Source organism: Mobula hypostoma, chromosome 10 (assembly GCF_963921235.1).
Source record: "Mobula hypostoma chromosome 10, sMobHyp1.1, whole genome shotgun sequence".
In the NCBI taxonomy this organism is placed as follows: domain Eukaryota; kingdom Metazoa; phylum Chordata; class Chondrichthyes; order Myliobatiformes; family Myliobatidae; genus Mobula; species Mobula hypostoma.
In genome coordinates, this window is record NC_086106.1 from 117,612,467 (window position 1) to 117,673,414 (window position 60,948).

The 60,948-nt window shown below is 44.2% G+C and overlaps 1 protein-coding gene across 1 annotated transcript; it reads right to left on the reverse strand.

Annotated features, from left to right (window-relative positions):
- Nucleotides 1–12,264: 12,264 nt before the first annotated feature.
- Nucleotides 12,265–54,718, reverse strand: slc25a43 (solute carrier family 25 member 43). The gene is made up of 5 exons (XM_063061454.1): nucleotides 54,131–54,718; nucleotides 45,485–45,726; nucleotides 31,596–31,768; nucleotides 19,794–19,928; nucleotides 12,265–14,969 (listed from the first exon to the last, which is right to left on the reverse strand). The coding sequence occupies exons 1-5, from the start codon at nucleotides 54,400–54,402 to the stop codon at nucleotides 14,751–14,753; spliced, it is 1,041 nt and encodes a 346-aa protein (XP_062917524.1). The 5' UTR covers nucleotides 54,403–54,718; the 3' UTR covers nucleotides 12,265–14,750.
- Nucleotides 54,719–60,948: the final 6,230 nt, after the last annotated feature.

The following is a 60,948-nucleotide window of genomic DNA, read 5'->3' on the forward strand; positions in this document are numbered from 1 at the left end:
GCAAAAAGTAACTCGAGGAAGGGTTTACATCAGAGGCGTGACGGAATACCGACTGTTCAAACAGATTGAATGGAGCAAAAAAGTATAGGAAAATGCAAACACTAGGAAATCTGCAGATGCTGGAATTTCAAGCAACACACCTAAAAGTTGCTGGTGAACGCAGCAGGCCAGGCAGCATCGCTAGGAAGAGGTGCAGTCGACGTTTCAGGCCGAGACCCTTCGTCAGGAAAATGTGCTGGAGTAGTTGAATGGAAAATCCTCCAATATCTTAATAATTCCAGATTTGGAATGATCGACAAGTTAATGTCATATGCCTCCTGGTGGACAGTTACAGTACAATATCTGAAGCTACATTTCAGAGCAGGTGACGTGGTGACTATCGGTCAGTGGCTACCAAGGAAGGGGTTACAATGAAGTCTCTGGGAAGCACCTATACCCTTCTTAACTCTACTGCAATGGTTTTGTAACTTCTTGCAAAATCTCATGATGCTTAAGCCAGATCAGAATTATATACAACAGGAATGAATGAAATTGTCAGGAGCTTGGAACAGCATTTTGGCCGAACTCTTCATCATGACTGAGTGGACATACACCCAGTGGCCACTTTATTAGCTACACCTGCTCTCCAATGCAAATATCTGTTGTTCGTCCATCGTCATCGTCGATGAGGACCTCGACACCATTATGATGGTGTCGAGACTAGCGCGTGATTTGGATTTGTGAGGGAGAGTTGCGCAGCGTCAGCCTCACTCTCTCTTCCCAATTCCCATCTGGATCCAGTGGCAAGACAGAGTCGAGACAGCTGGAGATGGGACTAGACACAGTGGATGACCAGGACGTCTTCTGTGTCTTGTCCTGCTCTACACGTTCCACGACGCTTGCAGAGACCGTCTTTTTGACCGTTGGACCTTCCATTGGTCTCGTCCACTCAATCCGCTGGAGTCTGTCTTCACATGCTGGGATAGACAAATATCTAATCAGCCAATTGTGTGGCAGAAAATTCATGCATAAAAACATGCAGATTTGGTCAAGAGTTTCAGTCCAAGCATCAGGATGGGGAAGAAATGTGATCCAAGTGACTTTGACCATGGAATGATTGATGGTGGCAGAAAGGGTGGTTTGAGTGTCTCAAAACTGCTGATCTCCTGGGTTTTTCACACACAACAGTCTCTAGAGTTTACAGGAAATGGTGTGAAAAACAAAATAAAACATCCAGTGAGTGACAGGTCTGTGGGTGAAAATGCCTTGTTAATGGGGGAGGTCAGAGGAGAACTGGTTCAAGCTGACAGGAAGGTGACTGCAACTCAAATAACCCTGCATTAACAACAGTGGTGTGGAAAAGAGCATCTCTGAATGCACAAAACGTCAAATCGTGAAATGGATAGGCTATAGCAGCGGAAGGCCACACCACATTCCACCTAATAAACTGGCCACTGAGTCGAGTCAAGTCAAGTCAAGTCGCTTTTATTGACATTTCAACCATAAATGAGTGTATTCTGTTTGACTCCAAGCAGAACATGTTCATGGGAATATTAAACATAATTCTGCAATTTTGTAGGACAGGAACATTTGACCTGCCTAATCAAGTTTCTTTTCATCTAATTGGGCAATCTATGGTTCTGTCTATTCACAATGTCCTTAAACAATTTTCCCTTATCAAACAGCTTAAGGTACAAAGGACATAGTCAATAAAACACTTAAGAGAGCAGAACTTTGAAATTTCACCTTCCAGTAGCTGGGGTGTAATGATAGTTGTAAGAATCAAGGACAGTGTTAGTGAGGTGCCTTAAAGTAATATATTCCTTACATACTTTCATTTCAAACTCAGATCACTTCGGGGGTTTGGAAGCAATCTGGATCTTCTGTAGCATCATCAGCTTCTGATAGCTGGACGTCGGGGATATCACCAATGAGAGCAGCTGGCAGGGGTCCACAGACCCCTTGGTTAAGGTTAGGGGTCCAGGGCATAAAGAAGGTTGGGAATCAGTGAAGGTTGGGAATGCAAGTAATAGGAAGAGAAGTGATCAGTATCTGAATCTTTGCCCTCAAAATGCCTATCCAATCGCTACAACCTTCAATTCCCAACAGTCCAATAATTTCAGTAACTCAGCAGGCACAGATTATCAGGGCAGATAATTACATGGATCTGTAATACTCAGAAAGAAAATTCCTATTAATTTCATTCTTAAACAGGTGGTCCATTACTCTAACATTCCGGATTAGAGGGGATAGGTTGAGGCTCTTCTCTTTCGAGCAAAGGTGACTTGATAGAGGTTTTATAAGGTGATGAGGCACAGATAGAGTGGAAAGCTAGAGACTTTATTCTAGTGTGGAAATGGCCAATAAAAGGGGGGGGGGATGTCAGAGGTGACATATTTACACAGAGGGTGGTGGGTGTGTAGAACTCCCCGCCAGGGGTGGTACCTCATTAAGGACATTTAAGAAACTCTTAGGTAGGCACACGATGACAGGAGAATGCAGGGCTATGTGGGAGGGAAAGGTTATATTGACCTTAGAGTGGGTTAAAAGTTCGGCACAACATCATGGGATGAATAATTTGTACTGCGCTGTACTGTTCTATGTTCTACACTAAACTATGTTTTACACTAAACTAACAGGGGAAAGGTCCTGAAATTGTTATGTTTCAGGATGCTGAAAGGATTAGCAGGTATGAGCTGTAAGGGGAGGTTGGACAAACTTGGATAATTTCTTCTAGAGTTTCAGAGACTGAGAAGAGACTTCATAGAAGTTTATACAATTATGAGAGGGGAAGATAGGGTAGAGAGGATATAAGTGTCAAATACTAGAGAACATGCATTTAAGGTGAGTGGCGGAAAATTTACAGGAGATGCGAGAGGCAAGTTTCTTTCAAAGTTCAAAGTAAATTTATTATCGAAGTTCATATATGTCACCATATACACCGCTGAGATTAATTTTCTTGTGGGTATACTCAATAAATCCGTAGACTAATAACCATAACAGAAGCAATGAAACTTGGGTGTTCAGCCACAGTGCAGAACACAACAAACTGTGCAAATACAGAAAGAAAGAAGTATAATAATAATAAATAAATAAGCAATAAATATCGAGAACACAAGATGAAGAGTCCTTAAAAGTGAGTCTACAGGTTGTGGGACTATTTCAATGATGGGGCAGGTGAAGTTGAGTGAAGTTATCCCCTTTGGTTCAAGAGCCTGATGGTTGAGGGGTAATAACTGTTCCTGAACCTGGTGGTATGAGTTCTGAGGCTCCTGTACCTTCTTCCTGATGGCAGCAGTAAGAAGAGAGCATGACCTGGGTGGTGGGGGTCCCTGATGATGGATGCTGTTTTTTTGCAGCATCGTTTTGTGGAGATGTGCTTAATGGTGGGGAGGGCTTTACTCGTGATGGACTGAACCACATTGACTACTTTTTGTAGCATTTTCCGTTCAAGAGCATGAGCTGTGATGCACCCAGTCAATATACTCTCCACCACACATCTATAGAAGTTTGTCAAAATTTTAGATGTCATCTGGAATCTCCATGAACTCCTAAGGAAGTAGAGGCACAGCCGTGCTTCCTTTGTAACTCTACTCATGAGCTGGGCCTGGGACAGGTCCCCTGAAGTAAAACAGCAAGGAATTGAAAGTTGCAATTTAAAAGTATGTTTCTTAGAGGGCAATTACATGCTGCAGATTGCAGTGAGAGCAATTCAAAAGAGATAAATTTAGAAGTATATTTAGAAGTATTCTCCACATCCCACAGAACTTTGCCATGGTTCACCCGCACCATCGTGACGTCTTTCATACAGAGAGTGGTAGGTTGCTGAATCAGCGGTAGAGGTAGAAGCAGATTAGATAGTGCTTTTAAGAGGCTTTTAGATTGGTCCATGAATATGCAGGAAAGGGAGAGATATGGATCATACACATTCAGAAAGATTTAATTTAATTTGGTATCCTGTCTGGTACAGACATTGTGGGCTGAAGGGTTGTGCTATTCTGTATTGACAGGGTGTCATATTTGACTGGGTCTTCCAGCCTTGTTTAATTCAAGATTTGTAACAAATCTTGGGTGCTGGGGTGGAGAAATGTCTCTACCAAAGCAGGGGTAAGGTGCTCCTTCCCTCCACTAGCCTGGAGTTCACCCTTGGGCAAGATATAACACCAGCTTAGCCACCCGGTCAGGGTTACGTGAAGACGTGGGAACAAGTGGCGGATGGTCGTTTGAGCAGCCAGTGCATATCACATGTCCTGGTTATGTGACCACTGACACCAGGCACTCTCTGAAGAGTATTGATAATGGCTAGGGGGTCATCTGTCCTGTAAATCCACTGCCCAGAATAAGGCAATGGCAAATCACTTCTGTAGAAAAATTTGTCAGGAACAACCATGGTCATGAGACAAATGATCGTCTACGTCATACATCCATGGCACAGAATGATGATGATGTAACAATCTGACTATAAAGAAATATCAAACAAGTTGGTAGCCCTTTTCTCTAGAGAAGGGTGGACCAAGAGATGGCTCGATGAAAGTCTTTATAATAGGATAAGAAGATGTTTCAAATTGCAGGAAGAAAAATTAGTGGTCATAACATTTAGTCACTATAAAATCCAAAGGGGGATTGAGTCAGAATGGTCAGAACATGGGGCACACAGGGCTGAGGCGATCTGCCGCAATGCACTTAGATAATAAGACCATAAGACACAGGACAGAATTAAGTCATTTGAACCATCGAGTCTGCTCCACCATTTGATCATGGCTGTTTTATTTTCCCTCTCAAGGCCATTCTTCTACCTTCTCCACTTAACCTTTGATGCCCTCACTAATGAAGTACTGTACCTATCAACCTTGGCTTTAAATATGCCCAATGACTTGTCTTCCACAGCTAATCTCTGGCAATGAATTCCATCGATTCATCACCTTCTGGCTAAAAAAATTCGTCCTCTTTCTCTGTTCTAAATGGACGTCCTTTTATACCGAGGCTGTGCTGTCTATTCCTAGACTCACCCAATTCAATAGGTTTGATAGGTACATCTAACATCAGAGGAATATATACAATATACATCCTGAAGTTCTTTTTCTTCACAAACATCCATGAAAACAGAGGAGTGCCCAAAAGAAAGAATGACAGTTAAACATTGGAACTCCAAATGTTATGGAAACATCATCTGCATGTCTACTTTCAATATTTGTTATGTTTCAATGAGACCCCTTTTAAGGAGCTGCCAGATGGGTAAAGTAAGAAATGAATGACAGAATACATTGAGAGGGTGAATGAATCAATCTGAGAGGAGATCTTTGTACAGCATAAACTCCAACATATTCCTGGTGGTCTGAATGGCCCGGCTATAAAATTGTGTGATAGATTCTAACAGATTCACCTTTGGTTTCAGCAGCAGCATGACCATGGACATGAAACAGTAGATAAAATGTTGCAGACTTCAATCCTCATAGACCAGCCTGATCCTCCCAAGATCAGAACCATTATCAAATTCACATATTTGATCTTACTACCTTGCTCTACTACATTAAAGCAAATTGCATTCCTTAATTAGCTTGCTTAGTAGCCAAATAGAATAGCTACTATAAAACGTTCTGCTTGGGAACATCTTGAGTTCAGTATCATTTCCTTTAATTTTTGATGCTCAAAATACACCCCATTTTGGTGGAAATGAGAACTGAACTCAAGTGCAGAGAAACTGACTGCTGACTGCTGATAAATCCACTTACATGCTGGAAGAAACTCATGACTTGGGGCAAAGAGATGGAGGCATTGATCCAGTTATATGAATCAGCATCTCTATCTCTGTCCTGATGAAGAGTCTCGGCCGGAAATGTCGACTGTACCTCTTCCTAGAGATAGTCATAGTCATAATCATAGTCATACTTTATTGATCGGGGGAAATTGGTTTTCGTTACAGTTGCACCATAAATAATAGATAGTAATAAAACCATAAATAGTTAAATAGTAATATGTAAATTATGCCTATATGTAGATGCTGCCTGGCCTGCTGCGTTCACCAGCAACTTTGATGTGTGTTGCTTGAATTTCCAGCGTCTGCAGAATTCCTCGTGTTTACATCTCTATCCTATGTTCAGTCCAGTTCTTCACGTCTGGGCCCCGGTTTAATTAAACCATGATAATCTGCAACATCCCATAATCCTTTTGTTATAAGGCCACAAAACGTAGGAGCAGACTGTTGAGTCTGCTCCACTATTCCTTCATGGCTGATTTACTATTCCTCTGTCCCATTCTCCTGCCTTCTCTCTGTAACCTTGAACATCCTTACTAATCAAGAAACACACATATTACCCCTCAACCATCAGGCTCCTGAACCAGCGTGGATAACTTCACTCTCCTCAACACTGAAATGATTCCACAACCTATGGACTCACTTCCAAGGACTCTACAACTCATGTTCTTGATATATATATATTATTTTGTTCTTTTTTTCTTTTTGGTATTTGCACAATTTGTTGTCTTTTGGCACATTAGTTGTTTGTCTGTCTTTGCTTGTACAGTAAACAGGTTTTCACTGATTCTATCATTTTCTTTGTATTTACTGTGAATGCCCACAAGAAAATAAATCTCAGGGTAGTATATGGTGACATAAATGTACTTTGAATTGTGATATGTCACCATATATAACCCTGAGATTCATTTTCTTGCAGGCATACTCAATAAATCTATAGAATAATAACCATAACAGAATCAATGAAAGACCGCACCAACTGGGCATTCAACCAGTGTGAAAAAGACAATAGAAACATAGAAAACCTACAGCACAATACAGGTTCTTCGGCCGCAAAGCTGTGCTGAACATGTCCCTACCTTGGAACTACCTAGGCTTACCCATAGCCCTCTATTTTTCTAAGATCCATGTATCCATCCAGGGCCTCTTTAAAAATTCCACCTTCACCACTGCCATCGGCAGCCCATTCCATGCACTCATCACTCTCTGCGTAAAAAACTTACCCCTGACATCTCCTCTGTACCTACTTTCAAGCATCTTAAAACTATGCCCTTTCGTGCTAGCCATTTCAGCCCTGGGAAAAAGCTTCTGACTATCCACATGATCAATGCCCCTCATTACCTTGTACACCTCTATCAGGTTACCTCTCATCCTCCGCCGCTCCAAGGAGAAAAGGCCGGGTTCACTCAATCTATTCTCATAAGGCATGCTCCCCAATCCAGGCAACATCCTTGTAAATCTCCTCTGCTCCCTTCCTATAGTGAGGCGACCAGAACTGAGCACAGTACTCCAAGTGGGGTCTGACCAGGGTCCTATATAGCTGCAACATTACCTCTCGGTTCTTAAACTCAATCCCACGATTGATGAAGGCCAATGCACCGTACGCCTTCTTAACCACAGAGTCAACCTGCATAGCAGCTTTGAGTGTCCTATGGACTCGGACCCCAAGATCCCTCTGATCCTCCACACTGCCAAGAGTCTTGCCATTAATGCTATATTCTGCCATCAAATTTGACCTACCAAAATGAACCACCTCACGCTTATCTGGGTTGAACTCCATCTGCCACTTCTCAGCCCAGTTTTGCATCCTATCAATATCCCGCTGTAACCTCTGTCAGCCCTCCACACTATCCACAACACCCCCAACCTTTGTGTCATCAGCAAATTTACTAACCCATCCCTCCACTTCCTCATCCAGGTCATTTATAAAAATCACAAAGAGTAGGGATCCCAGAACAGATCCCTGAGGCACACCACTGGTCACTGGCCTCCATGCAGAATATGACCCATCTACAACCACTCTTTGCCTTCTGTGGGCAAGCCAGTTCTGGATCCACAAAGCCATGTCCCCTTGGATCCCATGCTTCCTTACTTTCTCAGTAAGCCTTGCATGGGGTACCTTATCAAATGCCTCACTAAAATCCATATACACTACATCTACAATAAACTGTGTAAGTACAAAAAGAAAGAAATAATAATAATAAATACATAAGCAATAAATATTGAGAACATGAGATGAAGAGACCTTGAAAGTGAGTCTCTAGGTTGTGGGAACGGTTCAGTGTTGGGGTGAGTGAAGTTGTCTCCTTTGGTTCAAGAGCCTGATGGTTGAGAGGTAATTACTGTTCCTGAACCTGGTGGTGTGAGTCTGGAGGCAGCAGCGAGAAGAGAGCATGTCCTGGGTGGTAGAGGTCCCCGATGATGGATACTGCTTACCTGTGACAGCGTTTTGTCTAGATGTGCTCAGCGATGGGGAGGGCTTTACCCGTGATGGACTGGGCTGTATCCAAACAAGAGAAAATCTGCAGATGCTGGAAATGCAAGCAACACACACAAAATGCTGGAGGAACTCAGCAGGCCAGGCAGCATCTATGGAAAAAACAAAGGACAGTTGACATTTTGGGCTGAGACCCTTTCTACTACTTTTCCATTCAAAGTCAGTGGTGTTTCCATATCAGGCTGAGATGCAACCAGTTGATACAGTCGCCTAGACTCCTTCTTTGGTAGGGACCCATCTCCACCCCACCACCCTTTTATAGTACAGGGCATTTATTTAAGGAGAGAGGGGAAGGTTTAAAGGGAATGTGAGGGGTAGTTTTTCCCCACATACAGAGAGTAGTGTGTTCCTGGAATGCGACAGCAGGGGTGGTGGTTGAGGTTGGTAGACAAGGACATGAATATGCAGAGAATGGACCAGTTGGATCACGGGCAGGCAAAAGGCCTTAGTTTAATTTGGCTCCATTAGCTTAGCTGGTTTGGCACAACATTATAGGCCAAAAGGCCTGTTCCTGTGCTGTGTTGTTCTAGTTTGTACTGCTGGTGAGGTAAAACCCTGTAACTCCATACCTAATAATTCTGTCAGATTTTCTTCACCAGAAATACTGCAGCTGTTCAAGAAGGTGGCTTGTCCTCTTACACTCAAGATGGGCATTAAATACTGTGCTTGATGATAGAAAAATGGCAAGCAATGCAGGAGGGAAGGGTTAGATTGATATTGGAGTAGGTTAAAAGGTCGGCACAACATCATGGGTCAAAGGTCCTGTCCTGTGCTGTAGTGGTCTACGTTCTATGTTCTTGTCAGCAATGCCTGCATTCTATTAGTGACTAAGAAAGATCCCTCAGCTCTTTATATAATCACAGGAGTTTAGAAGAAAGAGGGCATATCTGATTGAAACCTGTTGGATATTGAAAGGCCAAGATAGATTGGACATGAAGAGGATGTTTCCTACAGTAGAGGAGTCTAGGACCAGAGGGCATCCCTTTAGAACAGAGATGAGGAGGAATTTCTTTAGCTGGAGGTGGTGAGACTGTGGGATTCATATATGGTTGGGGAGGCCAAGTGATTTGGTAAACTTAAAGCAGAGGTTGATCGGGATAATATATCAGCCCTGATGGAATTCTGGAGCAGACTTGATGGGCCGAATGGCCCAATTCTACTCCTATATCTTATGGAAATGTACATATCCTTAATCCTTTACCACAAACCGTTCAAGTTTTGACAAGGAGAAGAAAGAAAAGCCCTATGAAGTAAAAACTCTGCAAAAGTGAAGTCAAGTTGTAAAAGTGGGGGCGACACAGTAGCATACTGGCTAACATAACGTTATTACAGGGCCAGCTATAAGATCAGGGTTCAATTCCCGCTGCTCTCTGTAAGGGGTTAGTACATTCTCCCCGTGACTGTGTTCAATTCCCACTGCTCTGGTTTCCTCCCACGTTCCAGAGTGTGGGCTGTAGAGGAAAGCGAAGAAGCGAAAGAAAAAGGAGAAACACTGCTCGCAGTGACAGCCAAACTGTGGAAGTAGTAACTGCTCAGGAATGGAAAAAGCCGCAGTAGGTTGTAAACTTAGCCACTCCATCATGACACTAATCTCGCCACCATCAAGGACATCTTCAAAAGGCAATGCCTCAAGAAGGTGGCATCTGACGTTAGAAACCTCACCATCCAGGCCATGCCCTCTTCTCATTACTACCATTAGAGAGGAGGTACGGGAGGCTGAAGACACACACTGGGCATTTTTGGAACTTCTTCCCCTCCGATATTTCTGAATGCACCATGAACGCTACCTCACTATTTTTGCTTTTTTTTGCACTTTTAATTAATTTTGAAATCTTATGTATATATATATGTCTAATTGTAATACATTTTATGCATTGCACAGTACTGCTGCCACAAAACAACACATTTCACCACATACATCAGTAGTAATAAATCTGATCTAATTCAGATTCTGATGCTTAAACTGTGAGTCTCAGATTCCGAAGGGTCCTCTCATTTTCAGATTAAGCATTAGTTTCTTGCAGCTAATTTTAAGTAGCTTTCTAGATAACTTTTCACAATATTAATTGGTCGTTATTCAGCCATTCGGCCCATTGAGTCTGCTCCGTCGTTCCATCATGACTGAATTATTATCCCTTATATGTACAAATACTTAAGAAGTAGTTTTGTCAACTGTTAATTTCGCATAAACATAGAAAGTCAGATTATAGCTTCTGAAGGAGTAAACAGAATTAGATTTTGGACTGAAGTTGCAGAAAAAAAACTCTTCTCATGACTTGCAGAGAAGTTAAAATTTCAATTAGCTTCGCTTTTTAATTTGATTTAAAAATACAAATAACAAGTTTGAAAAGAAAGACCAAGATAAGAAGTGACAGTATTAAATGGCCATTTTGATTAGTAAGCAGAGTTGGTGCTTAAGGAGAAACAGTGGGAAATGGTCACAAAGATGTTTTACAGAAAGCAATACAGTATTATTAACCACTTCAGTCACTGCTTTAATATGAAAAATCAAAATAAACTTCTTGGATATATACTCACTGAGTGGTATTCTGTTGCAGTAGCCCATCCACTTCAAGGTTTGGCATGTTGTACTTTCAGAAATGCTCTTCTACACAACACTGTTGTAACGCATGGTTATTTGAGTTACAGTCACCTTCCTGTCAGCTTGAACCAGTCTGACCATTCTCCTCTGACCTTTCTCGTTAACGAGGCATTTTCACCCACAAATCTGCCACTCACTGCATGTTTTTTGCATCATTCTCCGTAAACTCTAGAGAGTGTTGTGTGTGAAAATCCCAGGAAATCAACAGTTTCTGAGATACTCAAACCACCCTGTCTGGCATCAACAGTCATTCCACAATCAAAGTCACTTAAATCACATCTCTTCCCCATTCTGATGTTCGGTCTGAACCTCTTGACCAGGTTTGCATGCTTTTATGCATTGAGTTGCGGCCACATGATTGGCTGATTAGATATTTGTATCAACAAGCAGGAATGGAGGTGTATTGAATAACGAGGCCACTGAGTGTGTGTTCCTCCAAGAGGACCACAATCTTGTCGTGGTTTAGAGGCTTGCGTGCCTCAATGACCCGGAGTACTATGTTGGCTTTATGCTTTGCTCTTGGTAGGGTTACCCACACCGACTAGGTCAAAGGGTAGAAGCCAGACTAAGAGTGGTCCTCTGGTCCTCTGGGTTTGGGAGTTCAGCTCAGGGCCAACAAAAGTGTTACAAAAACAGCAATGAAGAATCCTTCTACAACCAAGTGTGACGATATTCCTGATTCTCCACCCGGGATTTGCTTGACTGACAGCAGTGAAAACCGTGAGGAAGCTACTGACATTCCCGCCGCTGCCTGTGTACGCTCTCCCCGTGACCGTGCGGGTTTCCTCTGGGTGCTCCGGATTCCTCCCACAGTCCAAAGACGTGCTGTTTGGTAGGTTAATTGGTCATTGTAAGTTGTTCTGTGATTGGACTAGGGTTAAACTGGGGTGTCGCTGGGCGGGAAGGGCCTGTTCCACACTCTATCTCAATCAATAAATAACAACGAAGGAAGCCCTGAACACTGCCAGAGATGGAAGACCATCATCACTGCCCTAAATACCAGCAGCGCCATTGGCAGTAAGTGAGTGAGTGTATGTATTTACAACAATTTTCACAAATTAATAAAAATATCCTTGACCCTTTGGCAAATAGGTAAACTCCCCAGGCAGCGTCTGCACCCCGCAGAAAGCTGCCATTCCCCAATAACCAAAGCAGGAGGAAACATGCTGGCACTCAGGCATGTCAGTTTGAAGTAAACTGCAAGGACCATAGAAGGGAAACCAAAGTTTCACACAGCAGCATTTTGTTGGCTGGATCCACCCATCATGTGATCACCAGTGGAAGGAATCCAACGATTCTGTCAGAATCACATTCTGAATGCCAGCTTAAGTTAACACTCGGACTGACATCTGTAACCATGACGTTTAGACGATCACACAAGTAGGGGTGGGGGAGAAAGATCACTCTAAATATGTTGCAAATGTATCAGGAACTGTTTTGGGATGTCACACTTTGGTCAATTTATAGGTGCATTATTGAAGCACTTATTACATATACTAAGACAGTCGTGTAGCAACAAGTATTTTAGTCATCTTTAAAAGTTTATTATAGATAATAATTTAAACAATCATTAAAACATGAGATGATCAGAAGAATTTCTATCTTTGGCCACATCAGGCATAAAGATTGTATAGAGTTCAAGTGTAAAACTGAATAAATTTGTTACCCATTTCGACGTCTGTTATAGTACGACAACTTGGAAATGGTGAACCACTGAAAGGTAATTAGTGTATATCAGCAAATCATTTGTAACTTCTGTTTTACTAATCCTGTGAGTTTTGTTTGAATAGTAAAACAAGGCAAGGAAGAAAAGTCAAAGTTAACCTTTCTAATTCGTGCAATGAAGCAAATGATCTATAACTTGATAAGTATCCACACCAGGATTGTGAGTATTTGCTTAGAAGTTCAACATGTTATTTTTTCTGCACTTTACTCATTACCCTTCAGCAACAGCATCTCAAATCACAGCAGTTTCCATACGTTAAATATGTTGATAACTTTCAGCTCTACCTAAAGACACCAATCCTCTCATCCCTTCAGTGACCAAGTCCTTGCTGATATTTAGTGCTGCACGAGCAGCAGTTTCCTCCAAACCCCCCCCCCACCCGAAACCCTTTTCTCTATCTGCCACTGTTAAAACGCTCTCTTTGACTAGCTGCCTAAATATTACCCGAACAGCCTTGCATTAAGATTTTTTCTCATAACATTCCCATGAAATATCCTGGGTAGTTTTGCTACCAGAGAAAAAGACTGCTAATAAATATGCGGCTGTGATTTTAATAAACGTGTTAGAAATCAGATTTATTTTTATGCAGTCATAAGGTGGATTCTGATATCCAATTAACTACTAAAATATAATTACCTTCAGACGTTGACGTCATTGCGTCAACAGACAGCTTTGCTAATTCTAACTTTTTGTTTTTCTCACAGAATTAAGAACACAGTCCATAACGTTCTACACTGTAAGTTGAGATTGATCATGCCCATTCCTCATCACTCTCTTTGGTCAAGGCATTCATCTTCCCCTTAGGAGACCTTTGGTTCTTTTTTTTAAAGAAAAAAGCTCAATATAAAATGAAAGTTTTTATCAAAGCTTTAAAAATAATTTCTCTGCTCTATTGCCCCTTCGGATTACTCAGATGCCACAGCCACAATGCTATTGCTCCACATTACCCGTACATATTAATAGGGGAGGTTGATGCTGTAATGTATTGTGTGAGCGCTCGTAGTGTCAGAGTGCGTATGACGTCAGGACGTAGAGAGGTAAAATGGAAGTCTGGTGAATAAACGTGATTGTTCAATTTGCAGAGGTGTCCGAGTCACATCAATATTACAGATACCCACAGATGTCACTGAACTCGCCATGAAAATAAGCAGCAAATAACTTGTGCTTTGGGAATCCAGTTCATTGTAGGAAGAGCTTTCAAAGTTTGAGACTTTAGGGTATTTTATGCCGCTGCTCGCTGGAGAGAGGGAGCCTGTCTGAGGTGCCCAAGTGCTGGGTTATGGACTGTAGTTTTGACGGACCCTGGATCAAGGTCTCTTTTGGGGGCTTTGCTGTTGCTTGCATGGTGGGGGTTGGGGAGGTCAGTGATTTTTCTGGTGTGAGTAGGGGGTGGGGGGGTTGACACTTTTGGTGCTGCTACTGCAAAGGGTGGGGGGAGAGGGTGTTTTGGGGCTTCAATGTTCTATCATTCATTCTATGGGGTCTCTTGTTTCGTAGATGTCCGTGAAAAGTACAAATTTCAGGTTTTATACTGTATACATTCTCTGATATTAAATAGACTAAATGAATGACTTGAATGAGGAAGTGAAAGAGCGGGTTAGTACGTTTTCAGATAACATGAAGGAGCCCCGGATAGTGTGGAGGGTTGTTATAGGTTGCAATGGGACATTAACAAAATGCTGAGCTGGGCTGAGAAATGGCAGATGGAGTTCAACCCAGACAAGCGTGGAGCAAATCATTTTGGAAAGTTGAATTTGAAGGTAGAATACAGGGGTAATGTGGGCATTCTTGGCAAGTGTGGAGGAACAGCGGGATCGTGGGTTGGTGTTTTGAGGCAGATACATTAGGGACATATAAGAAATTTTAGAAAGGCACATGTATGAGAGAAGAATGGAGGCTATGTAGGAGGGAAAGGTTAAATTGATCTTAGAGTAGGTTAAGTGGTTGGCACAACATTGTGGGCCGAAGGGCCTGTACTGTGCTGCAATGTTCTATGTCCTAATGTAACTACAGGGAGAGTTCACCTCAATCAGCATTATCACGTTCACCTTTGCTTTGAATTCGTCAACGTTCAGTGCAACATGAGCAGGACCCGCTGTTTGGAGAGGAAGCTTCTTTCTGACCAGCCAGTTGCAGTCTGTGCTTGAGGTTTACAAGGCTCCTGTAATGGGGATCCCTTCAGTCTGGTGTCTCAGCCCCACCACTTGTTGCCAAGTCTGGATCGGTCAGTCTCGAAGCTCTTCCCCCTGATCAGTCTCTTCAGTTCCTGGAGCTCCTCAGCCCTCATGCTCTGGTCGACTCCAGGGCTGGGCTGATAGGTCAGCGGTGACACGATGTAGCCATTCTTGTACAGACAAGCCCGCTTACAGAACTCAAACGTGCTAAACATCAAACCATAGTACGGGACAATCTGAAAATTAAGACAGAGCAGTGGTTACATCGGGCAGGCAAAAAGGCAAATCATTAAAGACGAATATGATAGCTTCTTGCAATAAGCGTACTTGAGACTCAAATATCATATACACCCTGACCAGTTGAGAGGACCATAGGAAGAATATAAAGAAACTGGGTATAGCAGCTATCGTAACACTATTACAGCACGAGTGACCTATGTTCATTTCTGCCGCTGTTGTTTCTCCCTATGGCCGCGTGGGTTTCCTCCTGCTGCTCTGGTTACAGCCCACGTTCCAAAGACATACGGGCTAATTGGTTAATTGGGCACATGGGTGCAACTGAGCAGTGTGTGCATCTCTAAATAAAAAATAAGGGAAAGTAAACCTGCACTGAGAGATGAGAGAGGGAAGTTGCTGTGCTAAGAAGAACGTTGGGATTATAGGGAGGCATCATGCAGAGATAACACGAACAAAGCCTTTGATCCCGACTGCTTCTGTAGCAGCTGTTGCCCCGGTGTGATTTTGTGAATATTATCATCAAAACGGCCGGTACAACTTTCAGCTGCTTCCTGGACACAGCCCTGTGGGTGACCATAGGTGCTGTTCAGGGTAAACTAACATGGCAGAGCACAAACACAGACTCAAGAGATTCTGCAGATGCTGGAAATCTCGAGTAACAAAACCAGAAAAGGCATTGGTTAGACCACATATGGAGCACCGTGAGCTGCTTTGGGGCCCTTATCAAAGTAAAAATGTCCTGGCGTTGGAGAGGGTCCAGAGGAGGTTTACAAGAATGATTCTGGAATGAAAAGATTAATGTACGAGGAGCATTTGATGTCTCAGGACCTATACTCACTGAAATTCACAAGAGTGGGGGGAAGGGAAGCTCATTGAAACCCAATGGATATTGGAAGGCTTGTATAGAATGGACTTGGGGAGGATGTTTCCAATAATAGGGGAGTCTACAACCAGAGGGGCCACAGACTCAGAATAGAAGGACATCTACAAGATGAGGAGGGAATTCTTTAGCCAGAGGGTGGTGAATCTGTGGAACTCATTGACACGGATGACGGTGGAGGCCAAGTCATTGGGTATATTTAAAGTGGAGGTGGATAGGTTCTTGATTAGTCAGGGCATCAAAGATTACTGGAAGAAATAGGAGAATGGGGTTGAGAGGGAAAATAAATTAGCCATGATTGAATGGCAGAGCAGACATAATGGGCTGAACGGCCTAATTCTTATGGTCTTATAAGTAGTTGGTTGCCAGAAACAGACAGAACCTCCAGCCAAGATTAGAACTTTGATAAAAGATAATAATGGTCAGAACATCAGGATAGTAAATCTAATTATCCCATTTTGGGGCTTTTGCTATGAAGTTGTTTGTGCAGCTCACAGCTCCTTTGCCTCTCGATGAGGCTGTGCATCTTAATGGAAGGAGTAAAAGAGGAAATAAGGTTGGGGTAGGGCATAGTCATTGGGAACTTGATAGGCGATTCGAGATTGCTTCATATCACTTCCAGTACACAAGAACGAAATAATTGTTACTCCAGATCCAATACAGCACAAAAATACACCACAAGATAAAGAACACAACAATGAAAAAGCACAATAAATATAAATACTGTACCTACATACATAGACTGAATGAATGCCCATAAAGTGATGCTAGGTACAGGGATGTCTGTAAGGTGACTTAGTCCGGAACGAGCTTTGTTTGAGTGAAGTCCCCAAGTAATTGAGGGATTTAAGAAACCAAGACCGATCAAATGTAAGATCCCAACAGAATTTAGAAACATGCAGACAGATAATGGACAGTTGAATATCACGTGGTGAAAGAACTCAACATTGCTAATTGACTAGGTTCCAAATGTTTATCCATCTGGATTCGCCAAATGGATTGAGTAGAGTTTTCAAACAAAATGAAATCTTTTTACCCCTGTGAACTGGGCGTAAATACCAGAAAGCCATTACAATTCTCTTTACTGTTGATACTTGTGTTGTTCTGCTCAGTATGGTGGGCCTGCTATGTTAGTGCTGGAATGAGTGGTGACACTCACGAGTCGTGCCAGCACATCTTAGTTTGTTTGGTTGTTAATGCAAACGTTTTGACATACAGTACTGTGCAAAAGTCTTGGGCACATATATATAGCTAGAGTGTCTAAGACTTTTGCACAGTACTGTATACGTCAATGTGGAGCACAGAGGGAGTCTGTAAATCTGAGGGAGCAAAGGATGTTGGGAATGCTGAAGCTGGGACACCGTGGGACGGGTGTGGGACAGGTGGCAGAGAAGGAGTGCCAGGAGTGGGGGGTGGTACGGATGCAGACACACCCAGCTCTGAGACACTCGACTCCAAACAATTTATTTATTGATCATTACAGACTGTCTCTCTGGTGCTTCCTGTTCCCTCCCCTCTCCCTTCCCCTCTTTCCAACCATGATTCCCCTCTCCCTGCCCCACTTCCCACTCTCAGTCCACAATAGAGACCCGTATCAGAATCAGGTTTATCATCACTCACGTATGTCATGAAATTTGTGTTTTTTTGCAAAACAGTGCAATACATAAAGTTACTACAGTACTGTGCTAAAGCCTTAGGCACCCTAGCTGTATGTATGTGCCTAAGACTTCTGCACAGTACTGTGCTTGTGCTAAATAATTTGGAATCAAATCTGAATCAGAATTGAACCTCCAAAAAGTAATATTTTTGTAAAACTCAACTGAACTCACTCATTTATTTATTTAGAGACTCCAGACAGCAACAGGCCCACACCGACCAATCACACCCACGTGGCCAAATAACCTACCAACCCGTACTTTGGAATGTGGGAGGAGACTGGAGCACCGGGAGGAAACCCACGCGGTCACAGAGAGAGCGTACAAACTCCTTACAGACAGCGGTAGGAATTGAACTTAGGTCTCTCTGCTGTAATAGCATTACTCCAACTGCTACATATGTTACAGAACATCAGAAGGCACTGACAGGAGAGTTATGAAACACAACAGTGAGGTGTTAAGGTGGGCGAGGAAAAACTCAGGCGTGTGGTAGGTTTTAAATAGTTGTAAAGCAGGAAAGAGGTGGATAAATTGCGAAGATTTAAGGGCAAGAGCCAATCTGTGTGACACCAGGAGGCAGTAGATAACAGCCCAATCTGTTATCTCTGCAGACATTGGTACCACTGTACAGCACTTACAGCCTCTTTGTAATGTAGTGAACCATCTTCTTGAGTTAATGCAGTCTATGTGGTGAATGCACTGTCTGTGTTACTGTGTATCATCAGAGTGGCTTTGTGGTTTACTAGGCTGCTTCAGAGAGCAGTTCAAACTAACCACATTGTGTGGATATGGAGTCAGAGGCCAAATTGGACAAGGCTTTCAGACATTCTTCTCTGTCAGATAGTCGTTGGTATTTTACAACAATCTGAAACTTCCATCATCTCCATTACCCACATGAGTGTTTTTATTCTGGATCAGAGTCATAGAGCTCTACTGCACAGAAGCAGGCCCTTCAGCCCATCTAGTCTATGCCAAACTGGTATTCTGCCTAGTCCCATCAACCTGTACCTGGACCATCGCCCTCCATACCCCTCCCATCCATGTACTTCTCCAAACTTCTCTTAACTGTTACAATAGAACCTGCATCCATAACTTCCTCATCCACACTCATACCACCCTCTGAGTGAAGTTCTCCTTAAATATTTCACCTTTCACCCTTAACCTATGACCCCTAGTTCTAGTCTTATCCAATCTTAGAGGGAGAAAAAAAAGTGCTAGCATTGACCCTATCTATAACCTCCATAATTAATTAACCATTAATTGACTAGCTAATTATTAGGTTTAGTTGATTAACGGAACTAATCTTTCCTATCTGATGTGGTTGGACTTGTACTTATGTTTGTAGATATGTGGACAAGATTAGTTTGACAGCCATCCTATTGTCTCTTGACCAATTGAACAATATCAAATCGCTTTTCTATTGATCAGTTGTTCCTCCAAAAGCTTCTCCCCCGTGCCCCCCCCCCGGCAATTAATCTGATCAACCATTCAAGATATCCCCATCCCACCTCTTCTATCCATTAGCTCAGACACTGGACTGTAAACACGTCAAACCACTTTCCATAATGCTTGTAAGTTCATGCTGGTGTGTCAAGATTCAAGATTGTTTAATGTCATTTCCACCAGTACACAAATGTAAAGGAGAACGAAATAATTGTTACTCCGGATCTGATGTAGCGCTAAAAAAAACCACAATAAGGTAAAGAACACAATAATAAAAACACAACAAATATAAACGTGTAAGATAGCTTATATACATAGATTGATTGTATGTCCATACAGTGACACCAGGCACAGGATTGTCTGTACATACGCTGACTCTGACAGGAAGTGATAAAGCAGTGGTGGTGAGCTGCGTTACTGGGTGGAGGTGTTGATCAGCTTTACTGCTTGGGGAAAGGAACTGTTTTTGAGTTTGGTGGTCCTGACATGGATGCTACGTAGCCTCCTCCCTAATGGGAGGGGGACAAACAGTCCACGAGCAGGGGGATGGGATCTGTTATGATATTTATGTATTTAAGCATTTCTTATTTGAAATATGTACATCTAACTTTAATGTTATATAATTCTTTATTCACTATAATTGTTGAATGATGTTGTTTTTGCTGCATGTCATGCCCCGACCAACACCCCGGCAAATTCCTAATCCATGCAAATGTATAAATGTATATGGTGAATAAAGCTGATTCCTGAATCATCTCTAGTGTTTGAACACACAGCAGAATCAATGCATTTCTCTGGTTCTGTGTCCGCCTGACAACTGCTGGTTTTATAGGGGCTGGGATTACCTTTAGTAGGTTGGCAGACAGGCCGTTCCACAGACTCAGAAAACCCTTTATCTTCACAATTTGCTTGAAACAGTCAATGACACCAGTAAAATGAACATCAACGCCACCGTAGTGCGGGAGCAGCGGACTTTGTGCCTACAATGAAAGAGACAGTGTTCAGGTACAGAAATTAAATACAAGATAATGATTAGCTCTATTTGTCAACATGTACATTGAAATATGCGGAGAAATGCTTTGTAAACGTCAAGTCAAATCAAATCAGTGAAGACATGCTGGGGCATCCCACGAGTGTCGCCACGCTTCTGGAGCCAAGATAGCAAGCCCCCAACTCACAAGCACTAACCTGTACGTCCCTGGAACGTGGGATGAGACCGGAGCATCCAGGGAAACCCACCCGACTCCGGGGAGAGTGTACAAACTCTTCTTTGACAGTGGGAGGGACTGAACCCTGATCTCACAGCTGGCGCCGTAAAGCGTCGTGCTGACCGCCATGCTACCTCGCCGCCCTGTCACATCCTCAAGAAGACAACATCTATCTTCAGGAATCTGCCATCCTCTTCTGGGGCACGCACACTTCTCATTGCTACTGTCAGACTGGAGGTACAGACGTCTGAAGTCCCACACCACCAGGTTCAAGAACCGTGACTTCTCTTCAACCCGCCAACACAGCCCTAACCCTAGCTCAGCGAAGGAATACCACAATCACCTCTTCACTACCAAGGACTTTGTGCAAAAGCAAGATCTTAGTGTAGAAAAAAACAAGTCTTGTATTTCACTGTATGCTACAACTTTAAGTATAATTTCTATTCTGTGTGTTTACATGACGAAGAGGCTGCAACATGCACGATTTTCTTTATGCTGTACCTCACTGTACTTGTGCATGTGACACTAAACTCGACTTTGGGGAGACAAACTATGAACATACACTACTGAAGGAACGTTTCAATTGCCTCTAGTTGACCTGCCAATGGAAGTGGTTGCAGGAAAGCAGCATCCATTATCAGGGCACCCCACTCCACTCCCATCACCCAGGTCATGCTCTCTTCTCACTGCTGCTGTCAGGAAAGTGGTTCAGGAGCCTCAGGACTCACACCACCAGGTTCAGGAACAGTTATTACCCCTCAACCATCAGACTCTCGAATCGGTGGAGATAACTTCATTCAATTTCATTTGACCCATCACTGAGGTGTTCCCACAACCAATGGCCTCACTTCCAAGGACTCTTTATCTCATGTTCTCACTATTGATTGCTGGTTTGTTTATTATTATTACTTGTTTTTGCATTTGCACAGACTGTTGTCTTCTGCACTCCAGACGATCGCCCTGGTCCAGCAGTCTTTCATTGAATCTGTTACGGCCATTATTCTATAGATTACTGAGTATGCCCCCAAGGAGGTGTATATGGTGAAATATATATACTTTGATAATAACATTTACTTTGAACTTTGAAGTTGTAACTTTCTTGACTAGTCAAGGTGTCAAAGGTTACAAGGAGAATGGAGTTGAGAGGGAAAATAAATCAGCCATGATGGAATAGCAGAGTAGACTTGAAGGGCAAATGGCCTAATTCTGCTCCTGTGTCTTATGGACCTGCCACAACCTTCCCCCCATATCACAGACAGCTGGGGAGGGGGGAGAGGTAACTGAACCACAATCTGTGATTGCTGGCACTGGAAAGTACTCCATTAACTGCTGCACTTCAATGTTGAAGTGAGAATGTTTTCTGTTTACGAGGCAGTTATGAAAGGATAACATTGCTTCCCCTACACCTCTGAGAATTGTACCTTGGAAGCTGTAATGTGCACCCGAGATACCAGGTTAACGCCTCCTTCAACAGTGCGATGCTCCCGCAGTACTGCACTGAAACATTTGTTTTGTCACCGTTGTGGGGTTCGAACCCACTAAAGGAGATCAGGTTCAACAAGGCCGACAGTCCAAATTCCCACAGCGAATACCAAGCATCGAGCAAGGGGACACATAGATCCTTTCCCCAGGACAGAAAACCATCTCTGTGGTAGCCTAATGGGTGGTGCGACGCTAATACAGCTCGGAATGTTCCGGAGTTCGGAGTTCAGTTCTGGCACCGTTCTGTAATGAGTCTCTCTATATCCTCACCCTGGAATACATGGGTTTACCCCAGGGGCTCCGGGTTCCTCCCACAATCCAAAGGCATACCGGGTAGGCTAACTGGTCATTGTAAATTGTCCTGTGATTAGGTTAGGGTTAATTGGGATTGTGGGGTTACTGGGGCAGCGTGGCTCCGCGCTGTATTGCTAAATAAGGAAATGGCCAACATGAGAAGGCATGATTTTAAATTGATTGGAGGAAAGTACAGTGGGCAGGGGGTTGGAAGCCAAAGGGAAGTTGTGTTACACAGAGAGTGGTGGGTGTGTGGAACCTGCTGCCAGGGGTGGAGGTGGAGGCAGATACATCAGGGACATTTAAGTATCCCTTAGATAGGCACATGGATGATAGGAAAATGGAGGGCGATGTAGGAGGGAGGGGTTAGATTGACCTTGGAGTACGTTAAAATGTTAGTACAACCTCGAGGGCCAAAGTATCTCCTCTATTTCCCAGATACCTACCCTTATCCCATCTTCCTGCCGCCTTAACAGGGTTAGAGTTCTTCTTGTCCTCACCTACCTCCCCCTGAGTCTCTGCATCCAACACATCGTTCTCTGCAACTTCCACCATCCTCAATGGGATCCTACCACCAAACACATCTTTACCTCCCATCCACTCTCTGCTTTCCACAGGGATCAGTCTCTCCATCATTCCCTTGCCCATTTGACCATCCTCACTAATCTCCCTCCAGGCACTTATCCCTACCAGCAACAGAAATGCTACACCTGCCCATTCACCGCCCCAAACAGCCCTTCCAGGTGAGGCGACACTTCACCTGCAAACCTGGTGGGGTTACCCATTGTATCCGGTGCTCCCAATGTGGCCTCCTCTACATTGGTGAGATCTGACGTGTATTGGGGGACCTCCACTCCATCCACCAAAAGCAGAATTTCCTGGTGGCCAACTATTTTAATTCCTATTCCCATTCCTGATCTGACCTGCGTGGATGAGTGTGTGCCTACAAAGACTTGCTGTACATTCCCAAACCAAAAGCCGTGGATGAACCAGGAGGTACGTCGTCTGCTGAAGGCCAGATCTGTGGCATTCAAGTCTGGCAACCCAGGCTTGTATCAGAAAACCAGGTATGATTTGAGCAAGCTACTTCAAGGGAGAAGAGACAACTTTGAAAGAGGTTGGAGGCAACATCGGATGCACGACAGCTCTGGCAGGGTCTGCAAGATATTACTTCCTACAAAGCGAAACCCAATAGCGTGAATGACAGTGATGCTTCATACCAGATGAACTCAACGTCTTCTATGCCCACTTTGAAAGGGAGAACACAACTACAGCTGTGAAGATCCCTGCTGCACCTGATAACCCTGTGATCTCTGTCTCAGAGGCCGATGTTAGGATGTCAAAAGAGAGTGAACCCTCACAAGGTGGAAAGTCCCGATGGAGTACAGTACCTGGTAAGACCCTGAAAACCTGTGCCAACCAACTAGCAGGAGTATTCAAGGACATGTTCAACCTCTCACTGCTATGGGTGGAAGTTCCCACTTTCTTCAAAAAGGCAACAATTATACCAGTGCCTGAGAAGAATAATGTGAACGGCCTTAATGACTATCGCCCAGTAGCACTCACGTCGACAGTGATGAAATGCTTTGAGAGGTTGGTCATGACTAGGTCTCAGCAAGGACCTGGACCCATTGCAATTTGCCTAGTGCCACAATGATCAATGGCAGATGCAATCTCAATGGCTCTCCACACGGCTTTAGACCACCTGGACAACACAAACACCTACGACGAGATGCTGTTCATCGACTATAGCTCAGCATTTAATACCATCATTCCCACAATCGTGATTGAGAAGTTGCAGAACCTGGGCCTCTGTACCTCCCTCTGCAATTGGATCCTTGACTTCCTAACTGGAAGACCACAATCTGTGTGGATTGGTGATAACATATCCTCCTCACTGATGATCAACACTGGTGCACCTCAGGGGTGTGAGCTTAGCCCACGGCTCTACTCTCTCTATACCCATGACTGTGTTGCTAGACATAGTTCAAATACCATCTACAAATTTGCTGACGATATAGCCATCGTTGGTAGAATCTCAGGTGGTGACGAGAGGGCGTACAGGAGCGAGATATGCCAACTAGTGGAGTGGTGCCGCAGCAAAAACCTGGCACTCAACATCAGTAAGACGAAAGAGCTGATTGTGGACTTCAGGAAGGGTAAGACGAAGGAACACATACCAATCCTCATAGAGGGATCAGAAGTGGAGAGAGTGAGCAGTTTCAAGTTCCAAGGTGTCAAGATCTCGGAGGATCTAACCTGGTCCCGACATATCAATGTAGTTATAAAGAAGGCAAGACAGCAGCTATACTTTATTAGGAGTTTGAAGAGTTTTGGTATGTCAACAAATACACTCAAAAACTCCTATAGATGTAGCGTGGAGAGCATTCTGTCAGGCTGCATCACTGTCTGGTATGGGGAAGTGGGGGCTATTGAACAGGACCGAAAGAAGCTGCAGAAGGTTGTAAATCTAGTCAGCTCCATCTTGGGCACTAGTCTACAAAGTACCCAGGACATCTTCAAGGAGCGGTGTCTCAGAAAGGCAGCGTCCATTATTAAGGACCTCCAGCACCCAGGGCATGCCCTTTTCTCACTGTTACCATCAGGTAGGAGGTACAGAAGCCTGAAGGCACACACTCAGCGATTCAGGAACAGCTTCTTCCCTTCCGCCATCTGATTCCTAAATGGACTTTGAACCCTTGGACACTACCTCACTTTTTTAATAGATAGTATTTCTGTTTTTTGCAAGATTTTTAATCTATTCAATATCAGAATCAGAATCCTTTATTATCGCCAAGTTTGTGGACACATACAGGGAATTTGATGCCAGTTTCCCTGAGCTCTCGCTGTACAGAATCAAAAAGCAAACAAAACAATACTGCAAATAATTGTGAACTATATACAATGAGGTATACCTGTGTCTGTACAGGTGGACTTGGTTTATAATAGACTAAAATTCAAGTGTTCATAAGACTGATGGCATACGGAAAGAAACTGCCCTTGTACCTATTTGTCCTGGCATACAGTGATCTAAAGCGCCTACCAGAAGGAAGGAGTTGGAACAGGTGATGTCCAGGGTGTGATGGGTCTACAATGATGCTGCTTGCTCGCTTCCTGACTCTAGATGCATATAAGTCCTGGATTGAAGGCAGCTTCACACCAATAATCCTTTCCGCAGCCCTGATGGCTCTTTGGAGTCTATTCTTGTCTTGTTTGGTAGCTGATCCAAACCAGACAGTGATGGACAAACAGAGAACAGACTGGATTATTCCTGAATAGAATTGAATCAGCAGCTCCTGAGGCAGGTTGTACTTCCTGAGTTGATGTAGGAAATACAACCTCTGCTGAGCCTTTTTGATATACGTATACTGTATAAAGTATAGTGAATAAAATGTACTTACTCATTTATCATTATTATTATTTTTTTCTATATTATGTATTGCATTGAACTGCTGCTGCTAAGTTAACAAATTTCACGTCACATGCCGGTGATAATAAACCTGATTCTGATTCTGACATGTTCATGGCCTCCTCTTTGTACCACGATGAGGACACTCTCAGGCTGGAGGAGCAACACCTTTTATTCCATCTGGGTAGCCTCTAACCTGATGGCATGAAAATCGATTTCTCCTTCCAGTAATTCTTTTCCCTCCCCCCTTCTTCTTCTTCTATTCCCCACGTTGGTCTCTTACCTCTTCTCCTCACCTGCCTATCACCCTCCCCTGGTGTCCCTCCTTCACCTATCACCTTCTAGCTGTCCACTTTCCCCCCGCTCCCCCCCCCACCTTCTATTCTGGCAACTCCCATTCCAGTCCTGAAGCCGGGTCTTGGTTGACTCTCCATAGATGCTGCCTGACTTGCCGAGTTCCTCCAGCATTTTGTGAGTGGTACTCTGTGCAGTAATGTCTGTGTTCAGTACATACTTGGAATTTAGTTCACTCAGTGGCAGCATTAAAGTCACTAACAAGGTGAGACATGATCTACTACAACAGGCTCTGGAGACACAAACTGGCTGCTGTGTGACGGGTGCAATTTGACCTTCAACACACCCTTTAATTAGGCCAGCTGACTGTAGGACGTGCCTCCAGCTTGCAATCAGATTATCTTGGTTCAAAGCCGGTCATAAAATAATTAAGCATGTGGAACTCTAATTGTCTCAAACTTAGAAAGTGACTAATTCCGATAATGTCAGCAGGCCGTGCTAACACAGTAGCATAGCACAATGTTATTATAGGTTGAGCTTTGGAGTTCAGAGTTCATTCCCAGCATCCTCTGTAAAAGAGTTTATACATTCTTCCCATTTCCTCCCACATTCTAAACATGTACCAGTGAGTAGGTTACTAGGTCTTTGTAAATTGTCCTGTGACTAGGCTAGGGTAACGTTGGTGGGTTGATAGTGGCCGCATTTGGTGGGGCAGAAGAGCCTATTCCACAACGCATCTCTAAATTTAAAAAAAAGCATAACACAAAACAGCTGAAAGTATTTCTGATAAATCAGTGAGCAACCAGCTGGGAAAAAAAACACAACCAGTGAGATTCTGGAGAAGTTAATAATTAATGCTGTAAGTAGGTGAAGAATTAGTGTAAAGAGGATTTCCAGAACTTTCCTGGTAACCTCGTCTACACATAATTTGCCATACAGTCTGGGGAGATAGCTGCAGATACAAGGCAGAGCAGATCTGCACAGTGGTAAGGTGAGATATTCACAGGGCTCAGAATAACGAAAGGTGGAGGGACGGCTCGTGTTGAGGAACCAGGGAGTCTGCAGAAGGACATGGACAGATTAGGAGAATGGGCAAAGAAATTGCAGGTTCCTTATGGCATATGGTCACGCACTTTGGTAGAAGGAATAAAGATGTAGACTATTTTCTAAACAGGAAGCAAATTCAGAAATCTGAGGTGCAAAGGGACTTGGAGATCTCGTGAACGATTTCCTAAGGGGTAACTTGCACGGTTGAGATTGTGGTAAGGAGAGGAAATGTAATGTTAGTGTTCATTTTGAGAAGACTAGAATATAAAAGCAAGAATGTAATGTTGAGGCTTTTTAAGGCATTGGTCAGATTGCACTTGCAGCATTGTGAGCTGTTTTGGACCTCTTACCCAAGAAAAGATGTGCAGGCATTGGAGATAGTCCAGAGGAGGTTCACAAGAATGATCCTGGGAACGATAGTGTTAATGTACGAAGAGCGTTTGATGGCTCTGGGCTTGTCCTCGCTGGAGTTTAGAAGGATAGGGGGGAAACTCATGGAAACCTATCGAATATTGAAAGGCCTACATAGAGTGAACATGGAGAGGATGTATCCGAAAGTGGAGCAGTCTAGCAGCAGAGGCCACAGCCTAGGAATAGAAGGATATCCCTTCAGAACAGATATGAGTAAGAATTTCTTTAGCCACAGACTGTGAATCTGTGGAATTCATTGCCACAGATGGCAGCAGAGGGCAAGTCATTGGATATATTTAAGGTGGAGGTTTACAGGTTCTTGATTAGAAGGGGATCAAAAGTTACGAGGAGAAGGGGTTGAGAGGGATAATAAATCAGCCATGATGGAATAGCAGAGCAGACTTGATGTGCCAAATTTCCTAACTTTGCTCCTTTGTCTTTAAGTCTTGGGGACCTGCCATAACCCAACCCCAGTATTCTTGAAAACTTCACTGCCGGCCTCATTGTCTCTGTTCCATGTTTCAGCACCATTTAGATCTGCTGCTCTGTTCCAATCAGTGATGGCAAATAGAACATCATGGGGGCGGAGGGAATATTTTCACAGATTCAGATTCAGACCCTGAAGTTTTATAAAACTCTTCCATGCAGTATTGGAAATACAGCAAGCAATTTGCATAAATCAAATTCTGCTTAGATTTGCTTTATTAGTCACACGTACGTCCACGTCAGAGGATGTGCTGGAGTCGGCCTGCAAGTATCACTGCGGTTCTGGAGCCGATGTAACATGCCCACGGCTCGCCAACCCTAATCTGTGCGTCCTCAGCACCATTTTCCTTCCTTCGCTTTAGATTTAGAGTCACAGCGAGCCCAACTGCACCCGTGTGACCAATTAACTTACTAACCCGCACGTCTTTGGAATGCAGGAGGAAGCCGTAGCGCCTGAGGGAAACCCGTGGTCATGGGGAGAGCGTACAAATGCCTCACAGGCAGCGGGGTGTATTGAACCTGGGCCAGAGGTACTGACGGAATCTCTGTTCATCCTCCCAGTGGAACATGTGGGTTTTCCCCGGGTGCTCCGGTTTCCTCCCACAGTCCAGGTAGGTTAATTCGTCATTGTAAATAGGCCCATGATGAGGTTACGGTTAATCAGGGTTGTGCGGTTGCCGGGGCGACGTGGCTCTCAAAAGGCCTACTCCCTGACGTATAATAAATAAATAAATGGTGAATAGGAGGGGCAGAATTTGAAGGTGACTGGAGGGAGGGGGGATATCAGAGGTAAGCCCCTCACACAGAGAGTGGTGGGTGTGTGGAACGTGTTGCCAGGGCGGTGATAGAGGCAGATACATTACAGACATTGAAGTAACTCCTAGATAGGCACATGGATGAAGGGAAAATGGAGGGTTATGTAGGAGGGAAGGGTCAGATTGGTCTTGGAGTAGATTAAAAGATCGGCACAAGGGCCTCTGTTGTGCTGTAATGTACAATCTCCTCCATTTCCCAGACATCCACGCTCTCCACATCTTCCAGCCACCTTAACAGGGATAGAGTTCCCCTTGTCCTCGGCTACCACCCCGTGAGTCCCTGCATCCAACACAGCATTCTCGGCAGCTTCCACCGTCTTCAATGGGATCCTAACACCAAACACACCTTTACCTCATCTCCACTCTCTGCTTTCCACAGGGATCACTTCCTCCATGATTCCCTCGTCCACTCATCCCCCCGACACATATTCTTACAAGCCACAGAACTGCTGCACCTGCCCAGTCACCTCCACTCAGGGCCTCAAACAGTCCTCCCAGTTCAGGCAGTAATTCACGGCAAAGCCTTTGAGGTCATCTGTTGTATCCGATGTTCCCAATGGGGCCTCCCTTACATTGGTGAGACCTGACATGTATTGGGGGACCACTTTTGTTGAGCACCTCCTCTCCATCTGCCAAAAGTGGATCTTTCTTAAGATATTCCTTAAACCCCAAACTACCAACCAAGCTTTAAGCTAACCAGCCTAATTTTTCTTCATCTGGTTTAGAGATATATGGTGTTTGATAATGTTTTACTGCACATTAAAAGCACTATATAAATGCAAATGATAGCCAACCATTTTAATTCCCATTCCCATTCCTGTTCCAACATGTTGGTGCATTGCCATCTCTTTTGCCACAATGAGGCCATCTTCAGGGTGGAAAACCAAAACCTCATATTCCATCTAGGAATATACTCATACACCAAACTGATGGCATGGATATCAATTTCTCCTTCCGGTAATTTTTCCCCTCCCCCTTTCCTCTTCTTCTATTCCCCCCTCTGGCCTTTTACCGCTTCTCACCTGCCTATCACCTCCCCGGGTCCTCTCTTCCTTCCCTTCCTCCTATGATCCACTCTCCTCTCCTATCAGATTCCTTCCTCTCCAGCCCACTACCTTTCCCACCCACCTGGCTTCACTTTATCATCTTCTGGCTATCGTCCTCCTCCTCCTCCCCGTCTCTTTATTTCGGCAACTCCCCACCCCCTTCTTTTCCAGTCCCGAAGAAGGGTCTCAGCCCGAAATGTCAACTGTGTATTCATTTGCATAGATGCTGCCTGACCTACTGAGTTCCTCCAGCATTTTGTGTGAGTTGCTCTGTGTTCAATATATATTTAGAACGAGGTTCACTCAGTGACAGTATTAAAGCCACTTTATTCATTAATTGAAATACAGCACAGGTTAGTGCCGCCTAACAACCCGCAATTTTTCCCTAGCCTAATCACAGGACAACTTACAATGACCAACTAACTTAACCACTGGTACGTCTTTGGACTGTGGGAGGAAACTAGAGCACCTGGAGGAAACCCACATGGTCACGGGGAGAACATACAAACTCCGGGAATGAGGTGAGACACGATCTACTACAACAGGCTCTGGAGACACAAACTGGCTGCTGTGTGACGGGTGCAATTTGACCTTCAACACACCCTTTAATTAGGCCAGCTGACTGTAGGACGTGCCTCCAGCTTGCAATCAGATTATCATGGTTAGAAACCGGCCATAAAATAATTAAGCACGTGGAACTCTCACTTTCTCAACCTTGAGGAAGTGACGAATTCCTGAAGTGTCACCGGGCCATGCGAACATGGTCCAGTCGCAGTTTGCGCAATGTTATTATGGGTGGGGCTTTGGAGTTGAGAGTTCAGTCTCGATGCCCTCCGTAAGGAGTTTGAACATTCTTCCCATGAATGTGTGGGTTCCCACTGTCCAAAGATGTACCATTTAGTAGGCTGATTGGTCATTGAAAATTGTCCTGTGATTAGGCCAGGAATAAGCCTGTCGGTTGCTGGGTGGTGAGGCTCAAACAACCTGTTCCACAACGTATCTCTAAATTTTAAAAAACAGAATACAAAACAGCTGGAAGTATTTCTGGTAAATCAGTGAGCAACCAGCTGGGAAAAAACACACACAAACCAGTGAGATTCTGGAGAAGTTAATAACTAATGCTGTAAACAGGTGAAGAATTAGTGTAAAGAGGATTTCCAGAACTTTCCTGGTAACCTCGTCTACACATAACTTGCCATACAGTCTGGAGAGAGAGCTGCAGGTACAAGGCAGAGTAGATGCACACAGTGGTAAGGTGAGATATTCACGGGGCTCAGAACAACGATAGGTGGAGGGACGGGTCGTGTTGAGGATCCAGGGAGTCTGCAGAAGGACATGGACAGATTAGGAGACCGGGCAAAGAAATCGCAGATAGCTTACGGCATATGGGTCATGCACTTTGGTAGAAGGAATAAAGATATAGACTATTTTCTAAACAGGAAGCAAGTTCAGAAATCCGAGGTACAAAGAGACTTGGAGTCCTCGTGAACGTTTTCCTAAAGGCTAACTAGCAGGTTGAGTTGGTGGTAAAGATGGTAAATGCAGTGTTAGCATTCATCCAGAGGACTAGAATATAAAAGCAAGCGTGTAATGTTGAGGCTTTATAAGGCACTGGTCAGATTGCACTTGGAATATTGTGAGCAGTTCTGGGCCCTTTATCTTAGAAAGGATGCGCTGGCATTGGAGAACCTCCACAGGAGATTCATGAGAATGATCCTGGGAATGAAAGGGTTAATGTATGAAGCGTGTAGCTGCTGGAGTTTAGAAAAGAAGGGGAGAGACTCATTGAAAACTATCAAATATTGAAAAGCCTACATAGAGTAAATGTGGAGAGGATGTTTCCTATAGAGGGGGGAGTCTAGGACCAGAGAGCACAGCTTCAGAACAGGAGGACATCCACTTAGAACAGAGAAAACGGGACTTGTTTAGCCAGAGAGTAGTGAATCTATGGAATTCATTGTCACAGACAGCTGTGAGGGCCAAGTTATTGCAGAGGTTTATAGGGTCTTGATTAGTAAGGGTGTCAAAGGTTACAGGGAGAAAGCAGGACAATGGGGTTGAGAGGGATAATAAACCAGCAATCGTGGTGGAATAGTGGATAGAACTCGATAGGCCAAATGGCCCAATTCTGCTGCAACGTTTTATGGTTTCTCACCTGCATCTTCCTCTTCACGGTCTCAAAAGGGAAGGAAAGGGTCTGAGCCACAGAAGCTGCCAGGCAACCATTGAGAAAGTTCTGGAGCGGCGTGAATTTCACACTGGGCTTGTTCCAGAGTTTATCCAGGTTAACGTAGACTAAAAATGAACCTGCCGAGAAAGGTACTGCTCCTGGAAAAGAAAATGCAGGAACTAACTCTCAACTAATTCCAAAGGAATATCACAGAAGATCCTTAAACCCTATATTTAAATCCAAATGGGATCTATTTTATTTTCATTTATAGATACAACGCAGAAAAGGCCCATCCAGCCCAACAAAACCCACTGTCCAGCAACTCTAACCCCACAGGACAATTTACCGTGACCAATTACCCTACCAACTAGTACGCCTTTGGACTGTGGGAGGAAACCAGAGCACCCGGAGGAAACACACGCGGTCACGGGGAGAACGTACAAACTCCTTACAGACGGCAGAACTGAACACCGGACCCAGGAACCCTGTGTGTGCTGAAGTATCACTGAAGGTAACTTTACAGAGATGTACAAGATGATCAGAAGCATAGATAAAATTGACAACCACAGATTGTTCCCCCCAAGGCAGAAATGGCTAATACGAGAGTGCATAATTTTAAGGTGACTGGAGGGAAGTTTGGGGGGGGGGTAAATGTCAGAGGAAGTGTTTGTTTGTGTGTTTTTTTTACACACAGAGAGTGGTGAGTGTGTGGAACTCAGTGCTGGGGTGATGGTACAGGCAGATACATTACAGGGCACTTAAAAGACTCCTCGTTAGACAAATGGATGACAGAAAAATGGAGGCTTATGGGGGAGGGAAGGGTAAATTAAAAGGTTGGCACAACATTGTGGGCCGAAGGGCCTGTACTATTCTATGTTCAAATACTGTAATCTACTTGAAAACTGTTGGGTAAGAGATAGAAAACAGACAGGAGATTGAGATAATTCCCTTGTCCTTTCTCAAAGCAGTCTTGTGGGATGTCTTATGGGATGTGCCTGCCCGTTCCAATCACTTTATTCTGGAATTTTTAATGGAAGGAGTCAGTCCATTGACACAAGTGAACAAATCTGGCTGGGGAAGTAACATGTAGGACAAATTAGAATATATTTGTGGGGTTTTGGATGACAGGTTTCATGCAGCTTTCTGAAGAAAGGAAGTTACTTGGATTTGAATAACTAAAGTTATTTAGTGTAAACTGGAGTTACTGTTCAAATCCTGGGAAGACAGCAGCCTGCATGCTGTGTGCTCGCAAGAATATCATTGTGATAATGGCTACCAATTTATTTTGACAATGATGCTTAAGTAGGCACAGAGCTCATAGAATGCAACGAAACGGGCTTTTTAACATCGTAAACCAGTGGGTTGTTGTGCTGTTTCCCGCTCGCTGTGAAAATGGGGGACACCTCCCTCTCCCTTGCCAGGGAGAGAGAACCTGTGGGTTGCTGAACGCCAGATGAATTGCGATAGTCTTTGGGGTAACTGCAAGGTCTGTGTCCTTGCTATCGCCTAGCTCACGCTTGTGCTCGGTAGCGGGTGCGCTTTTTGTTTTGCCGGTGGGGGGAGGGGGGATTGTTGCTCACTGCCGCTTACACGTGTGAGGGGGTAACTGGGGGGGGGACTTTGGGGTTTTCACGTTTAACTGTCGTTCATTCTTTGGGGCACTTCTCTGTTTTCGGGAATGTTTGCGAAGAAAAAGCATTTCAGGATGTATATTGTATACATTTCCCTGATATTAAATTGAACTTTTGAATTTCTTTAAAATCATCATTCGTTAGTCGAAACGTTTTAACTAAAGCCTCACAATCTCCTGGAAGAACAAACATCCAAGCTGAGGTGCTGCCAGGCCTGCTGAGCTCCGCCAGCCTCTTGTGTCTGTTTGCTTTGGATTTCCAGCATCTGCAGGATTTCTCACCTCCAGTGGTTCAGCTTTCCCTCAGACCTGTACTGGAGCCGAATATTATACATCCATCCCCAGAATGGGGCTTGGACCTGTTAGAGTGGATTTCTTTTGGGTAGATGATTTGTTTACACTTAAATGACTTTGGCCACAGGGGAGATGTCTTCCTTTTTTAAAGAAAGGGGCTTCCCTTCCTCCACTATCAACTCTGCTCTCAAATGCATCTCCCCCATTTCACGTACATCTGCTCTCACTCCATCCTCCCGCCACCCCACTAGGAATAGGGTTCCCCTGGTCCTCACCTACCACCCCACCAGCCTCCGGGTCCAACATATTATTCTCCGTAACTTCCGCCACCTCCAACGGGATCCCACCACTAAGCACAACTTTCCCTCCCCCCCCTCTGCATTCCGCAGGGATTGCTCCCTACGTGACTCCCTTGTCCATTCGTTCCCCCCATCCCTCCCCACTGATCTCCCTCCTGGCACTTACCCGTGTAAGCGGAACAAGTGCTACACATGCCCTTACACTTCCTCCCTTACCACCATTCAGGGCCCCAAACAGTCCTTCCTGGTGAGGCAACATTTCACCTGTGAGTCGGCTGGGGTGATATACTGCGTCCGGTGCTCCCGATGTGGCCTTTTATATATTGGCGAGACCTGACGCAGACTGGGAGACCACTTTGCTGAACACCTACGCTCTGTCCGCCAGAGAAAGCAGGATCTCCCAGTGGCCACACATTTTAATTCCACATCCCATTCCCATTCTGACATGTCTATCCACGGCCTCCTCTACTGTAAAGATGAAGCCACACTCAGGTTGGAGGAACAACACCTTATATTCCGTCTGGGTAGCCTCCAACCTGATGGCATGAACATCGACTTCTCTAACTTCCACTAGGCCCCACCTCCTCCTCGTACCCCATCTGTTACTTATTTTTATACACACATTCTTTCTCTCACTTTCCTTTTTCTCCCTCTGTCCCTCTGACTATACCCCTTGCCCATCCTCTGGGTTCCCCCCCCCCTTGTCTTTCTTCCCGGACCTCCTGTCCCATGATCCTCTTGTATCCCTTTTGCCAGTCACCTGTCCAGCTCTTGGCTCCATCCCTCCCCATCCTGTCTTCTCCTATCATTTTGGATCTCCCCCTCCCCTCCAACTTTCAAATCCCTTACTCACTTTTCCTTCAGTTAGTCCTGACGAAGGGTCTCGGCCTGAAACGTCGACTGCACCTCTTGCTACAGATGCTGCTTGGCCTGCTGCGTTCACCAGCAACTTTGATGTGTGTTGCTTGATGTGTGTTGCTTGGCCACCAGACTTCTATTTTAACTGTTTGACAAAGGACTGTGGATGGAGTCCACCACAATGGGCTTTCTAAAAAGTGTGAATACCAGATGCTTCTGGTAGTTTGACCTGATGCTGTAGTTTTGAAGGCAGTATCACCTATACATTATAAATATTAATATATTAATTGTCTTCTATGTTAGCATGGGAAATGCCAAATAAATGTATCGTAGACTTAATTTATATTCCTAAAGGCTGTAGATACCAACCCAGACATGTTGGCGTCAGGAGGAAAGGATGGTGTGAGATTTTGTATGTAGCTTCAACAGGAAGTATTGTCTGTAACTTTTTAAATAGGGATTGCCTTTGTGTTTAGCATATAAATATCGAGCCCACATTTAGCTAGCAGACCTTCCTGCGGAAAGCGTCTCTGTCTGTAAGATGCCTGCTGTACTTTGTTGTGTTGAATAAAGAAGCTGCTTTGTATCTACCAGTGACTCTGTCTCTCTGGTGATTTCATCCACGTTACAACAGGACCTGCCACTTGAGATGGATTCCCTATGTTCCCTGGGTCAGGTACAGGCTGAACTGAGGCATGGGCCCCAGGCCTGAGAGCACGAAATGACCCACTGTTTGGCTGATTTCACCTCCGGGCGTCGAGGCCAGGGGAGAGGGATGGGCCGGTGTTCAGCTCGCTGCTCGGTGGGGTTTACTCGTCTCTGTGCTGAACCGAGGCCGTGGCCTGACAGGCTGAACGTGACCTGACCGTGGCCTGACAGGCTGAACGTGACCTGACCGTGGCCTGAACGTTACAGGCTCCTGGATCGGCTGTGACTGCCAACTCACTTTTGTGAACTTCAGCTCTGAATGCTATCTGCTTACTTTGATTGCTTGCACAATTTGTTTTTTTTCCTGCACGTTGGGTGCTTGATGGCCTTCTTTTTCAAAGGGTTCTGTTGGGTTTCTTTGTTTTGAGGCTGTCTGTAAGGATACGAATCTCAAGGTTGTATATAGTACCCAGATAATAAATGTATATTGAACATTAAAGCAGCTTGGCAGAATGCAAGAAATCAGTTTTATATTAGATTAGATTAGATTCAACTTCATTGTCATTGTGCCGAGTACAGATACAAAGCCAATGAAATGCATTTAGCATCTAGCAGACACTAAGCATTTCCAGGCATTTGTAGCAACACACAGGAAAAGAAATGCTGGAGGAACTCAGCCGGTCAGGCAGAATCACAGTTACACACATGGCTTCACAGATTTATAGGCTGGTAAAGAAGGCATATGGCATGCTTTCCTCTGTTAGTCAAGGAGCTAAATTTTATATTCAGAAAGTTATGTTTCAGCTTTATAAAACTGTAGTGTTGCAGTCTGATCTGGTTGCCCCGTTATAAGAAGGCTTTGGAGAGTGGGCATTGGAGGTTTAGAGTCATAGAGCTCTACAGCACAGAAACAGGCTATTTGGCCCATCTAGTCCATGCTAAACTATTATTCTACCTAGCCTTATCAACCTGCACCGAGACCACGGCCCTCCATGGCCTATCCATGTACTTATCCAAACTTCCCTTAAATGTTGAAATCAAACCCGCACCCACTCTCACCATCCTGAGTAAACAAGTTCCCCTTAACCTTTCACCCTTAACCTATCACCCTTAACCTATAACCTCTAGTTATACCTCCGTGAAAAAGTCTGCTTGCATTTACCTTATTTACACCCTCATAATTTGGCATGCCTCTATCAAATCTGCCCTCAGTCTTCTACATTCCAAGAAATAAAGGTCCTAACCTATCCAACCTTTCGTTATACCTCAGGTCCTCCAGTCCCGGCAACATCCTTGTAAATTTTCTCTGTACTCTTTCAACCTTACAGTATTTACATCTTTTTTGTAGGTAGGTGACCAAAACTGCACACACTACTCCAAATTAGACCTCACCAAAGTCTTATACAACTTCAACATAACATCCCAACTCCTGTACTCAAATGCTGATTTATGAAGGCCAATGAGCCTAAGACTTTCTTAACCAGGGTGTTGCCTGGATTAGAGGACACGTAAAGAGAAGTTGGACATACCTGGGTTGATTTTTCTGGAGTGGTGGGGGCTGAGGGGATGTCTTGTTGAGGTTTAAAGGATTACAAGAGGCACAGGGAGAGTGGACTGGGGTTCCCAACCTTCTGTAGGCCAATGGCCATTACCACTGAGCAAGCTGTCTGTGGGTCCCAGCTTGGGAACCTCTGCAGAAGACAATCAGTATCTTTTTTCCCCAGGGATGAAATGTCTAATATACATTTAAGGTGAGAGGGCATAAAGTCAAAGGAGAAGTGTAGGGATAGTTTTTTTTTAAAAAAGCTCAGAGAATGGTAGGTGCCTATAATATGTTGCTAAGAGAGGTGATGAAGACAAACATAATAAGAGATGTTCAAGGCAAGCACCTGAATGTGCAGTAAATGGAAACGCTGGACATTGTGCAGACAGAAGGCATTAGTTTAGTTGTGAACTTGATTACAGATGTAATTAATTTGGCACAACATTGTAGACTGAAGGGTCTGTTCTATGTATGGAGGGAAACAAACAGTTCACATCTCTGGCGGAGACCTTGAATACCTGTGTCTGGATTGTAAAGGGATATAGAAAGCAAAACTTTTGTTGTGGCACCACCTAGTGGCGAGTACAGGTAAACGCCACTGGCTTGCATTACTTCTTTAACATTGAACAGCACAGTACAGGCCCTTTGGCCCACAATGTTGTGTTGTCCCTTAAACCCTATCTCCCATATACATCCCACCTTAAATTCCTCCATATACCAGTCTAGTAGTCTCCTAAATTTCACTTGTGTATCTGTCTCCACCACTGACTCAGGCAGTGCATTCCATGCACCAACCACTTTCTGAGTAAAAAACCTTCCTCTAATATCCCCCTCGAACTTCCCACCCCTTACCTTAAAGCCACGTCCTCTTGTATTGAGCAGTGGTGCCCTGGGGAAGAGGCGCTAACTATCCACTCTATCTATTCCTCTTATTATCTTGTACACCTCTATCATGTCTCCTCTCATCCTCCTTCTCTCCAAAGAGTAAAACCCGAGCTCCCTTAATCTCTGATCATAATGCATACTTTCTAAACCAGGCAGCATCCTGGTGAATCTCCTCTGTACCCTTTCCAATGCTTCCGCATCCTTCCTATAGTGAGGTGACCAGAACTGGACACAGTACTCCAAGTGTGGCCTAACCAGAGTTTTATAGAGCTGCATCATTACCTCACGACTCTTAAACTCTATCCCTCGACTTATGAAAACTAACACTCCATAAGCTTTCTTAACTACCCTATCTACCTGTGAGGCAACTTTCAGGGATCTATGGACATGTACCCCCAGATCCCTCTGCTCCTCCACACTTCCAAGTATCCTGCCACTTACTTTGTACTCTGCCTTGGAATTTGTTCTTCCAAAGTGTACCAGCTCACACTTCTCCGGGTTGAACTCCATCTGCTACTTCTCAGCCCACTTCTGCATCTTATCAATGTCTCTCTGCAATCTTCGACAATCCTCTACACTATCCACAACGATCTTTAAACTCTAAGATTTAGTTTTCCTCCACATTACAGATTACAGAATCCCACCCTGCAAAAACTCATTTCAGGGAGGTAGTACCAACAATTTGCGGGAGACTCCCGGAACTTCCAGGAGAGGTGGGACGTCCGCATTAGAGTAGCTCCTTAGCAGCTAGCCAGCTAGTTTAAATAACGTTAGCTATGCTAATGAACAAATGACACCTGTTAAACTCACCTCAACACGTCTTTTACAATCTTAACCCACCATGGGCAATAGAAAAGTCACTGTTGCAAACAGTGCAGTGAGCAACACTGTCATTATTTTTGACCCCTATTAGACAGGGCTACACTTTAGTGTAGTCTGGGGTGAAGTACGTTTTATATTTTCTTTTTTTGGAACACTGCCATGGCGCGTGCTCTCTCTCTCTCTCTCGTGCGCTCTCTCGCTCTCAAAAAAAAGTCGATTTCCGGGTTATTGTATATAATTTGTGGGCGTCAGGGAGCCACTATCAATAAGTGTGAGACTTCTGGAACTTCCGGGAGAGGTGGCGTGTCTGAGACTACCCTGCACAATATTTGCCACTTGAGTCGGTAACTGGGGCTGAGGTTGCTCTAGTGTTTAGGAAACTCTGCACAATTTGCATGTGGATTATGTGGCACAGTGGCTCACGGAATCAGATGCAGCAACACTGAGCCAGCGGAGGAGATACTCAGCCAGGTTAACGGGGAAGGCATTCTGGAGAGATGGGCATCAAGTTTTAGGAAGGGAAGGTAGGGTCGAAGCAGCCAATGATGCGGCTCACAATGGTGGAATAAAGGGATCAGGAAAGATCACAGGACAGAGGAGCAGAATTAGGCCGTTCGGCCCAACTGATCACAACGCTCTCCCTGCTGGTTCCGGTTGGCTGATTTATTAACCCTCTCAACTCCGTTCTGCTGCCTTTTCCCCATAACGTTTGACACACTTCCTGCACCAGGAAACACCGAGGAAGCCAGAATGTTTTGGGAAAAGATGTTGCTGGTGTAAACTGCACACACTTAACTCGAGAGTACATACTGGGTGCTCTGGGCTCTGGTCCAGGCACTGTCCCTACTTAAATACTGAAAAACATGTGTAAAAAGGAGAATGAGAGGAGATTTCATAATTATATTATACACACACACACACACACACACACACACACACTCTCTCTCTATAACAGAACTATAACACAGCAGCAGAGGTATAGACAGGATAAATGCAAGCAGGCTCTTCCAGAAGTTGGGTGAGACTAGAACTAGAGGTCATAGGTTAAGGGTGAAAGGTGAAATATTCCTGAGGGGGAACTTCTTCCCTCAGAGGATGGTGCGAGTGTGGAACGTGCTGCCAGCAGAAGGGTGGATGCAGGTTGGATTTCAACGTTTAAGCGAAGTTTGGATAGGTACATGGATGGGAGGGGTACGGAGGGCAATAGTCCAGGTGTGGGTTGACAAGACTTGGCAGAATAATAGTCTGGCATGGACTAGATGCAACAGTTGCTGAGAGATAAAGGTTCTGGAGTTCATGAGGTATTCTGTATGAAGTGTCTGCTCCACATCTGCAGACGAGAGAGTCAGCAGCTTCCCATTTCTGGGCATCAACATCACAGATGGCACAGCAGATAGATGTAATCATGAAGGAGGTGCACTGGCAAGTTTACTTTCTAGAAAGAAGGAGATTCAGAATGTATCTAGTATGGAGGCAGGTTGGAGATTTCTCACCAGAGTGCTGGAGACAGACCGATAATCCTATAGAGGTGTATAAAGCACGAGGAGCATAGGCAGGGTCAATAAGCACAGTCCTTTTCCCCTAGACTGTGGGGAATCACGGCAAGGCGGTACAGGTTTAAGGTGAGAGGGGAGAGAGCTAATTGGAACCCAAGGAGGAACTTTTATCCCTACCCAGCGGGTGGTCAGTATATGGAATGAGCTGCCAGAGGAAGAGGTTGAGGCAGGTACATTAACAAGGTTTGAAAGGTTCTTGGACAGGCACGTGGATTGGAAAGGTTTAGAGCAGAGGTTCCCAACCTTTTTATGCCACGGCCCAATACACTAACAGAGGGTCCATGGACTCCAGGTTGCAAAACCCTGAGTTAAAGGGCTGTGGGCCAAATGCGAGTGAGTAGGACAGGCTCAGACTGGAATCTTACCCACGTGGACCAGTTAGGGTGAAGGGCCCCATTTCGGTGCTGTATGACTACTACATTATAATATATAAAAAGATATAGGAGCAGAATTAGGCCATTTGGCCCATCGAGTCCGCTCCGCAATTTAATCATCATGGCTGATCCATTTTCCCTCTCTGCCCCAATCTCCTGCCTTCTCCGCACATTCCTTCATGCCCTGACTAATCAAGAATCTATCAACATTTGCCTTAAATATACCCAGTGACTTGTCCTCCCCAGCCACCTATGGCAATGAATTCCTCAGATTCACCATTATGTCACCAAATGCTCTAAGGAATTTCTACAGGAACACCTTAGCAAGCATCCTGAGTGATTGCATTCATAGCAACTCCAGCGTACAGGAACACAAGAGACTGCAGGACGTAGTGAACACAGTCCAGTCCGTCACAGGCATAGCCTTCCCCTCAATCAAAAGCATCCGTATGAAATAATGTCTCAAGCAGGTAGTCCATCATCAAGAAAGCCCACACTGGGAAGTGTCCTCTGTTCGCTGCCGCCATCAGGCAGGAGGTACAGAAGCCTGAAGTTCCACACCACCTGGATCAGGAACAACTACTTCCTTATAGCCATCAGTTTCTTGAACCAACCTGCTCAAGCCAAGCTCCACATTCACAATGAAACACACCTCTTGCACTGTAATGTACTTATCTCTGATGGTTTCTTTGATGCAAAAGTCCTTTTACGCACTGTCCTTTTCTTCACTTTTCTTATACATGTTCTGTGCTTTGTCGGAATCTATGTGACTGTGATGCTGTTTTCCCATCACACCTGAACTCGACTCGAGGATTCAGGCAACTCCCCAGCCTCCCAACATCTCCTTCATAATTCCTCAGTCCAACCTGATATCAAGCAGGTATTGTCTAATTGCATAGGATTTTATAAGTGTCTTTAATAAGAGCATTTTGGTTTTGTGCCAGAAATGCATAAGTGAGTGGTGGGATTCAGACAAAGAGGTAAGATATGCATCAACTTGGAAGATAAAAACCACATTCATGAACTCTGAAACCAGATAAAACCTACAGATGCTGGAAATCTAAGCAACTCACACAAAATGCTGGAGGAACTCAGCAGGCCAGGCAGCATCTAAGGGAAAAAGTACAGTCAATATTTTGGGCCGAAACCCTTTGGCAGGAACCATGCCAGTATCTATTGATTCTTGAAAGATCATTACTAATGCCTCCACAATCTCTCAGCCATATCTTTCAGAACCTTGGGCTGTAGTCCGTCTGGTCTGGGTGACTTATCTACCTTCAGACCCGTCAGCTTCCCAAGCACCTTCTCCCTAGTAATAGCAACTGCACTCACTTCCGCCCCCGACACTCTCAAACTTCTAAAATACTGTTAGTGTCTTCCACAGTGAAGACCGATGCAAAATACCTGTTTAGTTCATCCACCATTTCCTTGTCCCCATTACTACCTCTTCAGCGTCATTTTCCAGCAGCCCAATACCTCCACTTTACTTTTAATATATCTGAAAAATGAACTCTGGAGCTTTGATTTGGGATGATGCTTTTCAAGAACGGAAAATAAATTTCTAGCATTTGCAGAATCACTTGTGTGTATGATTTGCTGCTCCAAAATAATTTCTCTATGAAAAAAATCCCAACCCTGGGTCCAGTCCTATCCTTCTCCATAATTATATTGAAATTTATGGTCAGAGCATTGAGTATAGGAGTTGGGATGTAATGTTGAAATTGTACAAGGCATTGGTGAGGCCAAATTTGGAGTATTGTGTAGAGTTTTGGTCACCAAATTATAGGAAAGATGTCAACAAAATGGAGAGAGTACAGAGAAGGTTTACTGGAATGTTACCTGGGTTTCATCACCTAAGTTACAGAGAAAGGTTGAACAAGTTGGGTCTTTATTCTTTGGAACGTAGAAGGTTGAGGGGGGAATTGATAGAGGTATTTAAGATTATGAGAGGGATAGATAGAGTTGATGTGGATAGGCTTTTTCCATTGAGAATGGGGGCGATTCAAACAAGAGGACATGAGTTGAGAATTAAAGGGCAAAAGTTTAGGGGTAACATGAGGGGGAACTTCTTTACTCAGAGAGTGGTAGCTGTGTGGAACGAGCTTCCAGCAGAAGTGGTTGAGGCAGGTTCGATGTTGTAGTTTAAATTTAAATTGGATAGATATATGGACAGGAAAGGAATGGAGGGTTATGGGCTGAGTGCAGGTCGGTGGGACTAGGTGACAGTAAGAGTTCAGCACGGATCAGAAGGGCCGAGATGGCCTGTTTCCATGCTGTAATTGTTATATGGTTATATGTATGTCTACCATGTAGAAGTTTGAAACTTCCCTTCAACGGGAATTCAGTGAGACCCGCTCTCACTGATCTGCCTCCGTGATCTCAGCTGCTCTCCGACTCTTTGACCATGTGCTCACCCAGTCTCGCTACCTCAGCCGCGTAATTCATCTGTAAACTTGTCTTCCTTCTCCTCCTCTCCCTTCTTATCCTTGCTTCTTCCCCCGCCTTTCGAATCCTGTGAAGGGTCTCGCCCCCAAACCATCAAATGTAAATTCCTTTCCGTAGTTGCTGCTTGACCTCCTGCGTGTGTTGCTCTGGATTTCTAGCATCTACAGAATCCCTTGTGTTTCAAAGTAATTTTATTATCAAAATACATATATGACACCATATTCAACCTGGAGATTCATTTTCTTGCAGGCATTTACGATAAATCCAAGAAATACAACAGAATCAATGGAAGACTGCACCCAACCAGACAGACAAGCAAAAGACAACAAACAAACAGAAAAAAAATTTTTTAAATTAGCAATAAATATCGAGAACATGAGATGAAAGTCCTAAAACTGAGTCCACAGATTGTGAGAACAGTTCAGTGATGGGACAAGTGAAGTTCAGTGACATTTAAGCCTGCTATCGGGCAGGAGGTACTGTAGCATTAGGACAAGGACTGACAGGATGGAAAACATCTTCTTCCCCCAGGCCGCAAGTCTACTGAACCCCCTGCCACCACCCATATGAAGCGCCAGTAGAGTTAACTGTTTAGTTTTTAAACTAGTAAAGGTAAGGTACCTTATTATTTATTAATTTACGTGCGCAAGATATATGTATTGTGTTGTGCACCTTGGTCCAGAGGAACATTGTTTCATTAGGTGGTATACAGTACTGTGTAAAAGTCTTCAGCACGTTATATATCTAGGGTATAAGTAGTAATTTTATATATTGCACCGTACTGCTGCCGCAAAAAAAATAACAAATTTGATTACATATGTGAGTGATGGGTGCTGAGCCGATTTGGAGAGGTCGAGAACGGATTCTTTGGCAGTGAAATCCAGCTCCGAAGTGAATTGCTGGGCTGCGTGTTCTAGGCCTGGAGAGATTCGCCGTGGCGGAGCCCAGGCCCTAATGTGAAGTACAATCCGCTGTTTGGGCGATTTAAACACTGGCCCAGATAGACCGGAAAGGCAGGATGTTGAGAGTCGGGTGAGGTTGGATCACTCTGGGCGCCAAGCCGACTTTGGAGAAGTTGAGAACGGGCTTCTCCGGTAGCGAAATCTAGACCCGGAGCGATTTGCTGCAGCAGAGCCCAGACCCTAATGCGAGGTACAATCTGCTGTGCGGACTATTTAAATACTGGCCTCTCTCTGAGACACTAAGGGTGTGAGACTCCCCCGGCTGCTGTGCTTCACATCCACGAACATTGCGGCGACTTGTCCCGCTAATATGACGAACTGAACACCGAGGGTTTGGTTCTACTCCGAGCTGCTCCAGGGATTTGGATCGAAGGATTCAATTTTGGTTCGGAATGCTGTTGTTGTTGCTGACTTCTATTGTTTGCATGATTTGGTTTTTTTTCTTTCTTTGGCGCATTGGGGGTTGGTCAATTTTTTTAATTGGGTTCTTTCAGGTACCTTGCTTTATGACTGCCTGTAAGCAAACAAATCTCAAGGTTGTATAGTTTATATATTCTTTGAATATAACTGTACTTTGAATCTTTGATAAACTTGATTCTCCATTGTGGATTGAGTGGGAAGGGGGCAGAGAGAGGGGAATCATGGTGGAAAGGGGAAGGAAGAGGGGAGGGTGCAGGAAGCACCAGAGGGACGTCAGTATCATTAGAATCAAAATCAGGTTTAATATCACCGGCATACGTCATGAACTTTGTTAAATTTGTGGCAGCAGTACATTGCGATAGACAATAAATTAAAAAAAAATAATTACAGTAAGTAAATACAAGTATATTAAATAGCTAAATTAAGATAAATAGTGCAAAAAAACAGCAAGGGGGCAGGTCCCGGCTGGTGATAACAGCAAGGGGGCAGGTCCCGGCTGGTGATAAAAATAAGAGGGCACGTCCCGGTTGGTGATAACAACAAGGGGGCACGTCCCGGTTGGTGAGGGTCCTTGATGACGGAAGCCAGCCCCTCTCCCTCCTCCGTCCCTGGCACTCCTTCTCTGCCCCCCCCCCACCCTCGCCATTCCCAACATCCTTTGCTCCCGCCAGATTAACAGACCTGCTCTCACCTCCACGTTGACACACACAGTACTACACAAAAAGTTTTAGGCACCCTAGTTATACATATGTGCCTAACACTTTTGCACACTACTGTACAAGAATGACAATAAACTTGAACTTGATAAGATCAAGGATTTTTTTTATTTACAAGGGGTAAAGACAAATAACATAAAGAGTGTGTGAGCACTTCATAAAGAGTGATTTTAGAAAGAACACAGTTAGTTCAGTAGAACCTTTTAAACACCATCCCTCTGCTCCCAGACTCTACATTCCCTGACAATAGGCGCTGACAGAGAACATCAAATGCTACAGCCATCTCTAACTCAGAGTAAACAGCGCTACCCTTGTCCTGCTAGAATTTAGAAGTTGTCAGATGATAAACGTATTCAGCAATAGATACTGGGCTTTACACTCCTCCCCCCCCCCCGCCCCCTATGCCAGCTGTGCATACCTACCCAGTATTGACAGTGTAGCCCCTCGGTAAAGTGCTGAGAATCCTTCCCTGCTGTAGATAGTCAGGAGAGTGTGGACGATTCCTCTGTAGGTGGGGGCCCTGCTGTTCTGAACGATCAGGCGCGTCTCAATCAGTTCTGCAGGGTAAGTCAGGACAGCGGCCACGATTCCTGCCAGGCTCCCTGCTACAATGACACCACGGTGCGAGACGTGGCCTAAGTCGTCCATGAACAGGTTTATAAATCTGGGAAATAAACAGACAATGTCTCGTTGGTCCTGGAATCAAAGTGTCGTTTTGTAGGCTGATAAACTGACATGTGGGTAAACCTAACACAAAGTTCAGCAGAAGTTGGAAAAGTCGGCGAGGACTAGGTTTTAAAATGTGGGGAAAGTGGGAAGAGCAGAAAACCTGGTCAGAGCAACACACACAAGATGCAGGAGGAACTCAGCAGTTCAGGCAGCATCTATGGAGAGGGATAAGCAGTGGGTGTTCTGCAGCGACCCTTCACTGGGATGGAAGGGAAGTGGGGAGAAAGCCAGATGGGAAGGGAAGGAGCACAAACTGGGTGAGACCAGGTGAGGGAGAGGAAGTGAGAAGCTGGAAGGTTATAGGTGCAAAGGGAAAGGAACCTGAAAGGAGAGGAGAGGTCTGCAGGACAATTCCTCTCTGCCCTCCAATCTTACTCTGCCCCTTCACACTTGTTTTTCCACTAATTTTTCCTAGTTCTTATTTTCTTTATTTATATGGCATTTTAAGAACACAAGAAATAGGAGCAGGAGTAGACCATCTGGCCCATGGAGCCTGCTCTGCCATTCAATAAGATCATGGCTGATCTGACCATCTATCTACCTACCTGCCTTTTCCCCATAACCTTTAATTCTCCTACTATGCAAAAATCTGTCTGAAATATATTTATTGAGGTAGCTTCCACTGCTTCATTGGGCAGAGAATTCCACAGATTCACCACTCTCTGGGAAAAGCAGTTCCTCCTCATCTCCATGAGGCCTCCCCAGTACCCTGTACAGTTGCAGCAGAACCTCCCTGCGCTTAAGTTCAATCCCTCTAGCAATGAAGGCCAAAGTTCCATTTGCCTTCTTGATAGGCTGTTGCACCTGCAAACCAACCTTTTGTGATTCATGCACAAGCACTCCCAAGTCCCCCTGCACAACAGCGTGCACACGCTCTGCCCAGAGTCCAGAGAATTTTGGTAAATTATCACCAAAGCCTCTACTATAACTTTTGCTACTTCTTTCAGTACCCGGAGATGCATTCCATCAGGACCAATGGACTTACCTATCTTCAGGACCACAAGTTTGCTCAGCACTACCTCTTTAGTGATAGCTATTGTATCGAGGTCCTCACCTCTCATCGCATCCATAACATCTCTCTTTGGCATGTTAGATGTGTCCTCCACCGTGAAGACCAACACAAAATAATCATTCTAAATCTCTGCCATTTCCTCATTACCCAATATCAATTCCTCCTTCTTGTCCTTCAAGGGACCAATGTTCCCTTTAGCCATCCTTTTCCGCTTTATATAATTATTAAAACTTTTACTATCTGTTTTTAATATTTTGGGCTCATTTATTTTCATAATCCATCTTCCCTTTCTTTATTGCTCACTTAGTGGTTGTTTGTTGCTTTTTAAAGATTTCCCAATCTTCCAGTTTCCCACTACGCTTGGCGACTGTGTATGCACGAGCTTTTAGTTTGATGCTTGCTTTTATTTCTTTAGTTATCCAAGGCTGGTTCTCCCCAACCTTACTGTCCTTGCTTTTAACTGGAATATACTAAAGGCAACTAACTGACTTACCAGCAATTTCCCTTCCCCTCCTCTTTCTGCTGTATGGCTGTCTCCTCTTTGTACTGGCCATCTCACCTCTTCTCTCTCATTTGTGATGCAGGTTTTTGACCCAAAATGTTGATGAATCCTTTCCTTCCACAGATGCTGATTGGCCTGCTGATTTCCTCCAGATTGTTGGTTGCAAAAGACAGACACAGTTTGGTCCCATGGCTGTTCAGTCTGCCGGGACTACCTTGAGCTTCTTGTAACCTGCCACTTTAATTCTCTAGTCTCACCTATCAGTCTGGGGCATCTTGCTCTGTTACAACGACACCCAACACAACCTTAAGGAAAATTACCTCATCATATGTTTGAGCATGTTGCAATCTTCTGGACTCAACATCAAATGTTACAACTTTAGATAACTCCAGTGTTTGCTCCTAGGAAGACAAGCTGATTTGTTTCTGGCTGATCCAGCACAAGACTAGCGGATTTGCTTTCATTTACTCAACCAGTGTGATATGAGGAACTGCTATGTACTTGTTCGTGCCGAAACATGGCTCCAGGTCAATATCCTATGCACCATCAATCTTCAGGCCATGCCTCTCAAGGACTTGTGCTAATATTATTTTCTGTGACTGTATGTGTCATCATAACTAGATGTGTTCTGTGTCACTCTATGTATTGTGCTTTCTACCTTGACCCCAGGGGAACACTGCTTTGTTTAGCTATATACATGTGTACGGGTCAATGACAATTGAACTTGAATTTGATTACTTCAGTTCTCTGTCTCCAAAGATCATCTATCTGTGACACTGGCTCAGCTTGTTTGTTTTCTCTCTTCATTTCACCTTGGGTGGAGGGCATGCCAGCCTGACCTGCCGGGCACATCACCCAGATCCACACTTGGCAACGCCTACATCCCTGCACCCCCATATCGGCAGAAGATGAAAAAGCCTGAGAAAATGAACCACCAGATTCAACATCAGCTTCTATTATTGCAGGACACTTGAATGGATCTCTTTAATGATAAAGATGTACCCTAGTTCTCTTTGAATACCTCATTAAGACCTTGCACCTTATTGCCTACCTACACTGCACTTCCTCTATAATTGTAACACTGCTTTTATTTATTTAGAGATAAGGGCCCTCCTGGCCCAGCGAGCCTCACTGACTGGCAATCCACCTATTTAACCCTAGCCTAATCAAGGGACAATTTACACTGACCGGTTTACTACCAACCGGTAGGCCCCTGGACTGTGGGAGGAAACTGGAGCACCCGGAGGAAACCCATGCAGTTCACAGAGAGATTGTACAAATTCCTTACAGATGGGGCCAGAATTGAACGCTGAAATCTGGAACGCCGCAAGCCGTAATATCATTGTGCTAACCACTATGCTGGCGTGGTGCCCAAATTCTGCATTGTTTCCGTTTATTCCTTTTGTATGACCATAACGTACCTTAGCTTGGAATAATCTCTCTGGTGGGCATGCAGAACAAGGTTTTTCACTGTCTCTCTGTATATATGAGCTGGATTAGCAACTGCAGACTTTATCAGGAACGTGTTCAAACGCCACAACGGCAGCTGGAAAAGTTCAATTAGTCTAAAGCTTAAGGGAGGCACAGTAGCTCAGCTGTTAAGTGGAAATCAATTACAGTGCCAGTGACCCGGTTCAACTCCTGTTGCTGTCTGTAAGGAGTTTGTACGTTCTCCCTGTGACCATGTGGGTTTCCACCCAGTGCTCTGGTTTCCTCCCACATTCCAAAGATGTATGGGCTAATACAGGGGTCCCCAACCTTTTTTGCACCGTGGACCGGTTTAATATTGACAATATTCTTGCGGACTGGCTGATCGGCGGGGTGTCCAGGTAGGGTTAAACTCACCTCAACATGTCTTTTACAGTTAGGGTTGCCAAATTTCTCACTCCCAAATAAGGACAAAAGTAGCAGTCAAATCCCAGGACACTTTACCCCAAGAAAGATTACCATGACCATGAAGCCTTGCACGAGCACCTGTGTGCACATGCGTGACGTGCACATGTAATGTGCGCATGCGCGCCGATTTTTTCCCCCCACAAATTGGTTTTGCCTTCATCTTCCCAACTACACTGTACATACATTATTTCTACTTTATATAGGCTGTGTATTTATCATATCATTCCTGCTTTTACTGTATGTTAGTGTTATTTATTTTCGGTTTTATGCGTTATTTGGTATGATTTGGTAGGTTATTTTTTGGGTCCGAGAATGCTCAAAATTTTTTCCCATATAAATTAATGGTAATTGCTTCTTCACTTTACGCCATTTCGGCACAAAAGGTTTCATAGGAACACTGTACCTTAGTAGGGAAATACGGGACAAGGGGGGTCCCGTATGGGACAAACCAATTTAGCCCAATATACGGGATGTCCCGGAAAATACGGGACAGTTGGCAACCCTACGTTCACCTGGTGAGAAACTGGCTACTGGAACAAACCATAAATGGACGAGACTGGACAACATGGAGTTAATGGAATGCTACTGCAACAGTAACCCACATGAAATAAGATACATCAAGTGTATGTGGGGACTCTGGCAACAATGAAAACCGTCGGTCACATTCACGGAAAAACAGCTGGTTACCCAGTGATCAAATGCTAACAACAGAGGATTGCTATCACACCTTGCGTTGGAAGACATACATCACGGTGTTGCAGTAACATCACCGCAGAACCGAGCCAATCCGGAAATAAGAGTTCAAATCCCACCTCCACAACTCACAGATGGTACAAAGGTAGTAGTATCACCTTGCACATGGGAAATGCAAGTTCGAACCTCCCCTCGGGGCATACCAGCGCTGGCTGCTGCAATCAGACAGAGGAGATCATTGCTAAACTGGTGACTGTCAAGCAACGAACTAGGCTCCCCAGACTTGGTGATAAAATTCCATCAGACAGCATTCCGGAAGCAGCCGATGAAGCTCTACTGATAACTGTAACCTCCAACATAACTGAGACCAATAACCTGATGTATGCATTGGCTTCAGGAGTCCTAGAGGTGCTGGGCTACAAAATGAAATACAGTAGAGAGTGGACAGTACTGACATAACACCCCTTCCCCCCTCAGAGATGACGATTGGAAGCCAAGATGAAAACCACAAGGGCGGACGTCAGCTGACTAACTGAGCTGCAGAAAGCTGGGAACACCAAAGACTCATCTCGGCCACTAAGCAAGTACAGAGGCATGTCCATAGCTGAAGCTCTGGAAACTGCCAAGCAATGGTTAACAGCTCTGGCTACCAGACTACAGAGGTACACTAAGGATGCAGAGGCCAAGCAAATAAATGCATTCCTTTCCAAAGAACCAGGAAAAGTATTCGCACATTTCCAGAGCAACAACATGCCAGTACCTGAACCAACCAAGACTGCACTGAGTACTGGAAGAGTATCTGGGAGAAAGAACCATCACAGAACACCAGTGCCCAGTGGCTGAAAGACCTACAAACAAGCTTCTGCAACCTCCCAGAGGAAGAACCAGTCACCATCACAGCAGCAGATGTCCAGTAATGGGTAGTAAGTATGAAGAACTGGACGTCACCAGGGCCTGACATGATCCACGCCTATAGGCTGAAGGAACTAACAGCATCACATACACGACTGGCAGCTCCAGTGAACCAGCTGCTTGAAGCAGGCTCCCACCCTGACTGGCTAACTCAAGGAAGGACAGTACTCATAATGAGGGATCCTCACAAAGGAACAACACCATCAAACTACCAGCCTATCACCTGCCTGTCAACAACATGGAAGCTCCTATCAGACATCATAGCCACCAAGCTGAAGGGACAAGTGTGCAAATTCCTGATCTCTGCTCAGAGGGGGATTGGTAATGGAATCAAAAGCTCCAAGCACCAACTACCAGTGGACAAAGCAGTCATGCGAGACTCCAAGACCGGGCAAACCAACCTAAGCACAGCCTGGATCAACTACCAGAAAACATATGACTCAATGCCCCACACATGCCTGTCTCTGTACAAGGTCAACAAGACACTAAGGACCTTCATCAAGAACTCAATTGGCTGTTGGAGAAAAATGCTAAAAGTTAAGGCAAAGCTAGTAGAATGGTGCCGCAGCAACAACCTGGCACTCGACTTCAGTAAGATAAAAGAGCTGATTGTGGACTTCAGGAAGGGCAAGACGAAGGACCACATACCAATCCTCATAGGGGGATCGGAAGTGGAGAGAGTGAGCAGCTTCAAGTTCCTGGGTGTCAAGATCACTGAGGATCTAACCTGGTCCCTACATATCGATGTAGTCATAAAGAATGCAAGACGGAGCGTATACTTTACTAGGAGTTTGAAGAGATTTGGCATGTCTACAAATACGCTCAAAAACTTCTATAGTTGTACTGTAGAGAGCATTCTGACAGGCTGCATTACTGTCTGGTATAGAGGGGCTACTGCACAGAACCGAAAGAAGCTGCAGAAGATTGTAAATCTAGTCAGCTCCATACAAAGTACCCAGGACATCTTTAGGGAGCGGTGTCTCAGAAAGGCAGCGTCCATTATTAAAGACTTCCAGCACCCAGGGCATGCCCTTTTCTCACTGTTACCATCGGGTAGGAGATACAGAAGCCTGAAGGCACACACTCAGTGATTCAGGAACAGCTTCTTCCCCTCTGCCATCTGATTCCTGAATGGACTTTGAAGCTTTCGATACTACCTCATTTTTTAAAATATACAGTATTTCTGTTTTTGCACATTTTTAAACAATCTATTCAATATATGTAATTGATTTACTTGTTTATTTATGTTTTATTTTATTTATTATTTTCTCTCTCTGCTAGATTATGTATTGCATTGAACTGCTTCTGCTAAGTTAACAAATTTCACGTCACATGCCGATGATAATAAACCAGATTCTGATTCTGATTCTGTCTGCTGGAAATGAAAGAGACATTGACTCATTAGTCCACCTGACAAGGGTGCACAGCAGAGACATCGGGATGTCATTGGGACTGGAATAGTGCTGCCGGGTGGTCGTGAAACGAGGCAAACTCAACAAAGCTGAAGGTGTCGAGTTACTTGAAGGCCTCGTACCAGATGCACAGGACAGTTACAAATACCTGGGGATCCTGCAAGCGTAGGGAAGCCACGATGAGGACACAAGGAAGGCTGCAACATCCAAGTCCTTCCAAAGAGTGAGACAGGTCCTAAAAAGCAGCTGAATGGGAAGAACAAGATCAAAGCCTTCAACACATTTGCCCTACTAGTCATCAGATACCCAGCCGCAGTAGTGTGCTGGCCAAGGAACAAACTGGAAACCGTTAACATCAGGAGCCAGAAACTACTCACAATACATGGAGGATTCCATCCAAAGTCCATGTCGAGCGACTGTACCCCCACCAGAAAAAAGGTGGACAGGGAGTTGCAAGTGACAAGACCATAGTCCTGGAGGAAATGCGAACCATCCGTGAATATGTCAGGAAGATGGCCCATGAGGACAACCTGCTAGGAGAATACCTCAGACAGCAGAATAGCAGGGGACATGGAAATGGAAGTGGGTGAAGCAGAGCCAGAGGACCAGAGGCCATGGCAGGACAAACCACTGCACGAGATGTACCATCGCCAGGTATCAGAGATAGTTGACGTAAGAAAGTCCTACCAATGGCTGGAAATGGCAGGCTGAGGGACAGCACAGAGGCATTGCTCATGGCTGCACAAGAACAATTGCTCAGCACAGGAGCAATAGAAGCAGGGATCTATCACACCAGACAAGAGCCAAGATGCAGACTGTGCAAGGAATCCACAGAAACCATCCGGTACATAGTAGCCGGGTGCAAGATGCAGGCAGGGACAGCATACACTGAATGACACAACCAAGTTCCAGGAATTGTGTACAGGAACATCTGCTCTGAGTGTGGACTGGACACTCCATAGTCCAAATGGGAAACACTCGAGATGGTAGTGGAGAGTGACAGAGCTGAGATCCTGTGGGACTTCAAAATACAGACTGATAAACAGGTACTGGCCCACCAACCAGACAGAGTAATACTGGACAAGGAACAGAAGAAAGCTATAGCAATAGATGTGGCAATCCCGAATGACAGTAACATCAAGCAGAAAAAACACGAGAAGCGAGATAAAAGGACTAGAAGGGCCAAGATGGCCTGTTTCCGTGCTGTAATTGTTATATGGTTCAATACCAGGGCTTGAAAGAGCAGATAGAAAGGATGTGGAAGGTTAAAGCGAGATATATAAAACAATAATGTTATATAATACATATATATTCAGCATTCTTGCTCGTTTAAATGTCATTATGGGTTGTGTGTATAAATATGTGATTGCTACGTCATCCCGCTACCAAGTGATACGGGCACGCCTCGCTTAAAGTAAAACTCGAAGTTAGACCCGCATTTTCGCACTCCTGTGTTTTCCTTTGAATGGGTTTTATGTTTTGAAGTTACAAAACAGAACACCTTCCCCATCTAATCCATAGTTGAATCTAGTGCACACTGATCCGTGACAACCCGACCCAGGACCCGGAAATTCTCCGCTTACCCCGCGTCAGTGTGTGCTGACTGGCGGCCGGCTCGGGATTGGCTCCACGGGGAAGGCGTGAGCACCGAGTGCCTCAGTGACATGACCGCTAGTAACCCAACTTCCCAAACATTTGCAACCCGAGACCTAGTCTAGGAAAGGCCGAACCATCTTCTCCGAAAACCAAACCCATCACTTACTGAAAATATTCCGTTAAAGAAATACAGTGTTGCAAAAACTCGCACAAATGTATCTGTGTTAATCTGATACCGATAGGTCCTTCATATCCAGAGGGATTCCCCTCATTTCAGCTGTAGCTAGGTATATTACCCGGTAAAATACACTCTTACTTGTTATAAGACGACAGTTGAATGGCGTTGTAGGGGGAAAGGCGCAGGCAGGCGATGAAATTCCCCTTCCACAAAGCTCGCAGTCCCTCGGCCTCGCAAAGTAGCTGGAAAGTTCGGAGGAAGCCCTTCTTGCTGTGGAAGGTCCCCACTTGGCTCAGTACCTTCACCACGTCCAGCGGGCATGTGAGGGAACGGCTGAGCACCCCGGCCGCTGCCCCGCAGCCCACACTTTGGCAGTAGGTGATCCTGCAGTCTCGCTTGCCCACCGCCATCCTCCGCTTCTCCCGGCGGCACCCGGCTGGACTGCGGGCAAAGCTGACAGCGAGTTCCAGCGATCAGTGACGAGAGGGCCGCGGGGTGGGGGTTGGACTAGGAGCCCGGAACAGCTTTGAAACTCCGAGGCTGAACGTTGCTTGTGTGTGTCATCACACCACAGCGGTACCTTTGATCCGACCCCAATGTATACGGCGATTCGAGGCTGGTTCGTAGATCCAAATACAGTCTGTAGAACCGGATCTGGTCATCGGTCAGTCCTGTTCAGTTACCAACAGGCCTTTACTTACATTCTAGCATCAGACTCCGTTTTACTTCCGCGTCCTTGTCGTAACTTTTCAAAGTGCTTCGCAGCCAATGAAGTCTGCTGAATCGGAGTTACGGTTGTAGAGATAAACAGGCAAATATCTATTTTAAACAAACCGCACAACAGTGTGCAGAGATAATCAATCTTCGTTGACCGATGATTAAATGGGCTGGTTGTCGGGTGATCACGTTCCCATCTCAATATTTTTACTCTCTTTTTGCTCTACTTATTTAATGAATCTGTTTAATTAAATTAGATTAATTCTAAATTAAGTTTAATTTAATTTAATAAACCACTTATTATTGTAATTTATAGTTTTTATTATTATGTATTGCTGCCACAAAACAACACATTTCATGACATATTCCAGTGATATTACACCTGATTCTGATTCTGATCCTGGTTCTGAGAGGACAGTGGTATGGCTCCACACCCAGAAGAATGAGGACATGCTTTTAAGAATGAGTACAAGGCCTTGGTGAGACCACACCTGGAGCATTGTGTGCAGTTTTGGTCTCCTAATCTGAGGAAAGACATTCTTGCCATAGAGGGAGTACAAAGAAGGTTTACCAGATTGATTCCTGGGATGGCTGGACTTTCATACGATGAAAGACTGGATCGACTAGGCTTATACTCGCTGGAATTTAGAAGATTGAGGGGGGATCTTATTGAAACGTATAAAATCCTAAAGGGATTGGACAGGCTAGATGCAGGAAGATTGTTCCCGATGTTGGGGAAATCCGAACAAGGGGTCACAGTTTGAGAATAAAAGGGAAGCCTTTTAGGACCGAGATGAGGAAAAATTTCTTCACACAGAGTGGTGAATCTGTGGAATTCTCTGCCACAGGAAACAGTTGAGGCCAGTTCATTGGCTATATTTAAGAGGGCGTTAGATAAGGCCCTTGTGGCTAAAGGGATCAGGGGGTATGGAGAGAAGGCAGGTACAGGGTTCTGAGTTGATCAGCCATGATCATACTGAATGGCGGTGCAGGTTCGAAGGGCCGAATGGCCTACTCCTGCACCTATTTTCTATGTTTCTATGTTTTGTTGGAGAGAAACACACACAAAATGCTGGGGAAACTTCAGCAGGTCAGGCTGAAGATCCTCTCAGTAGAGAGGAATAACAATGATGAAGGGTCTCACCCGAAACGTTGACTGTTTGTTTCTCTCCATAGATGATGAGTTCCTCCTGTAATTTGTGTGTGTGTTGTTCTGGATTTCCAACTGTTCATCGACTATAGCTCAGCATTTAATATCATCATTTTCACAATCCTGATTGAGAAGTTGCAGAACCTGGGCCTCTGTACCTCCATCTGCAATTTGATCCCCAACTTCCTAATTGGAAGACCACAGTCTGTGCAGATTGATGATAACATCTCTCCTCGCTGACGATCAACACTGGCGCACCTCAGGGGTGTGTGCTTAGCCCACTGCTCTACTCTCTCTATGCCCATGACTGTATGGCTAGGCACAGCTAAAATACCATCTACTGTTACATGCCTCAAGGAGATCTGTGATTATTTTGTGAGAATGATGTAATGGTCTTTTGGAGGTCACCTGATGTAATTTTCCCGCCAATGTGAGGTCACATGATGACATGTGCACCACAGGTATATAAGGGAAGACCCCAGATGACGCAGTTAGTTTTTAGTTTTTAGATTTCCAGCTAGAACGTACTGTGTCTCCGTTTCTGTTGCGTATTTGTTTTTATGATGGTTTTTTAAAACGGTTTTAAAACTATTTTTAAAACGGTTGTTACATTCTGTTGCAAGGTACAATATTACTGGACTGGAAATCTTAACCTAGATGTGCTGATGTACCTTATTCCAGTAGTAGAAGGGAGAGTGAAGACTTTATCAAAGTACAGGACCCGAAGGATTGAGAGTAGTTGGGATCGTTCGGCAGTTTAACAAAGGATCAACCTTACTGAGTCTTCGTTGGAGGAATAGTGACCTGCATCGAAGATAACTTTTGCCAAAAGAGAAAAGAGTTCATGCAAGGTTTGCTCTCTAAAAGAAATTAAGGTCAGTTGTTTTAAACTGTTTATTTACTGCATCGTGAATCCTTTGGACAGAACCAGCAGGAAAGTCGTGTCTATGAAGAAATCCTTCGCCAGAGAAGTCTCTCCCAATTGAACGTATAAATCTGTTGCACTTTCGAATTTACCATTTTAAGAACCATATCTGACTTGACCACTTTAATAACTGTTTTCGCATTTAACGCTTTAAGAGCCAGTGCCGAGTGACGATTTGTTGAACGGCTGCATAGTAGTTAACTTCCGGTTAAGGTTTTCGTTTGTTTTTTTTTATTGTTTATCCGTATTTAATAAATGTTGGGTTGCTTTTATGTAACCTGTCTCGATTGATATTCATTGTTGCCGGTTACGTAACATAATCTGTGGGGGCTCGCGGGTGATGTTCCGATTTTGGGTTTAAGTGCTGGTAGTTGCTATTTTGATTGGAAAAGGGAAATACCCGATTTTTTTTAGTTTGATTGGTGTGTAAGTGGTATTCGGCAACAATGAATATTGATGGGTTTATGGACATGCCTGACTCGGGGTCTTTAGAGAATGCGAGAAAACCTGAGGTATTGGAGATTGCTAGGAGGTTGGATATTAAAGGAATTACGAAGAATTCCACCAAGGCTTTCATACAAAGAAAAATCGCTGAGCAATATATTACTTTGAAACTGTTTGATGAGGAGGTGTTAGATAGGTTTCCAATGAGTAATCTGGAAATGCAGTTACATCTTGAACAGTTAAAGTTTGAAAGATTTAAAGCGAAAATGGCCGAAAGAGAGGCTAATAAAATAAGGGAATTCGAAGAAAGAGAGGCCCATAAAAAAGGGGAATTTAAAGAAAGAGAAGCTGAAAACCAGAGGAAATTTGAGCTAGAGATGCAGAAATTAAAGTTCAGGAATCAGTCTTCTGGTTCTACGAAACAGTTTATTGCTAGTCGTGAGGTTATTTTGGCTCCTCCATTTGATGAAGCTGAAGTGGACAAATATTTCCAGCATTTTGAAACTGGTTGCTCTGAGTTTAAAGTGGCCGAAAGAGCAATGGCCAGTGATGTTACAAAGTGTAATTAAAGGCAAGGCACAACAGGTTTATACAGCTTTAAATGCTGAGCAAGCACTGGATTATGATATTGTTAAGCAGCATATATTAAAGGCATATCAGATGGTTCCAGAAGCGTATAGAGAAAGATTCAGAAATTTGAATAAATCTGTGGAAAAAACTTATGTGGAATTTGCCTATGAGAAATCTGTGTGTTTTGAGAGATGGGTTTCCACTAAAAATGTGAATGGGGAGTATAATAAATTAAAAGAGTTGATTTTGCAGGAGGAATTTCAAAGAAGCATTCCTGTTGAAGTGAGAACATACTTAAATGAACGGGACACTGCTACATTGCAGGAGATTGCTAAATTAGCTGATGAGTATGTTTTAATTCACAAGAATGAATTTTCTCCAGGTAAAACTTTTAAAAGGAAAAATAGCACAGAGAGTCAAGGTAAACCAGAAATTAAACCTGAAGTTAGTGAGAAAAGTAAGGATGCAGGGAGACATGTGAAAGAAAGACATTTTGATATTATTTGTAATTATTGTAAGAAACCTGGACATGTAGTAGCTAATTGCTTTTGATTGAAAAGGAAAGAGAAATAACTAGTCCCAGATGCTTGTGTGCAGCATATTGAAACACCTGTAAATTCACAGGGTTTAGGAAATACTAATGAAGATGTGTCAGAGTCTGACCAAGTTAAGAGGGGATATGAAAATTTTATAACAGAAGGATTTGTATCCTTGAAAGAAGGATCCAATTCAGTACCAATAAGGATACTTAGAGATACTGGAGCTTCTCAATCACTAATATTAGACAGTGTGCTAAAATTTAGTGATGAGTCTGACATTAGTGAGGTAAATTATATAAGAGGAGTTGGGAGTGTCCTTATGCCATTACATTTACACAGAGTAAATTTAAGGTCAGGATTAGTTACAGGGGTTGTTACAGTAGGACTACAATCCAGTTTACCTGTGAATGATGTTTCTCTTTTGTTAGGTAATGATTTAGCAGGTGGACAAGTTTTTCCTGAAGTGCATTTGACAATAAATTCAAATTCTGAGGAACCAGGATTCTAACACAGGTTCTTCCTGTGTTGTAACAAGAGCTATGGCTAAAAAGACTGATGTAATGGATGAGGTTGTTACCCACGATTGTTCAAATCAAGATTCGAATTTTGAGGATGTGTCAGAAACTTTCTTACCTACATTATTTGATCAGGATTTTGGTGGTAAGTCTGACCAGGAAGATTTGTCTTTATCTCGGAAGGAGATGATAGCAGAGCAGGGTAGAGATCCTGAGATAGTTAAATTAAAAGAACAAGCTCTTCCAGATAGTGAAATTGAAAAAGTACCAGTAGGATATTATTTTGAAAAGGAAATATTAATGAGAAAATGGAGATCACCTACAATTCCTGCTAGTGAGGAATGGGAAGTTAATCATCAGGTAGTAGTTCCTAAAATTTACCGAAATGAGATTTTAACTATGGCTCATAGTATTCCTTTGGGTGGTCATTTAGGTGTAAAGAAAACTATTGTTACGTACCCCGTAACTGGGTTGCCAAACCAGCAGAAATGGATCACTTAGTTGGAGTCTGGATTACTGGAACTAAGAAAGTTTTATTAAAGAAACAAGCAACACAGTACTCTAATCAAAAGGCTAATGAATGCAACAGTTCAGCGATGATAAACATACATGTACACAGAATTAAGATAACTGGATCAATCAAGCTCTATCGTTGTCTAGGGGTAAATGACCAGTTTCAAAGTGACGCAAAGTTCAGTTCAATTTAGTTCAGTTCAGTTCGCAGTAATCGCTGCCATGGCGATGGACAGTGGGGGGAAGGAGAGAGAGAGCAAAATGAATGAATATTCCAAATGACTTCCACACAGACCCTTGCAGTCAACTTTCGGGTGAGTCCTTTGTGATGTCATCTGAGGTCACCGACCGGGACCCCTCTGTTTCCAGATACGATCGTTTCTCTGCGGTGAACCCAGCACCCAGACAAGGGTGGACACACACCAGGTTCCCGCCGATCGTGCCTTTCCACCCTGAGCGTCTATGGCCCGGTACTTCCCACCGACTTGTGAGAGACGCACCACTTCCAGGGTCTTGTTACCTCGGGTGTCGTGTGTGTGTCCTGCCTTAGCGAACCTGTCCCTTTTTATCCCCCTGCTGGGGTATCGCCTGTCCATCACTTCAAACAGTTCAGGGTTCAAAGGGGGAGCCGATCTTGACAGCTCTCCTTCCCCTTCATTAACATCTCCAAATGCTGCTCCATTGTTTTCCTTATCTCTCTCTCTCTCCTGAAGACAGGTGGCAGACCAACTGCTGATTCCACTGGTGCCAGCACAGGACAGCTACATCTTAATCTATGTGTGTTCTTGTCACACTATGAATAAAATTTCTAATCATTTTTATTGGCCTAGTTTAAGACAAGATGTGGCGACATTTTGTAGAACGTGTCATATGTGTCAAATTGTGGGTAAACCTAATCTAGTTACTCCAGTGGCCCCACTGCAACCAATTCCAGTATTCGGTGAGCCGTTCTCAAAAATCATTGTGGACCGTGTAGGTCCTTTGCCAAAAACTAAAACTGGACATCAATATTTATTAACTATTATGTGCACAGCGTCTAGGTTTCCAGAGGCAGTACCTCTTAGGAATATAACAGCCAAAACGGTGACAAAGGCTCTTATAAAATTCTTTACTTATTTTGGGTTGCCTAAGGAAATACAATCAGATCAAGGTAGTAATTTTATGTCGGGATTGTTTCAGCAGATAGTTTATAAACTGGGAGTAAAACAGATTATTTCCTCAGCCTATCATCCAGAATCACAAGGAGCCTTGGAGAGATTTCATTCTACACTAAACTATGATTAGGACATATTGTGTGGAAAATGAAAAGGACTGGGATGAAGGTATACAGTTACTACTTTTTGCAGTAAGGGAGGCAGTACAGAAATCATTAGGTTTTAGTCCTTCTGAACTTGTGTTTGGGCATAGAGTTCAAGGACCTTTGGCCTTGTTGAAGGAACAGTGGATTAATAAAGAAGTACACACTAATTTGCTAGATTATGTTTTGAAATTTAAAGAAAGATTGTATAAAGCTTGTAGCTTGGCCAAGGAAAATTTAAAGTTAGCTCAAGAGAAGATGAAGACTTGGTATGATAAGGAAGCTA

Coding starts and splice junctions, on each gene's coding strand:
- slc25a43 (XM_063061454.1), bottom strand. CDS start 54,402: ATGGCGGTGGGCAAGCGAGACTGCAGGATCACCTACTGCCAAAGTGTG. Junction 45,727..54,130: donor CAACTGTCGTCTTATAACAA/GTAAGAGTGTAT, acceptor TTTATTTCCCAG/ATTTATAAACCTGTTCATGG. Junction 31,769..45,484: donor GGCTACACTGTCAATACTGG/GTAGGTATGCAC, acceptor TTTCTTTTCCAG/GAGCAGTACCTTTCTCGGCA.